Below are 71,751 nucleotides of genomic sequence, written 5' to 3'. Positions count from 1 at the left end.
CCTTGTGGATGTTATCTTCAGGCAGACGGAGGCTCTACCCTCTAGACCAGACCTCCTGCACTGTGGTGTTATTATGACACAGCAGGGGACCAGCAAGGTGTTAGTATGAGTTAGCTCTCATTTCCATGTATTAGAGCTAATACTCAAACTCTTATTCAGTTGTGAGTCAACAAGTTGGCCACTGGTTTTTTGTTGGTTACTGTTTTGTTGGGTGACCTGTGCTGTTTATATCAAAATAAATAAAGTTAATGGAGGGGTGACACCAATCCTAGTGATGCCACTGCATTTAGGCTGTGTGTATGATATTATAATATATTCTGTATGGTCTGGTCCATGGGGGTGATGCTATGAGCATCAGGTGACACAAACCCTCGTGATGTCTCTGTTCAAAATGGTTGCCATACATTTGAGAGCCTCCAGTATTTTGGATCCAATTCTTAGTTCCAGCTTTTGAACCCCAAGTCACTTTATACCCAGATCCTCACTAGGCATGGCTCATTCATAAAACCCTTTTGAACGGCACACAGAGTTAAGAAAATCTAGAGTTATAATGACTCAAGACTTTCTAAAGGAAACTTGAAGATTGTGCTGACTTCCACAGGAATCAATAAGGGGGGGGGGGTGCCAAGGTTCTATGAGAATTGTGGGCTCCTAACATGTGCCTGAATAGGCCTGCGCTCTGTAGTTAGCCCTGTGATGTTTATTTTCTATATTGTCCTCATGAAATTACATATTTATTTTTAAGTTGCTCTGGTTGCCTTGTAGAATAGCAGGGCATTATATTTTTAATAATTGTAGCCCAAGTCTGTCTCAGCTAAACCACCAGTCCTTTTCCATTTATTTTTAATTTATATTTGGCAAATAGTACACAAATAATAAACATTGCTATAAATCAAGTACAACATTATTAAGAGATATATTGAACCAATATAAAACATTGGTATAAATCTACGATGCTGTCATTGTCATTTAATTTAAGTGGTCTATGCATTAAAAGTATCTCTTATTAGTTGCTGTATTAATTTTTCCCCCAGGGAGCTGGTGATATTGTAATTTCAGAATCTCTAATGGTTCATTTTGATTAAAACAAGCATTCCAATGCTCAAAAAGAGATTCAATTTCCAATAAAAATTCTTAATTCTTTATTTTCCTTTCCTACCTTACCTAAACCTTATTAGCTATCTGAGTTTCGCCATGTAAAATATAGCCCAAACCAGCTATCCAGTTAGGTGCCTTCCCTTCCTTTATAGCTCTTTAATCAATAATCATAGATTGATTTACACTGCATTCCAACACTGACTTGAAATTCTGGGGTTCACTTTCATTCTCTTGGAGCACCTTTATAGCTGCAACTATCTTATATTTTTTTAAGACTTTGTTCCCTTATAAACTTCATTTGTTTGTTTCTTCCATTATGAAGATTTTACCTACTGAGTTTTGATGTTTTCTCTCATTTTGTATCAATGCCAAGAACACTTAAGCATATGCTATTCTTACCAAAATAGGGTTCAAAATAGGGTACTGCAAAGGGTGTCCAAGAGAATTTTGAATGCCAGGCAAGGTAATATTGCCAATTCTAATAAGCACTTATTTCTAGAATAGGACACACAAATCCAGCACAAATTCCCAATGCAGGCTGCAGTGCATCCTGGGGAGGGGGGAAATTTTGCATGCTAGAGGTCTCCTTTTGGTAAGGGGACATTCCACAGGGAAAGCCCAGTCCATGCAACAGATATATACTCAGACCTGCACGAGCTGGTGCAAGTCCACATGCAGATTTTCCAGACTGGGTCCCAAAGGGGGGATAGTATGCGGCACACTGCCACCAATCCTGTCTCCTCTTGGGACTAATACACCCACCTTGCCCCCGTTGCTTTTCCAGAACTGGGGAGTCTGCACCAATACTTCGGCATAGCAGAATGGAGGGTTGGTTGATTGGTGAACCCTGAAACCAATAGAGCCTTTTGCAGAGGAGGAAAAATTGATGCAGGTCTCAGCAGGTGCTCACAGATTTTGTACAATTTTGGACAATGCTTTTTGACAACACTGAGAAAATAAGCATCAAAGCTCAGCAAAAATTAAGCTCATTATCTAGTGTCTCCCATTTTGTAAAGGTTTCAACTTCCTCTACTTTTTTAAACAGCAGGAGGGCTTATGTGGCCTGTAACAGAATCAGCTTGCTGGCTTCATTGCCTTGCGCTTTTTTCCCCCTTTTTGCAAAATTGACAACAGCTCTGCTAATGGAACACCTCAAAGCAATCACTGCCACAGATTTGTGTATAAAATTATCATTGCTTCACAGCAAAATAATTTAGGAAAAGTTAATTAGGTAGATAAAGTGAAAAATCTATGTTCATTTACAAATGGACATCAAATGAAGCCTCCATTATTGTAATGTATTTACACTGTCAACGCAGCCTAAAAGGGTATTCAAAATTATTGCAGGAGGTTGAAACCTTACAGCCCACCTCTACATACCATTCATCACATTGGTCGCCTTTACTCATCTGAGTAGCCTCATTTGACTGCATGGTTTACAATGGCCAGGCTTTTGTTTGAAGAAATACAACAGCAATGCTTAGAACTAAAATGTCAAATTGCATTAAAGATGCACAGCATAAATAATTCCTTATTGGGCCAAGAATAATACATATTTATCTGGCATGATCTAGCGCATTTCTGGGTTTTTTTGGTGACATGGTAAACTTGATGGCAAATCTAAATAGACATTTCTCTCTATTTATTGCTCCACAGGGACCATAGATGGATTTCACCTCACTTTGCTACACTACAAGCAAATTATGTTGAAATCCTTCCAAGAGCTGAAATGATACGTTTATAAATCCTCCTTATTGAACTTCTGGCCTCAAGTAAGTTTATTATAATAAAACATTTAGGTAGGTTTTCTCCTTTCATTTATTTTGGAAGTGCCTTCCACTTACAGGGAGAGAAGTGTCAGGCTTTTGTAATTTCTCCTCCATATGCGGAATTTTATGCTGCAAAACAAGCATGCATCAAATAATAAAATCACACCCCAGTGTATCTGATATGTAATGAATTTCTTCATGTGCTGTTTTATTCATTAGGTTGATTTATGGACACTTAAAGTACACAGCTGCCTTAAACAACTTAAGGTTGATTGGTCTGGAGCTGCACTGTGATCCAAGATAACACTGGATCTCTGCCACCATTATAAACAATAGGCTGGATGCATGGCGGTGGGTGGGGACTAATAACCTTGGTTAAGGGGTTTAGGTGTTTCAAGAAACAGATGCCAATTCTATTTCTTTAAAATGAAGGTTCAAATATTCTGAACCTGGGGATATGGCTGAAGGTTTATTTGGAAGATTCATTCCATAGGAAGTCAATTCTGTTGAATTTGAGCAGATGCGAATTTGCATGGAGAGAATTTTCTTCTAGGGCAGACAGTAGAGGCAATCTGTGATCAGACCTCCTGCTGTCCTTTTTTTAAATTTTAGTTACAGCTACATGCTTTGGATACCTACATGTTTCACCCTGCAAAGCTAAGGGAGGGAGCTATTAGGGGAAATTGAGTAGAAGAAAAAGAGTTGTGTGTTTTTTTTAACCCTCTCCCTGCACTGTGGTCCTGATCAGATTTGGGGAGGAGAGACAGCGACTGATCCAGTGACACCCAGTGAAGTTTATGGCTAAGAAGGGGGTTTAAAAAATGGATTTTCCCAAGTCATAATTCAACCACTTTACCAAGCTGGGTCTTTAGTTGGCTTGCATATTTAGAAAAGTACAGTACATTCAATCTTCACTGAGGTTTGAACATAAGAACCCTGCTGGATCAGGCCAAAGGCCCATCTAGTCCAGCTTTCTGTATCTCACAGTGGCCCACCAGAGTTGATCCACCTAACAAATGCTCTGAGCCATGATAGCTAAAGAGAAACTCTATGTTCAGAGACAACATACTTTGAAACAGCAAACGATGGGGATAGGCAACAACAAACAACTGCTGTCTTCATGCCTTGTTGATGTACTGCCTGTAAGCTACCGATTGCCCACTGTTGCAAAAATAAATACTGTACCTGAGTTACGTGATTAAGCCATACAACACTTTGGTGGGTCAAGATGTGCCCGCTTTTTAACCTCAATGTATAACATGGAATCCATCTAATTTTTTTAACATTGTATCCGTCTTTCTCCATTTCCTTCCCTTTCTCTGAATTTCTTTCTTCAAGTCTTTCTCCTTCCCTTTAAAAAGTATTTTAAAAAATCAGTGTGACTCACTGTATGTGATGGTGCCGCTGGTCTTGGGTCACTAGACACCTGTTGAAAGTCAATGCATTAGAAAGCAATAAAAATATTTGCAGCACCCCATCTCAGGGAATTTAAATTGATCACCAGTTTATTCTGGTTTACCAGTGTAAATATGTGTTGAGCTAATGCAAGAATTAACTTTTATCTACCTTACAAGCTTGCTCCCAACCTTTCCAGTGGGTTGTAGTCTAAGTGTTAGACTAATAGACTAATAGACTACATCTATTACATTTCCATTAGCATTTAAGATATCTCTTTTCATATAGTGTTATCTGAGTGCAGACATAGGGAATGTCAATATTGTCTTTCCCTTCATTATGCTAATCACATGGTGCAATTTACCAGCTTACGGTTCTTAAAAAAAGAGATGGAGATATTAATGCTGAGATAACATTTCTAAGAAGTTGGCCTGAGTGAACTCCACAGCAAACCATGTAAATATGCAAGCTGGGTGAATGGTGAGAGACCTAGTTGTGTGCCCTACCCAATCCAGCAATTTGCAGATATTATATTTTAAAATCTATAACCCACTTCACTGACTCAGTGTTCCAAGCAGTAATAATCACATGACGGCTGCAATCCTAACCTCACTTTCCTGGAAGTAAGTCCCATTGAACACAACAGGACTTACTTCTGAGTAGTTATTAACATTTTGGTGGGGCCTGAAGACTTTTTTTTTATTCAGGAAAGTCTTCCAGGCCTTATAAGGGCTGCTTTTATAAATTATGTTTTTACTACATGCTTTTAATCTGCTGCTGATATGTATTTTATCTTGTTTTAATTGTTTGCTTTTTATTTTAATTTGTATTTTACTTTGTTTTGTATTTTAAATGTGATTGTTAGCCACCTTGGGGGCCCTTTGGGGAGAAAGGTGGAATACAAATCTAATAAATAATAATAATAATAAACCTGGTTAGGATTGTGCCTGATGTCCTATAACAACAACGGATATAGGGTTGATGGGGAGCTGGTCCAAGATCTCTCAACTCCTGAGATGGCATGCCAAATTCAGCACCCCCTTACCCACTGATGTGCCAGCCTCCATTCTTCTCACTCTCGGATGTTGTAGCTCAGCACTCTCCTTTCATCCACTTTTGCTCTTCTTCTCTTCCTCTCTCTTCCTTTTTCTTTTCTGATCCAGGAAGTGGAAGAAGGAGGAGGAAGAACACTGAAGACAAGAAGGTGAACAGAGAAAGTGTCCCCCCACCCCCACTAATCTGCTGCTGGATACAACAGCTGTCTGCATAGACAAGCAAGCAAGCGACTTCTAGCCTACAAGCAGAGAATTCCTCCCTCCCAATCAATTATTCCATTCAAGGTTGATGCAGGCTTGCTTTTACTCTTGTGCAAAGTGGTCTCATGGTAGATTTCTTGCATCCCAGCAGGGAGAAAAAATACTCTTCATATTTTTTGTTGAGAATGGTATACCTGCTTGCCAGGGATGAGAGAACCCTGGGTAAAATGTTTGTATGTACTCACCAGAGGCAGGTGTTTTAGAAAGGCAGCTTCAGTGTAAGTAAGGCTAAAATCCTATTCGCACTTTTCTGGAAGAAACCCCATTGACTATAACGGAACGTACTTCTGAATAGACATGCATAGGCTTGGGCTCTAAAACAGGAAAAAGACATTTCTGGGGCTCCACAGGTGCTGCATTGCTTTGGGTGACTGATGCTACAGGTCTAGTGCTGGCTTTTATTTAAAACACATGATGTTCCACTCTGCCTTATACTTCCAGAATGGTTTGCCCTTACCTTTGTGCCTGCCTGCTTGCTAGCTACATGCTTAACCTACATGTTTGGACATAAAACCTACATGTTTGCGAATTATGATACCACGTAAGCAAATTAAAGTCTCTCCTGTAGTGGTAGCTTACCTGGTAAAGCTTCCCTACAGCTCAAGGAAATGGAGAGTATGAAATAATATAGAGTGGGATGGGTTCAGTCTGCCTGACTGTTGTACCTCTGAACTGATATAGCTCTGACCCTCAAGAGTGATTACACAACTGAAGTTGTGATTACAAGTTATTACACAGTTGTAAGGAAAAGTCGTACTGTACGCACTCAGAGACTCTTTACTGCTGCTGAATTTCAGGATTTCCAGGGCATAGCCATGATGAACTCTGTTTCAAATCGAGCTCTACATAGGCAGCACAGGAATGGGAAGGGGGTGTGGAAGGACAGAAAGAGGATTGAGTGTGACTTGTCTATGGAATATTCTAAAATCTGCTTCACTGTCATGTCACCTACTGTATTGGTACAGATCTGTACAGGCAGAATGTACTTAAAAAATATTAATGGGAGTTGATTTTTGCAACATAAAAAGATGGGCCTGTCCCACTCACCTCTCAAAAGGAGCTGCCATAGCTACGTGCACATGTAATCATGGGGACCACTGCAACAACTGGTATGTTTAGAATTAAGGCACCAGATAGCCAGATTCTCTCCCAGATTCACAGGTACCCAATTGATACTCATGTGAACCAAGTCAGTATATTCAGTAGACCTAATGCAATATACCAATGCATTCAGTTTTAAGAAAACACAATACCAAACCATCGTTTTGTCAATAAAATGTAATCTCATCAATAAAACTTCCAGGTATCTGAATACTTTGCATAATTAATTCTATGGGTGCATTAAGCAATGTTATACACACAACATTAATCAAAACGAGCAGTCGATATCAGGATCATATATAAAGGCATCGAAGGACACATATTTGCTTGACAGCAGGCTCTTTCTTTCCTCCCTGCCTTAGGTTGACTCCCAGTCAACAGAGAGTCGATGGTGGGGGTCAAGGTAATGTTATCAAGGCAGCAAACAAGGACAACTGGAAGGCCTTTCAAGCCAGTCAATTGATGATGTAACAATGAACAGTGAACAGTGTTCATTTGCTGTGCAGGGCCACAAATTTATAATTCAAAGATCATCATTTCTGTTTGTGGAAACTATTTTCTTAGAGTTCAAACTGCAATATGTTCTTGCTGAGAAAGTGAAGTTACAGTCATTTTGAAAATTATGTTTGTCCACCAGATTATTACAAGTAGTAGCAGCTGTGTACATTGTTCCTTCCCTGCTTGTTACCTGCTCAATCTGTACATTTGTAATGAACAGGCATTGCAAGAACATCATTATATTTAGGTCACTGATGCTTGACTTAGACAGAAGCTTGCATGGGGGTCAGGAAGTATCACCTCACCCATTCTGACATATTTGGTAGGTAATATGGTCTCGGCTGGTCTCCCTGTAGTTCTCTCCTTTGACCAGAAATAATAATAATAATAATAATAATAATAATAATAATAATAATAATAATAATAATAGTACTGGTATTTATATACCGTCTTTCTTGGTCGTCAGATTTCTCCTCAGACTTTAATTCAAGGCAGTTTACATAGGCAGGCTGTTCTAAATCCCAATAGGGATTTTTACAATTGAAGAAGGTTCTGTCTTTCAAGAACCATAACATTACAGATGGATCTTTTATGGTCTGTTATCACTTTCTGGCCTCCATTTTCCTCCCACACAGGCTCACAGCGGCCAAAGAGCAGGTGGCATAACTCAGCATAACTCAGCTAGGCTTGTCAGCTGTTTAAAGGTCTCGCCGTTCATGGTGCAGGTGGCCTCGAACTGGCGACCTTTGGATGTTATCTTCAGGCAAACGTAGGCTCTACCCTCTAGACCAGACCTCCTGCCCTCTAGACCAGATCCTCTAGACCAGAACTGAAGTTCAAGCCAACAGTTCAAGTCCCATAGGGATTTTGTGAGGATGGGGCAATAGCATGTACATTCCTTAGAGAAAAGGATGGGATACAAATGTATTGAACTGTGAAAGTCCACTATGAAATACACCCCTCGGATCAGCTTTCATCACAAGGAATCAGGTCCCTCAGTCATCCCCATCTCCTTTTGGATTCAAAAGCCCCGTGGGACACAATAGGTGAATGTAGGTTTTTATTCTTCCAGGTCTTGACTGAGCAAAGTTCACCTAGGCTACAATCCTAACCACACTTTCTTGGGAGTAAGTCCCACTGAACACAATAGAACTTCTGAGAAGACCTGCATAGGATTGTGCCCCCGAGTAGTGCAACTCTGTTTCCAACAATGGCCAACTCTTGGAGCTCACAAATCAAACATGAAGGCTACCACCATAAGAACATAAGAACATAAGAACAGCCCCACTGGATCAGGCCATAGGCCCATCTAGTCCAGCTTCCTGTATCTCACAGCGGCCCACCAAATGCCCCAGGGAGCACACCAGATAACAAGAGACCTCATCCTGGTGCCCTCCCCTACATCTGGCATTCTGACTTAACCCATTTCTAAAATCAGGAGGTTGCGCATACACATCATGGCTTGTACCCCATAATGGATTTTTCCTCCAGAAACTCGTCCAATCCCCTTTTAAAGGCATCTAGGCTAGACGCCAGCACCACATCCTGTGGCAAGGAGTTCCACAGACCGACCACGCGCTGAGTAAAGAAATATTTTCTTTTGTCTGTCCTAACCCGCCCAACACTCAATTTTAGTGGATGTCCCCTGGTTCTGGTATTATGTGAGAGTGTAAAGAGCATCTCCCTATCCACTCTGTCCATCCCCTGCATAATTTTGTATGTCTCAATCATGTCCCCCCTCAAGCGTCTCTTTTCTAGGCTGAAGAGGCCCAAACGCCGTAGCCTTTCCTCATAAGGAAGGTGCCCCAGCCCCGTAATCATCTTAGTCGCTCTCTTTTGCACCTTTTCCATTTCCACTATGTCTTTCTTGAGATGCGGCGACCAGAACTGGACACAATACTCCAGGTGTGGCCTTACCATCGATTTGTACAATGGCATTATAATACTAACCGTTTTGTTCTCAATACCCTTCCTAATGATCCCAAGCATAGAATTTGCCTTCTTCACTGCCGCCGCACATTGGGTCGACACTTTCATCGACCTGTCCACCACCACCCCAAGATCTCTCTCCTGATCTGTCACAGACAGCTCAGAACCCATCAGCCTATATGTGAAGTTTTGATTTTTTGCCCCAATGTGCATGACTTTACACTTACTGACATTGAAGCGCATCTGCCATTTTGCTGCCCATTCTGCCAGTCTGGAGAGATCCTTCTGGAGCTCCTCACAATCACTTCTGTTCTTTACCACTCGGAAAAGTTTGGTGTCGTCTGCAAACTTAGCCACTTCACTGCTCAACCCTGTCTCCAGGTCATTTATGAAGAGGTTGAAAAGCACCGGTCCCAGGACAGATCCTTGGGGCACACCACTTTTCACCTCTCTCCATTGTGAAAATTGCCCATTGACACCCACTCTCTGCTTCCTGGCCTCCAACCAGTTCTCAATCCACGAGAGGACCTGTCCTCTAATTCCCTGACTGTGGAGTTTTTTCAGTAGCCTTTAGTAGAGACCATCCAGTAGAGACCATTCAGTAGACCATTCAGTAGAGACCATTCAGTAGAGACCATTCAGTAGACCATTCAGTAGAGACCATTCAGTAGAGACCATCCATTCTCACATGTTTATCCCAGCATCTGGCATGCAGAGTTACATCAAGTAAACTCACTTAGAAGCTGTACAGACAAAAATACATGTAAATTTATCAGAAGGCACATAAGCAGTGGAACCAGTGTAGTAAAGGAAACTGGTGTGGATATCCCAGTTGGGTTTTGCCCTTGAAAATGGTGCAATGGATGTGCAAAGTAATAATATGAACTTTAAATGATCTTCCGGACCTTCTTCAAAGAAGATCATGTCCTGTGAAACTTCGTCAGAGCGGCCATTAATTCAGTTGCTTCCTTCCAATTACTTTCCAAACCAAGCCAACTCAAAGCACGGAAATTAATGTGACAAAATGTTACCTTTCCCCTGGAAAATTATAGATGTCACGACAACAAATTGCTGCCGTCCACACAAATAAGCTGGTAAAGCAGCAAAATCACTGAGATTTATTTTATTTGTGTTTGATATTTTCAGTGTGTCTGCATTTTAAATGCATTTTAATGTAAAGGTTAATGCAGTTTTAATCAAGGTCAGATGGCTACTCTAATGGCGTACTCTTTTAAAACCTCTTTAGCTGGCTAGACAGATATTATTAGCACTGAGTGCCATTAGGGCGGAAAAAGCATGAGTTTGAGTCAAATGATTCTTACACATTAAATTAATTTTCAGCCCAAAATTACATTCATTACATACATTTTCAAAAGTTTAAGAAAAATGGTATTATCAATATATTTCCCATCATGTGCTCCTGTGAACTCCCCACCTATTATCTATATCTATACGAACAGACCAGCTGCTACTCTGCCTATTAAATATTGTTTCCTGTCCAGTGGTGTCAACCTCCAGCCCTCAGCCGAATGAGGTCTGAGTTGCAAAATTAGGACAATTAAACTGCCCCTTCCACTGTTATTGATCACTTCTGAAGTGCAAGATGATCATATTGGTGCTAAAATGGTAGCCTAACCCAATAAGACAGTGTCATAGTGGCACATTCATTTCTGTGTCAACAGACCTGGGTCCAGCTTGCATCCCCAGGTGATGTTTCAGAGGCCTCGTGGTTGGCTACAGGTAAAGCCACTCTTCTTTTAAGTCCAAGTGAAATAGAATCAAATTTATGGGACTATTTGTTTTAATTTCTAAGAAAAATTATGCCTTTCTAAGAACCATTAGAAGAGGTCATCTGGACAGCTCAAAATCTAAAGCCAGAAATCAGAAATCTAAAACAATTTCAACAACATCTTAAAAAAAAAAAATTAAAACGTTGATGTCCACACAAAATTCAATAAAGTACCAAACAGACTGAGCAAAGGCTGCAGATGAAATGAATCACCAATGCAGAACTTAAGAAAAGCCAAATGAAACAGAAATATCTTTCCTGCCTGCTTAAAGATGGGTAGTGTCAGATCCAGGCAGGCTTTTCAGAGGAGGTAATGCCACAGCCAGGAGGCCACCAATCACAAGCCATCAGTGGCAATAGGATGTGGAGAAGAGCCTCTGATAATGGAGGAGTCATTACAGATCCCAAATGACAGTGCAGGTGTAGTGCTCCGCTGACCATCAGGTGCCCATAGGCATCTAGGTTGCAGTAGAGTGCATGACAATCATCTAATGCAGTGTTTCCCAAACTGTGGGTCAGGACCCACCAGTGGGTTGTGAGCCAATTTTTGGTGGGTCAAGAAAAATTTTTGAAAATTTTTTTTTTTTTAAACCTCTGGACAAGCACTCTTGTCCAGTTTGCAAAAGTAAATTGCAGCAGCAAGAAATCTGAATGGAGGGACTGCTCTCATGGTGAGAATGCTAACCTGTGGTGTGAGGTAAACATCTTACCCCCAAATTAAAATGTCACATTCTCCTATTTTCTTTAGTAAATTAGATTATGTGTGAACTCAGTTGCAGCCTTTTGTCTAGCCTGGAAGTCCCTAACTGCACATCTTGCTCGCTAGTTCAGACTTCTGGGTACCCTGGAATGACTGCAAAGGTTTTGGGGAACAGTCCTTGAACTCCATTTCTATGGAGAGTCTAGCAAATGTCTACACAAGTACTATATGTCAGGTCTTACATAAGCAGCCTCAAGAGCACAGGACCCTGATTATCATTAATTAATAATTTTTAATTATTAATAAATAAAAATATTTCTTTCTAGATTGTTTTTGGTCTAGTAAAGCTATGGGAGGTCATGATAGATGGTTGTTTTAAAAAGTGGGTTCAGGTGCTAAAAAGTTTGGGAACCACTGATCTAATGAGGTGTGATTCATGTGGGAATTACTCTAAGCCAGATTGTTTATAAATACTAATTTATGAAGAAGGAAGCCAATCACTAACCTATTCCATTTGGTCTGAATAGGAACTATGGGCTATTCCCAGTGTAGATGTTAAATAGTATAGCATCACCAGAAAGATATTTATCACTAGTTATAATTATAATTATTAATGGGGCACTCTGTTGTCATATATGCTTAAAAACTCTTCGTAGAAATGTCAGGGAAGTCTGCTTCACTTTGGTTTAAGCATTTCCATCCCATCCCATTTCCAACCATGTTCTTAGGACTGCCCTCTTAGACACACAGGTGCCTGAAGTGGGACTGACTTCCCTTCCCAGTTAGGTGTCTGGAACTGTGCTGTAAATCTTCCCCCTTGAAATTGACAGGACTTAAAACAGCTTCATTCCTGTCCTAACCATTTTTCAAAGGTCTTCCAAGGCAGTCTCAGCTATTTGAACTCTCCCTCATCTGACCCTTTGCTCTCTGCCCAGTTTTCCAGGTATGAAGTCGGCCTTGTCCTCCTGGTCACACTGGGTTCCTCAAATCCGACTGTTTTTGTCCTTCCTTGTATCCATTTCTGCCCGGCTCACACGTGTAAACATTAGGTCTGTGTTCTCTATATGCAACTTTGGGCAGAAAATGGCTTAAAATCAGCTTTTGTATTGTTTAGATTGAATGCAAATAGATGCCTTTCTCTGAATGGGGGGGGGTCTTCTACCCCCCTTGCTATAATGAGAAGGACACAGCGGAGACTTAGATGAATGACTGTCCCAGAAGAGAGCGACTTTCATCTTCTCCTTGGAGTTTTAAACTATTGTTGGCTTTCATTACCTGGGCCCAGCCAGTTTCAGGAGAAGCACAGCTTTCCAGATTATCTTTCCCTGGAGAAGGGTTCCAAAGGCAGCTGGAAGGAGGTCGGAATCTCGTTTCCTTCCCCATCAATCCAGGATGACAAAGGAGTGCAGCTTTCCTCAAGGACCGTCTTGCTCTCTCTGTACTTAGAGGTAATGATTATGATGATCAAGGGCTACTTGGTATTCCACTTGCGCTGCTGACACAAGTATTGCAATACTGAGAAGGGAACTTCAGCTGTAGCCAGGCAGAGTCTCTCCCAACCAACCACCACCCTAAACTCAACAGAGTTTACTTGTGAGTAATTGCCTTTAGGAGACATTTCAACAAAGGCCCTCATGAAAACAATACCCTCCCCAAGTATATTCAGCCAGTATATTCAAGATATAACCCAAAATATTATATTCTTCATTGGTGATACAGATGATACAGGTGATACAGATGATACAGATACAGCTACAAGATATCAGGCTGTGTTTCTAGGCCCCTCACACCAAGTAAATGTGATCCCCAAGTTGGGGGGAAGCCTTCTCAGTAGTGGCGCCACAGTTATGGAATTCCCTACCGGAGGAATTAAGATCTACCCCCCCCCCATGGCATGTAGGTGAGGGTTTAAAACATTCTTGCCTCATTTTGCTTTTGGGATGTCTGCCTCCTATGCCTCTGTAGCAGTTCCTTGAGTAATTTTGCCCTTCTCCATTTGGTGCCTCCCCAATGTATTTCCTTTTTCTATTGTTGCTTTGTATTTTTTTTTACTCTATTGTATTTTTATTTTTATTAATTTAATTTTTAATCTACAAATTGTAAGCCACCTTGGTCATCTGCTTTCAGTGGAGGAAAGGCAAAGTAGAAATCTTTAAAATAAATAAATAAATAAATAAATGTTAGGGAGAAACTGGATACACTGTTTTCGTAGCAACATTGAATCATAACAACTGATGCACACTTTACACAAGTTTAGGTAGAAAAGGAGGCTCTGATGGAAATTGCTATTGTGTGGTATAGAGCAGTGGTTCCAGAATTGTGGGTTGGGACCCACTGGTGGGTTGTGACCTGATTTTTGGTGGTTTACCAAAGGAAAGATCCACCTTTGATGGAAAGATCAGATAACTAAGGCTGCAGTCCTATCCACACTTATAGCCCAATCCTGTGCATGTCTACCCAGAAGTAAGTCTCATTAGAATCAATGAGGCTTACTCCCAGGACAGTGTGGATAGGATTGGGCTGTCACTTGGCAGTAAGTCCCATTGACGTTAATAAGACTTCTAGTAGACAAGCATAGGACTGGGCTCTAACTGCCTCAAATCCTGATGCTACTAAAAAAACAGATAGTGTAGCTGATGATTACCCTGCAAAGAGCTCAGCTCCTGCAGTTTGCAAGCATGTGTAAATATAGGGAGATAAATGTTTGATGTCTTTTTTTCTGATTCATATTGCTTATAAACAAATAAAATATTATTTCTTTCTAGATCTCCTTTTTAAAAGTCATGTAAAGCTAGGTTGGTCCAGATAGAGCGTCCTTTAAAAAAAGTGGGTCCCAGTGCTATAAAGATTGGGAACCAATGGTATAGAGCAAGCCCATACACCTAAATAGACATATATTCAACCCCTTGTATAGAAAATAAAACAATTAGTTCTTGAATTACTTATATATACATATTTATTATTCCATGTGTGTCTGCCACAGAGTTTTTGAAAAAGCTAGTGCTGTGTATGTTTAGGTCAAGACATACCTACGCTTGAACCAGGACAGATACACAAAACTGAAGGACTTAAAAAGCTTGAAACGTCTGAGTTAGAAGGTATTCAAGTGTTCAGTTTAGGCTTGAATCAAGATCGTTTACTTCTTCCATTACTGTTGCTGCTAGAAAGATGGCACTGTGGTAGCCACTGCTGTTGTGAATTGGCCGTGTACTTCAGCCATTTGAGCACAGTGCCTGGGTTTGTGAGTGCTTGCAGGCTGCCGAAGGCCAGGGTGCTTTTCGAAAGACTCAGGTGGGGAGGCTCTGCCTCACCTGCCTCCACACCAACCACACACCCCTGCACCACTCTTGCTTTTGCTGCAGGACCTTCATAACTACCTCTTTGAAAGTGTTGCAGAGCTTTGTTTGGGGGAATGCCCCCACAACCTAGAGCACAGTCATTTCCTTAGGAGTAAGAAACCAGTAACTAAAGACATTGATTAATGCTTCCTGATACCTTTAAATGGATTTCAAACTGTTATTCGGATTTTCAGCACTGGCTAGTTGTAAGGAAATAAAGTTTTGAGGTTTTGGCTGCAATCCTAACCACACTTTCTTGAGAGTAAGCCCCATTGAACAAAATAGGACTTACTTCTGAGTAGACCTGGTTAGGATTTTGCCCTTACTTTGTTTTGCAAAGCTGGTTTTTCCCCCTTTATCTCCACCACCATAAATAATTTATAGACAAAAACATTTAATCTCAAAATAACTAGATCGAAGGGGGGGGGGTCGATCTTTTCGGTTGCCAGCTTCCCTGCCCTCTCCCTCTCTCTCTCCTCCCCTCCTCCCACGGAGGCTTTGCTACTTTCAAGCAGCAGCTGAAGACAAATGAGAGAACAGTAGTTAAAACCCACATTATATAGTTCTGTCTAGTACCAAATTACGTGCGCTGACCCATATATTTTAAGATTGCAAACGGACTCCAGTCGTTTAAAATACTGTAACGTCGATGGGACTAATTAATTGGAAATAAGAAAACGAAAGAATACAATTAAACGAGCAGAGAATCATTTTCTAATTTAATAGAAGGACATTTATAAAGATCACAAGCTAAAAGGCATAGAATGATTCTATCGACGTTGTGCTAAATCAGAGACCCAGCTTGGCGGTGGATGATCAGGGAAGGGGGCTGAGAGCTTTGCGACCCATCTGATGGGTGGCACTGCGCTCCCCCCTTCTCTCTCTCTTACAGGGTGTGCTGACCCTCCTTTCAGACCCACCTGTTCTAAATCTCACTCTGGATGGAATCTGGAGGCTTCATCTCATGCGCTGACAACACAACCAAAGGCCTGGTCAGTTGCACCGTGAAATTGACCAAATGATCAACTCGCCCCCGGCTTTACCCTGCGGTTTCCTCGGGGTCCCGCTCCAGCGCGTTGCTGCTGCTGCTTTCTTAGTGACCCACTTCCTCCCCATAATTTACTGCAATCAAACAGACACCCGGGGTCCTCTTAAATTGTCTTTTCATAATGAATAAATTCAAGCGGGCTAATTAATATCTAAACTAACCCAATTTGTCACGTTGATTTGTGTTTTAGTTAATTGTGAAAGTAATTACCACGCGGGCAAATTAACAGCTTTCTGGAAATGACCAAGGCTGGGCTTTTATTTCCTTCCTGGGTGAAGAAAATTCATTTTTCCCCAGCTCTTGATGTGATGAATAAAAGCCATAAATCTGGGTGATTGGTACAGGCAAAGTCTAAATGGCTTCATATTTCATTTTGGGTTTAATAGAAATATTCATGCTCCGTTTTAATGAAATTAAATCGAGGGGGGGATGGGGATATCCGGAGAGGGGAGGCTGGAAGGGATACGCACCCCTTTGCTTCCCATTTAAGGAAAAAAGAGTGTTTTGCTGTTGATGGTTGTGATCATGGCCTCGTTGCTAAAATTCCCAAGGCAGGTTCCAAAAGGTTATGGAGGCTCCAGGAACGTGAGAACATCCTAAGTTGCAGCGTGGAGGACCAAGGCCAGCCACCCTAGCCTGCATGCTTGGGGATCTAAGTCGGTGTAAACCTACAGGAGTAAACCAGAGTCTTTCTGCTTCTAAGTTTAAGCACATCTGTGTCAACGGATTGAGGACAGACAGCCCAATCCCAAACGGGTCTACTCAAAAGTCAGTCCCATTTTGTTCAACGGGGCTTGCTCCCAGGAAAGTGTGTATAGGATTGTAGCCAGGAGTCTCCCCGTTCTCAGGTACTTGGAGAAAGGAAACTACTAGCCCAACACATCCAGGTCCTCTTTTTCCAGGGCATGTCCTCATTTTTTAGCCTGATATCATGGAAAAGAACTTAAATGCCCTCCTTTCCCTATGAGCAGGCAGGGCAGAGCCTTCTTGGAATTAATGAATTATATGTAATAAATTGCATGTAATATAGTTTTAAATTTAATAAGTAAAATAGTGTTTAAATTAGTCAGATGAATTCAATATGCGAATGTTTTCAGCTTTTATTTTGCCATGCCCTACATTTTTCTTGGGTGTCCTACATTTGGCGTGCCTTGTTCTCTTTTGTGGGCATGACTTCGGGTCACCCTGAACACCTCGCGATTCGTCTGAGCAGCCGGAGTAAACAGCTAGTAAACAATGCCTTTCTATTGATAAAGACACATTTCCAACGCTGTCGTTGTGGTTTGTGAATGGAAGTGTGGCTTCTCCCGGTACTTCCTCCATTATAAGGTTGAGTAAACACCACTAACAACCAGATCACCTCCTTTTCCTTTCTATAGTCTTAAGAAAAGATTTCTTTTCTCTTCCGGGCCTGGCCACAAAAGATCCTATTATTACTGTTTAGGACAAAGAAATCTACAAGGGGAAAAGCACCTTGAATCAGAAGATAAAAATAAATAATACTTAATATGGATTCCTCTCTTTCGTTCTCTGTTCAGAGCACATCACACTGTACACATTACTCCCTTTCAACAGTCCTGAAAAGGGAAGCGTTGAACTTGGGGGCTTCTCGACTCTCAGCACAGCACTCAATACCACGGACATGATCACACATGGTGTGGTAACCCGACAGGCTGTGAATCTTGTTAATAATTTTGCCGTTTCTGCCCACCGTCGCATATACGCAACAGGGATCCAATGTGTGCAACCTGTGGGCTAGGTAGAAACGGGTTAAGACAGGAGAGAAAGTGAATGATCTTGAGCAATGTTTAAACAGAAGGCTAATGTCAACCTGTGTTGCTTGTTGTGCATTCCAGTACATACAAAGAAATTATGCGTCACTGGGGAACATGACTTCAAGCAGGGACGGCGTCATTGGTGTTGTCACCTCAGCATATTTTAAATTTAGAAGGAAATAAATAGCTTTTTTTCTTTTCAAAATATTGTGAAGCCAGGAAGGATGAAAAGGTAATTTCCACTTCGTTGTGGGTTGATTTAATCTAACTACAAATATTTTTTGCGAGATCAAATCAGACCATTTGGATGTTCACGAGAATCCCAAACAATTAGTTTTCCAAAATGGGTTTTAATCAGGGACTTGCGGTGGGTGGGAAGGCAGGTGAGGCAGAGCCTCCCCACTGGAGTCCTTCAAAAAGCATCATCTCCGTGTGAGGTATGCGCATGGGTGGTGGCTGCTTGGGTACCCCACATGGTGAGGCTTTTCGAAGGACTCCAGTGGGGAGGTTCTGCCTCACCTGCCTTCCCACCCACAGCACGTCCCTGAATCACCAATGAAGACCCCAAAGGAGCTCACCTGGGAAATTAACTTCACCCCCCCCCCTTTCCTGGCTCCTGATGCCAACTTGTCAGCTGGTCTCACAACTGCTTGTTCTGTGAGAATTAGCAAGTGGACCGTAGATCTTCTCCCTCTAAAAAAAAAAAAGAAACAGAAAAAGAAAAAAGATCTTCTCCCTCTGCACCTGGTGCCTCTGAAGGCTCAGCTAAAGGCACAGCCACAGAGAGGGGCTGAAAAGTTGGCAACACACTCCTCTAACCTCGGATTCCCATCTGTCTCTGCAAGAAGGGACTGCGTGGCCTGGAGTCCACCTCAAGACGCTCAGCTGGACCAGGGTTGGCACTTGGGGGCCTGGCTGGCTGATTTCCCCGGAGTTCACCAGGCTTTGACGTTGCCTCGCCTGGAGGGCCCGACTGGTGGTCGGTTGATGGATGGACCAAAACTCATCAGCTTTATTAGGAAACAGGTGAAGGGCAGCCCAGTGTCGCTCCTTCGCCGCCTGACCCTTTTCACCCACTAAAGGAGGCCTCCCTCCTCGGGAACTAGCTTGGGCGGGGGGGGGGGGGCTGCCTGCCTGCCTCTGGAAATGGCTCATTAGAAGGAGGCGTCTCCGGGAGTATTGATCAACAGACCTGGCAGAATGTCTCAGTCTAATTAGGAGCATCAGCTGGGAGTGCACCATGCCTGCAGTGGCGTAGCTAGTGGGGGGGGAAAGCACTAAGTTTAGTAGATAGCCTCACCACAGTGTGCAAGGGACACCTCCCCTTCGGAGCCATTCCAGGGGGAAGAGCAAACCGGAGGAATGGCTCCGAAGGGGAGGGGCCCCGTACACGCTGCAGTGAGGCTCCTTACTAAACTTGGTGCTTTGCCCCCCCTAGCTACGCCACTGCCCCCCCCCCCGCCACCCTAAGCAACTCTTTTAGTCGAGTGAGCAGAAAAAAAGGAAAAAGAAGGGGAGGAATATGATAGAGGTTGATAAAAAGAACCCCTGGTCATTCAAGAGCCATGGACACGACCCCCTGAGCTCCTTGGAGAGAGGGAGGTAGGGGAGGGGGGTTGGGACAGCAGAGAAAGGACTACGCAGGCCAGTTCTTTGGGAATTCGCAGGTACCAGAGGCGGCCTCCAATTTGGATGGCTTGAAAAGAGGGTTGTGCAGGTTTAGCGGTGAGAAGGCTGGATGGTGCACCGGTTAGAGCAAGGAACTTGACCAGGCTCAAACCACCACTTGCCCACCTGACCGTCCAAACCTGGTCTGCCTCCCCAGGCAGAAGCGAGGGTGAAAAGGAAGAGGAGTGAGAGTGGCACCTCGAGCTCCTGGGGGAAGAGATCTCCATGAGACCGAAGAGCAGTCGGTGGGACACAGGGACGGGGAAAGAGCACGGCTTCGGTGCCCAGCACGGAGGCATCTGGCTGGCTGCCTCCGGGAGGCCTTTCCTCCGGTCCTGCAGGCAGGGCTCTTCTGATCTCGCCCCCTGGAGTGGGCTGGCCAGAAAGAGGTCGCTCCCCGACTGCCTCCCCCGTTTGTTTTAATGCAGAAATCGAGAAGGGCCTAGATAGTGATAAGGAGGATTTGCTGTAGACCCCCACCTGTTGCCAAACTGCACCTCTGCTTCGATCACAACTCAGGATTGCCCCCAAGGCGGGTGGGAGACTGTTTTTCCAAGGTGGGCAATCATGTCAAGTATATATACTGGTGTGCATATTAATGGATGGTATGGAGAAAAATGAAAGACCCATAAATGCCGGAGGGGGGGTCAAACTGCTGGCTCAGGGTGAGTGACTGCTGACTCACTAGCTGACCCTGGCCCCCCTCTAGCTACTGCCCTGGTTGCCCCGTGAAATAGACAGCGCTGAGAGACAAAAGTGGGGGGCTTCACCCAAGACAGGAAATCCTGCCCCAGGAGGCCATTAATCTTCGTGGCTTTTCAAAAGGGGTGAGATAAATTCACCCAGAAGCAGCTCTTGGCCGCGATCAATGGAGCCTCCATGTACAGAGAGAGTCTACCTCTGACTGCGACTGAGCGCAGCTCGCTGATGCCCTCCGGTGGGCGAGGGCGCTGGACTTTGGTGCCCTGCTGGGAAGCTTCCCCGAGAAGCCCAGGAGAGCCGTGGGAACTGTTCGGCGCGGGAGGACCACCTGGCGAGATCAAGCGCCCTCCCTCCCGCCCCCTTTTGTTCGTTGTCTTCCCCCTTGCCAGGCCCCAAACGCTGGATCAACACAGGTGCACCGGGCAGAGGCAGAGAGAGTTCAGCGGCAGGTCCTGACAGCTCCCACGGGCTGCGATCCCCGAGCCTGGAAGTCGAATAAATGGAATTTAACTTCGCTGCCTTTCCTCCTCCCTTTGTCCTGTCCGTGGCTTGTTCAACACCTCCATCAAGTTATATTCTGATATATATCAAAATAGCAAGTTATATTTTTCAAATGGGTGCTCCTCTTTCATTGAGCAGGGGAAGAGTAACTGCCCCTCCTCACCCCAGCAGGGTCTGGTGCTCTTCTGCATCTTGGGAGCCCTTTTGGGGCAGGGAGCCATGTACAGCCCTATGCATGTCTACTCATAAGTAAGTCCCATTTGAGTCAGTGGGGCTCACTCCCAGAAAAGTGTGGCTGGGATTGGGCTGTTAGTTACTTCATTTTCTCTGTAAACCGCTTTGTGAACTTTGTGTTGAAAAGCGGTACATAAATACTGAATCATCATCACTATCACAGCCAATCAGAAAAGCTGCGTACAAATTAAAGCGGAGGGGGAGCTCTGCCTCCCAAACAAAGGGTTGAAGGCAAGTCAAATTCCTAAACATTTGAAATAGCTACACACAGTATACTGTTTTCTTTGCCCTTAAAATCAAAGAAGGAAGACCAATCTTGCAGTTCTGTTCAGAAAGTAAGCGCGTATACCAGGATCGCGGACTTTCCTGAACACAGTGGCTTACTTTTGAGTAAGCACCCACAAGACTACGCTACATTTTACTTCCACCTCTATAGGAACCCAATTTGAGTCGGCAGTTGTTCTATGCCCTGAGGCACTTTCGTTCCAGAGTAGACCCATTTACGTGACTAAGAAGCCCATTCTGATACGTGGAGTGTCGGGTTACTACGAGACCTGCCCTGGCTTTGACAGAGATGTCAACTGCGAGGAGGAAGGCGGAAAGGCGGGCAATCTCAGGCTGCAATCCTATACAAACTTACCTGGGAGTAAGTCCCATTGATCGTTATGAGACTTACATCTGAGTATGCATGCATAAGACGGGAATGTGCGTCAGTTGCATTACATACGGACTGGGTGACAAGATACAAAAGGGGGGGCAGAATGCCTATACTACTGTTAATCTTACTCATCTGTTACTATACTAATCAGTTACTACTGTTTATTATTGTATAATTAATATATTAATATATAATTAATTGTAATACTATTAATATATAATTAATAATAATATATTAATAATAATATACCTTAGACTGTCGTATTGAAGAGGGAATTTGGGCAGGTTCAGCTCAACGTGGAAGGGTTGAAAAAGCTGCACCTGTCCAAAATCCCCTCTTCTATACAAGGTTCTATAGGCACTCTGTCCTCCATTGGATCTGGACGCCCTGCATACAGGCCTGGATTAAAGCTGCAGTCCTATGCACTCTTACCTGGGAGTAAGCCCCATTGACTGTAATGGGACTTATTTCTGAGTAGACATGCCTAGGATTGGGCTGTAAACCAACAGGACTTTGCTAATTGAAAGAATGAACCTCAGCGAGCGTGCCAGACATCCTTCCCTCCTCTCCCTCTCTTACAAGGCAGGATTCTCGACAATCGTAGCTACCCGCTCCTCGATTAACTCACATTAAGGAATGAGGATGAAAGAGGAGGGGACATCCATCAACCTCCCCACACCCAAGTTAATGAGAATTAAGATTCAACCGAAGAAAAATATCCCCCTCGCTTAAATCTTTCAGGAGGCACTTAAATACAGGAGACTGGGAGAAATCGAGGGCAGGGCGCCTGGAGCTGGGGGTCTGGGCAGAGACAGGCAGTTTCAGAGGGAAGGCTCAGTGAGACCCGTCTCTAACCTGGAGGAGGATGGAAGAGGCTCTTGGAAGGGGGGAGGGCGGCAAAAGGGGTCTCCCTGGCCTGCACACAAAGGCCGGTCCAGCTGAGAGGCGGAGGACACGGGGTGGGCCTTTCAAACGAGTTCATTAGCTAGATTCTCTCTCACTCTCTTTCCCAGCCCCGAAAGGGCCAGGTGGCCCCGATCCTGCGATAGCTAGCTGCTCTGAAGGTTTAAAACCCTCTGCACGCTTCCTGGGGGGGGGGGGGCATTGAAATCAGTGAGATTTACTTCCGAGGAAGCAGCTCATCCTTCATCAAGACAGGTTGTTGAACAGCCTAAGCCTAGGCAGGTTTACTCAGCAATACCCCCCACTGAGGCCGAAATCCTGTGAACACTTTCCTGAGAGTAAGCCCATTGAACTCAGTGGAACTTACTTCCGAGTAGACACGCCAAGGAGTGCGCTGTGGGTTGAACTGCATTTACTCCCATAAATCCCTTTTTTTTTCTGCCCAGCTAAAGTCATCCATGTCGGACGCAGTGGCGTAGTCAGGGGGGGAAGCACTATTTCAGGGCGCCTCACTGCAGGGAGCTCCTTGCAATACTTAGTGCTTTGCACTCTCTCTAGCTACGCCACTGCTGGGACGAGCCTCTGATCGCGTCTGTAACATCGCTCTTCTTGGTCCATCGCGGCTCTGGCGAATCCGGAGTCTGTCCATTGATGACGATGATGAGTCCCATTGATAATGGCTCCATCTGGTTAGTGGTGCATTGGGAAGCCGGCGGGGCAGTGACCCCTTGACGCCTGGAAGACCTCATTTCCGACTTCCCAGTTAAGTGGATTAGGCAGTCACCTTCTCCTCTTCCTTCAAAAAAGAGGTCATCCCTGTCCCGTCCAAATATTCCAACTCCCTTCTAATACCCACTTTTTGGCTAATTAACACCCTCTTTACCTCAAGGATCAACAGCTGTGGTGTGCAAAGAAATGAACAGATCAGCTGAGCAATTAACAAGAATTTATTACTACAAACACGTACACTCCCTGCAAGTCCTCTTGTCCAGAGGCTTTCTCTCCCCAAAACTCCACTTAACTCAGTGGGTAAAGGTCTGAAGCCTCCAGTCCAAATCCAATCCAGTCTTCTGCAGCAGAGTCCCTCCTCTCCAGCAGGGTCCTGGCAGTCCTCGCTTCTGTCTCCTCCAGCAGAGTCCTGGTAGTCCCCTTCTCCAGTAGGTATGGGTCAGGTAGCATCTCCCTCTGGGTTAGAGTAGCTCTGTCTGGATAGCTTTGCTTCTTCTGAAGCTGCCTTTTATCCTTGTATATCCCATTAAGTCCAAATTAGGCTCAGGTGAGCCATCTCTCCAGTCCATGTCCATTCAAAGTCCCATCAAGGTCAAATGAAGCTCAGGTGTCCATCCAGGTCTCCACTGGCCTTGATTGATTACAGCTGTGGAGCCAGCCCTGCCCTTCCCAGAGCTAAACAGCTGTCAAAACATGGGATCACTGTCAACACCACATCATCCACCTGATGATCTTCTGATCTTCCATTACAAGCCCAAGCCTAGGCATGTCTGTTCAGAAGCAAGTCCCATTATAGTCAGTGGAACTTACTCCCAGGTAAGTGTGGACAGGATGGCAGCCACAATCACTCCAGGGGGAGAGGTCAGCCCTGCGTGCACGAGCCAAGAAATTCCGATTGCCAAGACGGGGAGAGACAGGCAGGATCCTTGGGCAGGGAGGGAGGAAAGACTTTGGCCCCGATCCTGTGAATCAGGACTTGGAGCGCAATCTTTCTTCTGGTTGTGCATTCATTCAGAAGTTAGTTCCACTGGGTTTACCAGGGACACGGCAGTCCTATGTACACTTACTTGGGGGTCAGCTCCATTTAACCCAGTGGAACAACGAGCCCACGTGCTGAGGCTTGCTCTGTGAAGCTGACCAGGAGTCAACCCTTTCTCACCCTTCCCCTATGCAGAGTTGTCAGCTCTTCAGCCAGCCTCTGTAGCTCTGCGTTAAGAGCTCGATGGTTGTCAGTGACCAGGCAGTAACATCGGTTCATTCTTGCAGATGAAGCCTACGGGTTGTGTGTGTTTAAATCTGGTTATCAGTAATTTATTCATATTTTAACAAAAACTGAACTGAAAAATAATTAAAATTAAAACTCTAACCTTTTTGGAAAGGTGTAACTACTGGAGCCGGTTGAAAAGTTGGCAACGTAGAAGTCGTTGTGGCTTCTTACCACAGAGGGAAGTGCACTTTGTACGTTGGCAAAGGCACACTCTCTTTGCTCCTCTTGCTCCTAGTTCTGAAAACATTGGATTTTGAGCTTATACCAGTTGAGCCTCACAACCACCCTGCAATGTTGGATAATCAGGGATTTGAACCCAGAGCATCCCTGCCCAAGTCTTCAGTCCAATGTACACTTACTAGGAGTAAGTCACAACGGAAAAAAAATGCCACATTGCCACTCTAGAGCAAGTCTACAATAAACATGCACAAGTCCAGCACTCTGGCCACCACCCCGCATAACAGATCTCCCTTTCTGATCCGTGGCCTTGGAGAGCTGCCAACTCCAGGGTCCTGTGCCCTTGAATATGTGGGTGACAGACATCGGATAGGCACAGATTTCGTCCTTCAAGAAGCTTCACCTGTTAAATGTCTGCCTGTCATGAATCTGTTAAAGGCCCAGAAGTCCATGTCCCCATCCAAAAACAAAAAAAAAACCTTGCCCACTTTAGACCACAGTTGAGGTGCTTCCAGCGCTTTTTTGGAGGTGAAGTTGCCATATTTTTTAAAGACCTTGCTCCTGTGCTGATACTGCGCGGACAGACAGTGAAGCTTTTCCAGGAAAGCCAGAAAAACCTCCTGTTAAAGCTGTGAGTTAAAGAGGCAGGAAAGAGGTTTGAGCCGAAACACCTTCAGTGCCTTCCTGTCCATCAGAACCAGAGTTTCATCAAAGATCAGGCCACTGATCTCTAGGCTTTGCTGGGTGAAAAAAAGTCAAGGAGAGGCAGTGAGAGGAGGGACAACTTCCTACTAGACCTTGTCACATTTGGAGCAGCTAATTCGAAGTTCCACTGCAGCGGAAGGAATCTCTATTTTTACTTCTACTGCCCTTAATTTCTAAACTGAGAGGCGCAGGGGCACACTATTATTATAATATAATATAATATTCAACAACAATAACAAACATCTATCACACAATACACCAGACATAACTGTGGTCGAGAAGAAAGAAAAACAAGTCAAAATCATGGATATGGCAATCCCAGGGGATAGCAGAGTAGAGGAACTGGAAAAAGTAACAAAATACAAAGATTTACAAATAGAAATTGAGAGACTGTAGCAGAAGAAGACCAAAGTGATGCCAATGGTGATTGGCGCCCTTGGTGCTGTTCCAAAACACCTTGAAGAGCAGCTGAACAGCATTGGGGCCATAGAAATTGCCATCCACTAACTACAAGAAGCACCTTTACTGGGAGCAGGTTACATCTTGCAACGATATTTATAACAGCAAAATAGAATAAAAACCAGGCATCCCAGGTCCTTGGGAAGGACTCGGTGTCTGGATAAAACAAACCAGCCAAAATACCTGACTGTGCAATAATAATAATAATAATAATAATAATAATAATAATAAACCACTTTTCAACAAAAGTTCACAAAGCTGTTTACAGAGAAAATCAAACAAAACTAATGGCTCCCTGTCCCAAAAGGGCTCACCATCTAAAAAGATGCAGAAGAACACCAGCAGACAGCCACTAGAAAAGATGCTGCTGGGGTGAGGTGAGCCAGTTACTGTCCCCCTGCTCAATAAAAGAAGAGTCCTCACTTAAAAAAGTGCCTCTTGCTCAGTTAGCAGGGGTTTAAGCCTTTTAAAAAGTCAAACAGCCTCTGCCTAGGAGGCCTTTCAACTGAAACAGGTTTATGTTATTGGGTTGCCAATTTCTCCGCTAGCGTCTGGTCCTTTACTTGTTAACAGACGCTTGACAATCTATCGGAATGTAATCCAATTTGCCTCTGTCCAGTACCAAGCTTCTCCTCCTAGTTCTGGAGACCAAGCAGCTGGCGTGTTAAAGGCCTAGCGACAGACGTCAATTAATAAGATGGCAACCTTAGCTTTTAACACAGAAGGGTGAATAACCACATTTGAAGGCATCGTATCTTGCAACCTTTGCTATAACGTTTCCATTTCAGAGACTGAGGCCGGTGTAGATATTATTATTATTATATGGAGAAAGTAAATAATAATAATAATAATAATAATAATAATAATAATAATAATAATAATAATAATAATAGCAACGACAGACAAAACAGCGAAGGAGAGCATGCTCTGTGTGGATAGTGTTATATAGGGCAGTGGCGTAGCTAGAGGGGATGCAAAGCACCAAGTTTTGCAGGGAGCCTCACTGCAGTGTGCAGTGTGCAAGGAGCCCCCCTTAGGACCCAGGCGTATGCCTCAGTTTTGCTCCCACCCCCTAGAATGGCTCCGAAGGGGGGGGAGACTCCCTGCAAAACTTGGTGCTTTGCACCCCCTCTAACTACGTCACTGACCTAGGACAATAGTGCCTCACTCCCGCGGATGAAGCCGGCTCAGGTCTTCCTCTAGGTTGGTTTTAGGGCTCTCAGGCACACCCCTCCCCCAATCCGAAATGTTAATCGGTGATTTGGAGAGGTTTTCTGACGTCTCCAGCTCCATCGGATGCCTTAGTTGCAAGAGTCCATCTTCCTAATTGCATCACAGCCACCTATAAAAAAAATCCATCGATAAATTATGGCCTCTAAGGAGGTAGGCTGGGGGTGGTGGTGGTGAGGAGTGCATTACACAAATGAAGCGAAGGGTTTTACAGGCCCATAATTTATATAGGGGGAGGATGTGGGGAGAATTCTGACGCACCCTCCCCCTTGAAACTTCTCCACCTAAACCGGCTCCAGCCACTGGAGATCTAGCCAGCCATTCATAGACCATTCCCAGGTTGATTCCCCCCACCCTCAGCACAGAGATCATATTGTTCAGCCGGTGGTCTTGCCCGGACGACCTCGGGCTGGCTTCAGGAGGAGCAAGTGGAAGGTGTCACCGTGGCTGATCTCCTGGGTCCCCCTCTGGAAACGCGTGCCTGGGCTGAGGATGAATCAAGGGGCCATATCCCTCTTCTGCTTCAGGTCACAGGAGATTCTTTCTCAAGAGGAGGCGTTCTGGAGAGATCCCTGCTTCTGAATCAAGTAGCGATCGCAAAAGAGACAGCTTCGGTTCTTCTGATCCACTCTCCAGTGTTATAGTACCCAGCAACAGGCCTGGGAACCTGGCCTTGAATCTCGCCTTGGCTGCCTCCTGGGTGCGTTGATATCTGTATGGAAGACCGAGAGTTGAAGTGCCAACATTTCAGCCCTTCCTTGCTGCTGTGCACTTGATCAGAGGCGCAATTTAGTGTTGGCATGCAAATTTATAACCTATTAATCTATAATCTAAATTAAACCTGATACTAGACAGTATAAGCCCTGCGAAGGGAAGGTCTGGAATCACGAGGCAGCCTCTCCAGGGGAAGATTCCCCCGTGGCAATTTCTCAGGCATGCTTCCTTTGCAAACCCCTTTGCGGGACTGTGAGCCTAATCCTCTGCATGTCTACTCAGAAGTAAGTCCCATTAGAATCAATAGGGCTTACTCCCAGGAAAGTGTGCATAGGATTGGACTGTGTTTCTGCGGATCAAAAAGGAGAATAGCCAGAGACTGGTCTTAGGAGGAGGTCACTGAAACACACAACTCATAAGAAGAAAAGCTGAAATGCTTGGCTGTTGTTGTTCTTCCCCCACGTGCCTCGTCCTTTAGAAAGCAGGTTCCCAGTTGCTCCCCCCCCCCCCAAGGACTTACAACGCAGGGAGAGAAGGGGGGTCACTGGGGAAGAATACGAAATTATTTCACAGCACAAGCCTATTCAGGTCTACTCGAAGACAAGTCCCAGTGTGTACTATGGGGCTTACTCCCAGGAAAGTGTACATTGGATTTCATTCCTTGTGACAGAAGAGTGTTGGGGACTTGGGTCAACAGATGGGGAGAGCAGGGACATGAGGTGAGGGGGGAGGCAAGTGAGGCAAAGCCTCCCCACCTTCGAAAAGCACAGGGAAGCCTGGATTGAATGTGCTTGCAACCTCACACAGCAGCTGGGGAGGCTCTGCCTCACCTGCCTCCCCACTCACCGCACGTCCCTGCAGTGCAGGGTGAGGCTCCCTACAAAAATTAGTGCTTTGTACCCCCTCTAGTTACGCCACTGGGCGGTGTACAAATCAAACAGCCTCCTGGATCTCAACACAGCACAGGTCCTTGAAGGTCTTCGGGTGGGCTAGAGGTGATGGAGAAGGTGATCTCGTGAGATCAGAGGACTGTCAAGGCGAGCAATTGCTGGGGAATAGAGGCACCCAGACCCTGACCCTGCTCCACTTGTCCTGCAGACCTGACACCCAGCAAGGCCACGGACCTCTGCAGGGAGGAGGAGGGCATCACACCAAAGAGGCACCTCCCTTCCTCCCCCCACCCAGCTCTACCTTTCCTTCCCATTCCCCACCGTGATCCCATCATCTCCAGCCTCAGGCAGCCGCTGGGCCTGGGCAGGTCATCTCCTCCGGTCCCCGGAAGTCCGTGGCCGTGTTGGTGCCAGAAAACTGGGCTGTGGTGGCGTAGCTAGAGGGGTATCCCGTCCTAAAAATGTTCCGTCTCCCAATGCCCACTTTTCTGGCTAATTAACACATCCTTATCTCTAGAAACAACAGCTGTGGTGTACAAAGGAATGAAACAGAAGTTATCTATAGCAATTAACCAAATTTATTGCTACAAACACTTATTCCTTGTAAGCCCTCTTGTCCAGAGGTTTTCCTTCCCCAAAACTCCACTAAACTTAGTGGGTAAAGGTCCAAAGCCTCCAGTTCAAGTCCACAGTCTCCAGAGCACAGTCCAGTCTTCATGTTCGGTCTTCTGCAGCAGAGTCCGTCCTCTGCAACAGTCCCCTTCTCCTGTAGATCCTGGTCCATCCGTGTCCTGTAGGTCTGGGTCAGAGTAACTCTTGGTCAGGTAGCTCTGGCCTCCTTCTGAAGCTGCCTTTTATCCTTGAATGTCCCATAATCCAAAATGCAGCTCAGCTGTGAGCTATCTTGTTAGCCCCTTGTTAATTCCAAATTAGGCTCAGGTAAGCCATCTCTTCAGTCCATGTCCATTCAAAGTCCCATCAAGGTCAAATAAAGCTCAGGTGTCCATCCAGGTCTCCATTGGCCTTGATTGATTACAGCTGTGGAGCCAGCCCTGCCCTTCCCAGAGCTGTCAAACAGCTGTCAAAACAGGGAATCGCTGTCAACACCACATCCTCTAACTGATGATCTTCTGATCTTCCATTACAAGGGGGTGCAAAGCTTTTTCCTTCCGTGTTCTCTGGAAATCAGGTACCAGAAAGGAAGCCACTGTGCTTGGCTTGGGTAGATCCCACCAAGATCCACAGGATTCTTCCCGGGAAGAAGATCAAGAATTGCAGGGCCTGATTGCCCCATTTTTGGGGGTCTTGACAACGTATAAAAAGAGAAGTGAAAAACACAAAACCCTGAGACTGGCGTCCAATCTCTGGCAAGAGATCTCGAACAAGATCGAAAACGATCGCGATTGAGGAGAACCTTCCTTCAACATTGCCACTGCCTGATGGGTGACACCAGGACCAAACTGCAGCCCTTCGGTCAAAACGAGCAATAAAGTCTTTAAGGGCCCAATCCTATCCAACTCCGGTGTAGCCACAACATAACCCCATGGTAAGGGAACACCTGTTCCCATACCTTGAGAAGATCCCAGTGACTGCCCCTCCACCACAGGATGCAGCGCACACCCCACTGGCACAACTACACCAGCACTGGAAAACTGGATAGGATTTGGCCCTAAGGCTGTCATCCTATCCACACTTTCCTGGAACTTCCAGGAAATTATAGGACAATAAGTGTCCACTGACTAGAATGGGACTTACTTCTGACGCACAGGCTTGGACTCTGATCTCAGTCTCCTTCTGCTGCATCAGTATCACGAAGCCAAGAGAGAGTTCGTGAAACGCCATCCGGAACCTTGTCCCGAATTACACAACCTGGCACCTTACATTCCACGAAGGTAGGACTCCCCTCAGGTCCCTGATCGTCCTCCCCAAATGGCAACAATCGCTTAGGCAGGTGTATCCGAACTGGTCCCTTTTTATAGGTCATAAGAACGTAAGAACAGCCCCGCTAGATCCGGCCATAGGCCCATCTAGTCCAGCTTCTTGTCTCTCACAACGGCCCACCAAATGCCCCAGGTCAGTCAGTAGATCTGTTCCAGCTTCTGATCCAACTCTGGTTCAAAATCCAGGCTGAAGGGATCGGAGAGCCAGTGGTTGTATAGAGACACTCACACATTTTTCACAACTGAGACCAAAACAAAACAAAAAATCCTTTTGGGATTACTAATTTGCCATGCTTTCTTCCAGTGGCGTAGCCAGAGGAGGTGCAAAGCATACGTTTTGCAGGGGGCCTCACCCTGGTGTGCAAGCGGTCCCTTCCCCTACCCCTTGGTGCTATTCTGGGCAGGGGAAAAAGTAAAACAGAGGAGAATCGCCTCCCCTTTGCTTCCCCCACCCGGAAAGGTTCCGATGGGAGGGGCCGCGGTGAGGCCCTCTGCCAAACTTGGTGCTTTGCACCCCCTCTAGCTACGCCACTGCTTTCTTCCCTTTCAGTTCCCAATCCAGCTTTCACCCAGGTCCTGATTTCCGATAATTTAGGCTGCAATCCTATACCCAAGTAAGCCCCACTGAACACAATGGGACTTGCTTCTGGGTAGACACGCATAGGATTGCACTGTTAGGTCTCTGATTGCGGCCAAATAAAAATTCTATATTAAAGAGGGTGAAAAATCTTTGCTGCACCCAAAAGGATCCCACTCAGATCGGATACACTTTCCTGTACACTGATATTAAAATCTAATCTTTTGGGGTGCAGACGGGGGGGGGGGTAGGGGGAAATTCCCTTCTGTGCCCGTGATTCCACTAGACTGTATAAGCCCTGCGAAGGGAAGGTCTGGAATCACGAGACAGCCTCTCCAAGGGGAGATTCCCCCATGCCAATTTCTTAGATTTGCTTCCTTTGCAACCCCTTAGCAGGGCTGTGAGCCTAATCCTCTGCATGTCTACTCAGGAGTAAGTCCCATTTTAGTCAATGGGATTTACTCCCAGGAAAGAGTGGATAGGATTGCAGCTTGTGTCCCCTGCTATCTTTCCAAAGACTTTCTCAGAGCCCTAGCCTCTGCGTGCCTACTCAGGAGTAAGCCCCATTATTGTCAATGGGACTTACTCCCAGGAAAGCGTGGAGAGGTTTGTAGATTGCATTCCTTGCAGTCTCTCCAAAGACTTTCTCTGAACCCACTCCGATGAGTGCCTACTCAGAAGTAAGTCCCATTAGAGTCAATGGGGCTTATTCCCAGGAAAGTGTGGCTAGGATTGCAGCCTCAAAAGCTCTGGAAGAGCCCCTCGGATTCCCGGGGCTGCAGATCCCTTTCCAGACCAGGGAGCGCTGCCTGCCTGAGGCTTGGGGTGCCATGGTGGGGGGCTGATCCTGCCCCGGCCCCTCCGCCCCGGCCCTTCCTCCCCTGCCCACCACAGGAAGCTCCCGTGCCGAGGAGCCCTGCGTGGCTGGAAAGCTGCTGCCCCTCCGGCTTCTCCCCTGTGCGCCTGGCTCCACTACCAGGCGCCCCCCCGGGCTGGCAGGCCCACCCCCAGGAGCCTTGACAGGTGTGCCTGGCGGCCAATGGGCTGCCGGAGGTTCGGCTGCGGCCACCAATGGCGTCCCGCCTTGCAGGAGGGCCAATGGGAGCCCGGGCGAGCCCCCCCGCCGCGCGTGGAGTGGGAGCGCAGGGCGCCCTGCGGGCAGAGCCGGGGAGCTGCCCAGCCTCGCGCACGGCCTCTCCTGGGGCTGCCACGCTCTGCAGACCTGCCCGGGAGCAAGCGCCGTTGGCCAGAATGGGGCTTAATTGCGAGTAGAGCCTGCGAAGGGGCCGCGATGGAGAAGTCCAAGAATTTCCGGATCGACGCGCTGCTGGCGGCGGAGCCCCCGAAGGCGCAGACGTCGCCCCTGGCCCTGGTCAGCGCGCTGCCCGCCGCCCGCCTCGGCGCCAGCCCCGGCCCCGGCAGCTCCAGCGGCTCCAGCGCCGGCTCCAGCCCGCCCTCCTCGGCCGAGCCCCGCGCGGGCGCCCCCTCGGACCGGCTGCGCGCCGAGACCCCCTCCCCGCCCCGGCTGCTGGGCGCCCCCTGCGGGCTGCTGGCCAAGCCCTTCCACCCCCCGGCCCCGCACCACGCGCACCCCCACGCCGCCCTGGGGCTGCACCCCTCGGCCCCGCAGGCGGCCCTCTACGCGCCCCCCGTCTACGGCTACCAGCACCCGGCCCTCTCCTACCCCTACCCGCAGGTGCCCCCCGCCCACCCCGCCGCCGGGGACCCCCTCAAGCTGGGCGCCGCCGGCACCTTCCAGCACCTGGACCAGTGGCTGCGCGCCTCCACCGCCGGCCTCGTCCTGCCCAAGATGCCCGACTTCGGCTGTGAGTAGACACGCGTCGCGCCCTCAGACGTGCGCGGGCTGGCTGGGCCTCCCAGACCGGCCAGGCCGCCCCCCCGCCTCCTCCAGGGGTCCCCTCGGCTGGCCCAGGACGGGGAGCCGCTCCTCAGGGGCGGAGGGAGCCCCCAGCCCCAGAAGGGCGAGAGGCCCCGGATCGAGGCCGGCACAAGGCCGCTTTCCCCACTTGGTTCCCCGATCACGCCGCGGAGATGTGGCCGAGCGGCCAGCCCCGCTCCGGGTGCCCGCCAGTGTGCCGCACTGCCAGCCAGCCTGCCGCCGGTCTTTGCGCTGCAGGCCGGTCGGGGATCACCGAGAGCCCAATCCCGGGCGTGTCTACTCAGAAGGAAGCCTCAATAGAGTCAACGGGGTCTACTCCCAGCAAAGTGTGGATAGGATTGTAGCATGAAGCGGCAATCCTATCCCCACTTACCTGTAAGTAAGCCCCGTTGACTCTAATGGGACTTACCTCTGAGTAGACACGCTCAGATCAGTGCAAGAGCAGCCCGAACTGGGGGGGGGAGCTGGAGTATCTTCCTGTCTCTTGGGCTTTGACCTGCTCAGTTGCCCCCCCCCCCCGCGACGGGGCATATTTCCAAGCCAATAACCCAATCCTAGGAGTGTCTACTCAGAAGTAAGTCCCATTAGAGTCAATGGGGCTTACTCCCAGGAAAGTTTGGCTAGAATAGGGCTGTGTGTGTCAGTTCGGAAGCAAGTCCTATTAGAGTCAACCGGGCTTACTCCCAGGAAAGTGTGAACAGGATTGTAGCATGAAGCGACAATCCTATATCCACTTTCCTGGGAGTAAGCCCCATTGACTAAAATGGGACTTACTTCTGAGCAGGGACACTTAGGTCAGTGCGAGAGCCGCCCGTCCAGCCCGTAGGGAGGGGGGACTGGAGCATCTTCCTGTCTCTTGGGCTTCGACCTGCTCAGGTGGGTCGTGGAGAGAGGCTGTCCCCACCCCCGGGCGATGGAGCACATTTCCAAGCCAAGTGAGAGCACAATCCTATGAATGTCTACTAGTCAATGGGGCTTACTTCCAGGGAAGTGTAGGATTGTGGCCTTGGCCGGGCAAAATCGCGCTGGTTTCAAGATCAGATTTCAGGATGCTGTGCTCAGCTCACCCTGTGGGACCCCAAAATGTGGTTCTGTGTGTGCCACGATGCCCCCCCGTGTCCTGTGTACTCAGAAGTAAGTCCCATTAGAGTCAATGGGGCTTACTTCCAGGTAAGTGGGGATAGGATTGGGCTGTCAGGGTACAATTCTATGCATAGAAGTAAGTCTTACTCCCAGGAACGTGTGTTCCTTGCACACATCCAGCCACGATTGCAGCGATCCGTAGGCTGCAATCCTATCCACATTTTCCTGGGAATAAGTCCCATTGAGTATAATGGGATTTATGTCTGAGTAGACGTGCATAGGCTTGGGCTTCTAATGCCATAGAACGTGGTGCTGATGGGGAAGCAAGCAGCTAGTCCTCAGTGAGGCTGTTTCTTCGAAAACTATCTCTGCGGATCGGTGACAACCCAATAGATGAATGGAGCTGTCAGCAGGGACGGGTGGGGATGCAGGTGAGGCATGGCAGCCTCCCTGCCCTGGCTAATGCGCAACACACTCGTGGGTTGAGAGTGCTTGCCCACCTCCCACACAGTGGCACTTTTCGAAGGACTCCAGTGGGGAGGCTCTGCCCTCCTCTGCCTCACCTGCCTTCCCACCCACATCCCTGCTGTTCAACGCTCCCAGAGAAACAGAAGAGCCGATCCCAGGAGGACCGAGAAATCGCGCAGGGGTGTGAAACCCCCCCTCCCCTCAAGACGTGGGAGGCGCTGGGAGAGCCGCTGAGATTGCCCCGTCGGATCCTTGGAAGGGTTTGCTTCCTTCCCAGTTCTGGTCCAGTTCTGGTCGCCGCATCTCAAAAAAGACATAGTGAAAATGGAAAAGGTGCAAAAGAGAGCGACTAAGATGATTACGGGGCTGGGGCCCTTTCCTTATGAGGAAAGGCTAAGGCGTTTGGGCCTCTTCAGCCTAGAAAAGAGACGCTTGAGGGGGGACATGATTGAGACATACAAAATTATGCAGGGGATGGACAGAGTGGATAGAGAGATGCTCTTTACGCTCTCACATAACACCAGAACCAGGGGACATCCACTAAAATTGAGCGTTGGGAGAGTTAGAACAGACAAAAGAAAATATTTATTTACTCAGCGTATGGTTGGTCTGTGGAACTCTTTGCCACAGGATGTGGTGATGGTGACTGGCCTGGACACCTTTAAAAGGGGATTGGACAAGTTTCTGGAGGAAAAATCCATTACGGGGTACAAGCCATGATGTGTATGCGCAACCTCCTGATTTTAGAAATGGGTTATGTCAGATGCAAGGGAGGGCACCAGGATGAGGTCTCTTGTTATCTAGTGTGCTCCCTGGGACATTTGGTGCGCCGCTGTGAGATACAGGAAGCTGGACTAGATGGGCCTATGGCCTGATCCAGTGGGGCTGTTCTTATGTTCCCATGTTCCCATAAAAGGAATCGCCTTGTCAGAAGGAGGCCTCTGGGCTCTTCGAGGTTCCCGGGAGGTGGCGGCGAAGGGGTCGATCCATGCTGGAACTGAGGCCCCTGCTGGCATTGGAGTGGATGGGCGAAAGGGGGGCTCGGCGCTGGTAAAGGGGCTTCTTCCAAAGCGCTTCTCTTCCATCCCACTGGGGCGAGATTCAGCTTCAAAGAAACGTGATGAGGGTGAGATGGTGGGTCTTCAGGGTGTCCTTTCAGGGTGACCAGACGCCCTCTGTTACCTGTCCTCTCTTCTAGCCTCGTGTCCAGGTTGCAATCCTAGCCACACTTGCATAGGAGTAAGCACCACTGACTATAATGGGACTTACTTCTGAGTAGACCTCTGTAGGACTGGGCTCTAAATGTTCTCCTTTGCCCTGTGAGCAGGCCTCTGAAGGCAGCACAGAGTCTTCTTGTAATTAATAAATTATATACATTTAATCCTTTGATTAAATACATATAATTTATTATTGTATTTGATACAATCATGGTCTTTCGCGGGTATGATAAACTGTTAGATTATATGTATTGTAGTTTTAAATTTAATAATGAGTGATATGGTTTTTAAATTAACAACATTAAATTAGTATAGTGGTGTTTTTAGATTTTATTTTGTCTTGTCCTACATTTTTCTTGGATGTCCTACATTTTGGGGTGCCTGGTCCTCTTTTGTTGTCATGACATCTGGCCACCCTTTGCCCTTCAAAAGCAGGCAGGGCCACACCAGCATTTCCACTTTAAATGGGGATTTAAAAAGGGATTGGACAAGTTTCTGGAGGAAAAATCCATTACTGGGTACAAGCCATGATGTGTATGTGCAACCTCCTGATTTTAGAAATGGGCTATATCAGAATGCCAGATACAAGGGAGGGCACCAGGATGAGGTCTCTTGTTATCTGGTGTGCTCCCTGGGGCATTTGGTGGGCCGCTGTGAGATACAGGAAGCTGGACCAGATGGGCCTATGGCCTGATCCAGTGGGGCTGTTCTTATGTTCTTACTCAGGGGGTCTCTTTGTTCTGTGGCCCACAGAGGATTTAGGGCCCAATCCGATCCAGTTTCCACTGCTGGGGCAGTTGTTGTGCCATGGGGTATGCACTGCTGCATGTTATAGTGGAGGGGCAGTCATTGGGGCTTTCTCAAGCTATGGGAACATTCCTTATCACAGGGCTGCATTGTGACCATATCGGAGCTTGAAAGTTGGATAGGTTTAGGTCCTTAGAGTCCAATTCTATGCATGTCTACTCAGAAGTAAGTCCCACTAGAGTCAATGGGGCTTACTCCCAAGTAAGTGTGGATGGAATTGCAGCCTAAGAGCCCAAGCCTATGCACATCTACTTAGACATAAGTTCCATTGTAGTCAATGGGGGTTACTCATAGGGCAAGTGTGGATAGGATTGTGGTCTCAGTCCCCCCCCCCCCCCCAGCGACCTGTATCAGCCTGGGTTCCCTGCACACTTACCAGGAAGCAAGTCCCATAGAATTCGGTGGGGGTGCCAGCAGCCCCACCCTGTGCATGTTTCCTCGGAAGGGAGGGAGTCCTCCAGCTGTAAGGGGTCTTCCCCTCGAGCAAGTCTGGGGGGGTCTGCAGCCTGAGCAACGGAGGAGGAAGGTACGATGAGCACGATCGGAGTGCAGCTGGACAAGGACGCCCGTCCCCAGCCGAAACACGCCCAATAGTCTCCTGGAGGTTCAGTGGGTCGCCAGGCCGGGCCCTTCTCCCATCGCGCAGCAGGTGTGTCCAGGTGAAGGGGGCAGGCACGTCCCTGCATTGCAGGTTCCCATCTATGCTGGAGAATCCCCGCGACCCGAGGAGGACGAGCTGGTGACATCCAGGGACCTGCAGTGGGGAGGCAGGGGAGGCAGTGCCTCCCCTCAGGAGTCCATCGAAAAGCGCCGCAACCCTGGGAGGCACCCAGGCACCCGCAACCCACGCGCAGAGCGCGACCCCGGACCCTAGATCACACGTTGCGTGTGGGTTGTGGGTGCTTGGGTGTCTCCCACTGCGGTGGTGCTTTTTGAAGGACTCCCGCCGGGAGGCACTGCCTCCCCTGTGCCTCCCCGCCCACCGCAGGTGGTGCCCCCTTTGAGTTCTGTCAAGGGACAGAAATGAAACCCCGCAATCATGCCCACTTCTTGCCGCTTGTCCAGCCCTTTCGCTGCGTAGGGTCCGTTCACTGGCGCCCGTCCTCATTGAAGGGAGCACCCTCTGCGTCAGCTTTTGCGGAAAGGGATGGGTCGCGACGCCTTGGTGGGTCTCCCCCACCAAACCGCTTGCTGGACCTGCGGGCTTTTGGCCTGGGTTGTTTTGGCTTCCAGGCAGGCCCAGAAGGGACCTGATTTCGGAGCCCAGCAGGCCCTCGGGGATCTTCCCTCTGGATCCACTGCCCAGGACCTCGTTTCAATCCCAAGACTGGGCCAGGGGCACCAGTCATTGCCTTCTCCCAGGACACGCCCTCCTTTCTAGTCTCCTGTCCTGGGAAAGAACTTAGACTACAATCCTATCCACGCTTTCCTGGGGGTAGGCCCCATTGACTAGAATGGGCCTTACTTCTGAGTAGACATGCATGGTATTGAGCTCTTAAGCATCCTCTTTCTCCCTGGGAGCGAGCAGCGCAGAGCCTGCTTGGCATTAATACATTAATAAATTATAATTGTAATTAATAAATCATATGTAAAAATTATAGCTTTGTAATTAATATAAAGCTAATATAGCTTTACATTTAAGAATAAGTATTATTAAAGTATAAGTATTTAGTATAAAATACTTATTTTATAAGTATTAAAATACTTATTAAAATATTATTATTTAAATACTTAAAATACTTATTAAATACTTAAATACTTATTAAAATACTTAAAGCATTAATAAGTAATAATACTTTAATAATTTAATTTATACTGTAAGTAGTATTACTTATTGCTTAGTATTATTAAAGGCGGTGGAAGGTATGCCTTTGATATGGTGCTGAAATGAACCCCATGCGATCAAGAGGGTTCTCAGTTCTTATCTTGTCCTCCCCCCAACTTGGGGGGCCTGATCCTCTTCTGCGGTCAGGACACCCACCCGGTCCCCCTGCTTTGGGAAGGAAGCTGGCTGGGGAAGGGGCGTCCTCCGCGGAGGGAGGCTTTACTCCTCCCCTGGAGACGGAGACGGCTCTGCCCCACGGCTCCTCCGGGCTCTCGCCACTGGGACTGGCGTGGGGTCTTCCCAGCTGGAGGCTGCCCTTGGCCAAGGGGGGCGGCGTGGGGGGGCCAGGCCCGGTCCGCAGCACTTGGGCTGGGCACTACTCCCCCCCCCCGCGTGTGGGTGGCTGAGTGTTGCGGATCGGGACCGCTTCTCCCCGGCGTGAGTCCCAGTGCGAGAGCCACTCCGGGTGCGAGGGAACCCGGGCAGCAGCTCCCGGGAGAGGAGAATCCGATGCGCCTTCTCCCTCTCTCCCCGTGACATGATCAGACGGATTCTCCCCAGGCTGGGGGGGGGGGGCGGTTGGAGGGGTCTCTTCTCTCCTGCACCCCACCTCTCCTCAGGCACAAGGCTGCTTCTTAAGGCCTTCCCATGGGGGGGAGGGGTCCTAGCCATTCATTATGCCCCAATAGATACCAAGAGCTGATCCTGCGCCCTCCTGCATGCTAAATGTTGGGGACCCCAAGTGTTGAGCACCTCTGGCTGGAGATCACTGGTTCCCTTCCCAACCTTTATTTCACTAGCGTAGCAGTTGGCAGCCCGTTTCCATACATTGTACCCTTCATATGAGCAAAATGTCTGCAATTAATACAGTTGCTGTTATTTCCAATTTCTGTGTTTTAGCTGTTGATTCATATCTGTTAATTCACAAATTGATGACCAGAAACTAGCAGTTGGTGGGGCTTTCAGTCCACCTTCTTTCTTGCCTTGCCAGCCCCACAAGGCATTCTCATACAGACAGGCCTTTTTCCACCATTATCCAATTCTTTTGTGAGCACCCCAAAGGTCCTGGGAACTACCCCCCGGGGGTACACGTACCCCAGGTTGGGAACCACTGCTGTAGAACAGAGAATCACTTCTGACCAGTGTTTGCCATCATGCGACTAAGAGCTCAGTCCCACTGTGTTCAGTGGAGCTTATTCTCAGGTAAGGGCGCATAGGATGGCTGTAGAGGTGTTTAAAACTGTGTTGTTTGTTTTACTCAGAAGTGTTCAGTAAGACTTGGGCTCTAATTTTACCTTACTCACCAGAAACAAACACATCTAGGCTGCAGGCTTAGTTGCATTGATCCCTTTATTTCACTATAATGCTGAAAAGTATTTAGAACTTCTTGGGGAGGGGGGAAAGACAGGAGGAGGAGGAGACACAGCTGAGGTGGACATAGCTATTAATGGCTTGAATGGAGAGAGAGAGAGAGAGAGAGAGAGAAGAGAGAGAGAGAGAGAGAGAGATTTCTGTCCTTTTAGATGGCTTCAGGCCTGATGGCAAGTAGATTCAGGGCAGACTAAAGCCTGTTGTCGCATAAGGCATGGAACCACAAGAGCAGTGATGGCCGGAGTGTGGCTAGGTTCAAATTGTTGTTGTTAACGATTCTGGATACGTTTCATGGAGAACAGGCCAAAAGAGCTGTTGGCCACACTAGCTAAATAGAACATCATTTGCAGAGCAGGCAAGGGCAAACCAGAGAGGAAGAAGGCCATTGGCCACGCCCTGCTTGTGAGCTTCTGAAGGCAGCTGATTGGCTGCTTTGGGGAGCATCATACTGAATACAATGGGGCCTTGGTCTGCTCTAGTCCTTTAGCTGGTTTCTTTCTTCCTGTCCCTTTCTTGGGGTGCTTCTGTCAACCCTGCTGAGGCAGCAGCAGACTCCAAGGGTGATGGGGCTGGACCAGCTCCTTCCTCATCAAGTGCCTTTTCTTGTGTCTCCCTTTCCTGCAGCCCAAGCGCAGTCCAACTTGCTGGGCAAGTGCCGGCGGCCCCGCACAGCCTTCACCAGCCAGCAGCTGCTGGAACTGGAGCATCAGTTCAAGCTGAACAAGTACCTGTCCCGGCCAAAGCGCTTTGAGGTGGCCACATCCCTCATGCTCACTGAGACACAGGTGGGTGTCTGCAGGGTTGGGTGAAAGGGAAGATCGGGGGGGGGGGTACACTGTGCTGACCAAAGTGGATGGGGAGAGATCTCGCTTAGAATTCTTTCTTACCTCTTTGGGCTCTCTTGGAATCCTTTACCAAGACTGCCAGGCAGGGGAACTGTCCCTGAATTAGGTTCTTTGAGTGAGTTCAGTGCATACTGGACTCAAAGGGCTGCTAACTTTGCCACTGGTGATGGGTGCCAAGGCTTCTTGGGCTGCAGCAGAAAATCAACAGAAATATCAAAGAACTCAAGAAGAAAGAAATTCAAGACTGCAAGAAATAACTGTATAGTATTTGCACTCCACCCTCCAGCTAGGGGACCCCATTTCGGGAACCCAGTGTCCCCTTTCACAAACTATTCATGGCTCCCACAAGCTTCTGATAGGATATGCCATGTAGGTGGAAGGATGATGGGATCTTCACCCCTTTTGTCTCTACACCTTAAGAGACTGACAGCACAATCCTATCCATGTTGTGCAGCATGTTGTGCAGTTACCCTGCACATGCCCAATCTTGTCTGATCTCAGAAGCTAAGCAAGGTCAGGCCTGGTTAGTACTTGGATGGGAGACCGCCTTGGAATACCGGGTGCTGCAGGCTTATAACATAGTCTTTCGAGACTGAAGGTTGCCAACCATTTGACTCAGAAGCAAGTCCCATTGTGTTCAGTGAAGCTTACTCCCAGGAAAGCGTTTCCCCAGAATTGCAGCCCAAGCTAGTTCAGATCTCTCACCAGCCCTGAGACTTGGGAAACCACCTGCCAACAGTACGTTCAGGAGTACAGTTTGTTTTATATTCTGAACATTCAGGCCGAGAGTCTCAATTTAATCTGCACTGTTTGTCTGCTCTCTTGATTTATATTTGTGCATATTTTTCACTGTTTGAATAAATGTTGGCATAAATTTGACATACTTAATGGGCTTTTGTACCCTGGTCTCTGCATTGAGTTCATCTATTGTTAAAGCCTAGGAATATTTCCTTAGCTTTTGTTTGCTTCAGTTCTCATCTCTGCTACTTGACTTCATTAAGGCAAGTCAACTTCCCATCTGCTAAATGGGAATAATGACCTATCTTCTGGGCTGTTGCAAGGGTTGCTGACATTGTTTATGTGAACCTCTTGAATGCACAGTGGCCTATAAATTATCAGCATCTGTCACCTTTTGCCTTGTAAAATATGAAAGCTCCCTTCCAAGCAGGGGGCTGGACTAAATGACCTTGAAGGACTCTCCCAGCTTTATGATTCTGTGAAAACAGTTTTCGGCTGCAGCCCTGAACACACTTACTAGAGAGTAAGCCCCATATGAACTTGGGGAATTTTCTTCTGAGTAAATACGCTTAATCTTGTAATGTTAATTTGATGGCTAAAAAACAAGGTTGGCAACAATCTGAAATTTCTGGGGAGAGTAGTGTCTCCACGGGAGATGTCCCATCTTCCATCACTATCCACCTTGCATTGAAAGATGGGGTCTTTGGGGCAAGCCCTCTGGGGACAAGGCCCGGGGCAGGCAAGTTCATAGTTCCAAAGGTGTAAGGGTTAGCTCCATCTGCTTCAGGGAAAGCAGTCTGCACCAGTGGAGTAGCTAGAGGATGTGCAAAGCACTAAGTTTTTCAGGGAGCCTCACCAAAGCATGCAAGCGGCCCCTCTCCCTCCCCTTCAGAGCCATTCCTGACAGTGGGAGCAAAACTGAGACATTCGCTCTGTCAATGGATTGTGGGATTGAATCTGGGTTCAATAAACCTTGGGCAGGAGTATTGGCTTCATCGCTGCTTTTCATTGTCTAGTTCTGATCACATATCTTGTGCCCCATAAGTGTGCTATTCCATTCTTCTCCCCACTCCCAGGTCAAGATCTGGTTCCAGAACCGGCGCATGAAGTGGAAACGGAGCAAGAAGGCCAAGGAACAGGCAGCACAGGAGGCTGAGAAGCAGAAGGGAGGTGGTGCAGGGGAAGACAAAGTGGTGGATGAAGGGCAACTGCCACCTGGAGGACCAGAGAAGAGCAATGGGGGCCGCCGCTTGCAGGAGCTCAGGGACAGTGACCCGGAGGAGGAGGATGAAGAGGAGGATGAGGAAGAGGAGGAGGAGGAAGAGGATCGATCTGGACACTGCTGCCCCTATGGCTCTCCTGACTGCTCAGATGGGGATGAGGATGGCAGCAAACCCCATAGCAGGCATGGAGGAGCTCACCCACAGTTGCCCCAAGCCCCAGCACCTTGAACACCTGGCTCCCTTTCTGCCTTGGTTCCCAAGAAGAACTTGTCCCAGGTATGTTTGCTCTACAGTGTCTAAATTTGTGTGCTCTCCGGGTGCCCCATGCACCTTGACCACAACATCCAAGCTGGCAGCCAGGCTACAGAGCCACTTTCCATGTCTCTAGTCTCCACATAACACACCTAACTGTAATTCAGGTGGTCCCACAGCTGCGATACAAGGACATCTGCAAGAGGGATTTGAAGGCCTTAGAAGTGGACCTCAGCAAGTGGGAAACCCTGGCCTCTGAGCGGCCCGCTTGGAGGCAGGCTGTGCAGCATGGCCTTTCCCAGTTTGAAGAGACACTTGGCCAACAGTCTGAGGCTAAGAGGCAAAGAAGGAAGGCCCATAGCCAGGGAGACAGACCAGGGACAGACTGCACTTGCTCCCAGTGTGGAAGGGATTGTCACTCCCGGATTGGCCTTTTCAGCCACACTAGACGCTGTGCCAGAACCACCATTCAGAGCACGATACCATAGTCTTTCGAGACTGAAGGTTGCCAACAGGAGGGCTCTGTTATCATCAGCTGTCAAACATGATTATATGCAGGGAAAGAGATCCCATAGGCTTCGGGTACCTTCAAAAGCCAACACACTTATTATATAATATGGTTTTGTGGATTAGTGGTCACTTCATCCAATGCATGAAAGTTATCTTCAGCTGAATGGTATAGGTGGGGAGGGGGAAAGAGGATAAATCAGTGGGGCCGAACGGCATGAAATGCAAGAGGTGTATCATCTGTGACAATTCTTTGTAAAGCTTAAATGTGTGTAAGAGGGTTTTAGGATACTTTCATGCACCTGAAGAAGTGGAGTGGGCACTGGTCCACAAAGGTTTATGCTGCAGCATGTTAGTCTTTTAGGTGCCTCAAGCCTATTTATTGCTACACCAATAGTTAGACTATTTATTTTTGCAACATGGCTACCCTTCTGGAGATGATGTATGAATCAATGATATGTTGGGGGGTGGAAAGAAGCATCTGATCCCTGTCCAAAACAGACTAAAGTACTTTTCCTGAACCAGGCTGGGTTGCCTACTGTCAAATTCCCTTTCTGCCCCTTATTCTCTTTCCAACACTCATCATTCATTGAAGAGGGAACTCAAATCACACTGTACTGCAGCAGGTGCTGTGAAGATTAAATCACCAGCTCCTTTTGCTTTCACCAAACAAAAAAGCCATCCACCAGCTCTGGTAATGGTTTTCAGCTGCAACATTTCGGTTTTCAAGAGCAACAACCAAGGGGGGGGGAACCATACAGGTAATTGAAAAAGAATCTTTTCTTCCCCTTTTGTTGAATGGGAGGTGCTGACAGTTCCCTACTCCAGTTCAACCAGTGAAAGTGAAGAGAGCTGCCTTTACGCATCTGCAAAAGGTCCAAAATCTTAATGTTAAAGGAGGACGCTTGAGACCCGACTTGTCTGTCTTGGACGCTCTGCCCTTTCTCTGCACCAGTATTGAGAGTTTTTGTGCTTATCCTATAACAAGCAATTTGGGAAACTTATGCCAGGAAAACTGGAACTACTGGGAATCTTGGGAGGACTGTATTATCTTTATTTTTGTACACTGTATTTATAAAAAGAGAGAAAGATACCTCTACTTATGCATGCTAAGTTATTAATCAGCTTCTCCCAATGTTCCAATGACATGGAAAATAAACTCTTTTGTACTTGACAGCTGTGTAGAGTTATTGAACCCGAAAAGGTGGCTACAGTACTTGTAAGCCCCCAGATTTCATAGAACAACATGCAGCAGGGGACATTATTTCTGTCCCTTGAATAGCTCAAGAACTGAACAAAAAAGGGAACCCTTCTTCATGTCAATGGGCAGTGCCCCCGGTTTTCTTGCTCCAGATGAAGAATCTTTGCTCTGGAGGTAGCTACCCATTGCATTGCAGAGGCATGAAAACTGGACCTAGCAGAATCTCCATCATCACCTGTTTTCACAGTTATTGAAAGAATAGGAGCATTTTTTAAATCATATGTGCAATCAGTGGCGTTGCTGGGGGGGTCCAGGGGGTGCAGGCCGCACCAGGTGATGTGCACAGGGGGGTAATGCGCACAGGGGGGTGACACGCTAAAATCACGGTGGTTAGGAGTAACCTCATCATGTTATATACCGTTGGGTGTGGAAATTCGAGTAGAATGCAATGCAAAAACCAGAGTGAAATATCTTCTTTCTATCAAAATTTAAGGCCAAGAAACTGGAGAACAAAAAATGCATGGATTCCCTATGGAAAGTGAAAGTGAGCTGTATAGCGTGTTTACTCATGAGTAGGCGAACTTGCCTTAGTCCATAGGAAAGGGCAGGCTGAGAGGAATCCAATGACAGCAGAATGGTCCTGATCCAATGAATGCAGCCCCAAAAACACCTGAGAAGGAAGTCCCAAGCAGATGAATGTATTGAGCCCTATGGAAAGTGAAACTAAGCCTCGGGGTTGTGTTTACTCACCTTGGCTGGTGTGGAAGATCAGGTGAAGGAGACTGCAAGGCTACCAGAATCCTATGCACCTGCAGCTAAACAAGTGCTCCAGAAGGCAGCCTCTCCCCCCACCAGAAAAGGATCAGAAGCTTCAGCTGATAAGGTGAACTTTTTTGAGATCTGCAAAGCCAGGTGGATCCTGACAGTGATCTGGTTTAAACAGAAGTTCTTCAATTGAACTGGGCACTGGGTAGGGCTGAAAACCTTACTGGTTTTGGAGGGGAGGGTGTTATTGCAGGCAGGCTACAGAGGAAATTCACTTGGTGGAACAGGGCTAGCTTCTGCTTATTTAATTATTTGTTTTACGTTAATTATTTATATTTATTTATTTTAATTTGCCTGATGATGTCACTTCCACCATGACATCACTTCTGGTGGGTCTTGGACAGACTGTCATTCTAAAAAGTGGGTCCCAGTGCTAAAAGATTGAGAACTGCTGCATAAGGTGTTAGTAAGTTGACACCCGGGGGGGGGGGGTGACACATCTAGTGACCAAAATCACAGTCTGGAAGAATAATACCATCATGTTATATATCAATCAATGCGTAATTTCATGCAGAATGTGTTCTATCTTTGTTCTATCAAAAGGTACAAACCAGTGGGGGCAGAGTGATGGTACATCACCACACCCACCACCTGGGGCATTGACCCGCCCACTGCATGGGGGGTGATGCGCTGGCATCCCGCACCGGGTGACGTGAACCCTAGTGATGCCACTGTGCGCATTTCATAAAAGCAGATGCACTAAAACTAAAATTGATCAGGGTTTTCCATTTTTGGGGTGGGGCAGAAAGCTTCTACGTGTTTAAGAGCCACAGGTCAGACAAAAACTCAGCAGATTAAGCTTTCCCAAAGTGGAGGTGAGTTACGTTTCTTATTATGTCACAGCTGTGGCACAAGAGGAAATCACATTAGCACCTGATCAAACTAATTTAATCCTGACAATCTTGGGACTTGGGAACAAGGTACTTTTCAACTTTTTCCAAAGGGGTCTGGAATTAGGGGTTAACAGCAAGGTGAGCAAGCTTACAGATAACACCAAACTATTTTGGGTAGTTAAAACCAGAGTGAACTGTGAAGAGCTCGGAAAGAAATCTCCCCAGACTGGGTGAATGGGCAGCCAAATGGAAAATGTAGTTCAAGATCAATAAGTATATGGTGCTCCATGGGGGGGGGGGGGGAGAAGCATCACATTTACACTTATGGGATTGAGCTGTCAGTGACAAACCAGGAAAGAACTCCATGGATAGCAGAATGAAAATACTGACCCAGTATTCTGTAGTGCTGAAGAAAGCCAATTCCCTACTAGGAATGATTGGGAAAGGGATGAACAATAATACTTCTTATATTATAGTATCCCTGTCTAAATCTAAGGTGTGGCCACCCTTGGATTACTGTGTCCAGCTTCAGAAAAAAAATACCAAAGAGGGCAACCAAAAATGATCAGAGAGCTGAAACATCCTCCTTGTGAGGTAAGGCTGGGGCATTTGGGTTTTTTTTTTAGCTTGGAAAAGAAACAACTAAGGGAGGGAACATAATTGAGACTTTAAAATCATGCATGATGTGGATAGATTTCCTTCCTCTCCCACAATTCTAGAAGCAGGGGCCATTCATTAAAACTGATTGGAAAATGGACAAAAGGAGATGGTTCCTCACAAAGCTTATCAGCGGTTTGTGAAATTTACTGCCATAAGATGTGGTAGTGGAAGAGCTGACCCAACCATGGGGCAACCTAATGCATCTGGCATCCGGGTGGATGGTGGGAGGAGCAGGGGATTTGGGGTGCCCTTCATTCCAAGTCTGTAGCCACTTTCCTCAGGTTGATCTGCTTCCCTCTTATCTGAACAGAATCATTCACCCTCCCTACTATGCTCCTCACACCATTCTTGCAGTCTCAGAAGTTTTATTTATAGGGACTGCACACATGAAGGAGCTCCTTAGTTCACACGGTCCTTTTAAATAAAAGTGTGAGTATTGCTAGGTTTGTGAAAACCACGCAAGAAGCAAGGTCAGAGGCTCCCCTCGTGCCTGTGTGCCATGGTAGCAACAACAGCAGGCAGAATTCAAAGTTGGACCATTCCTGGGTGGTGACCACTAATTTGGATAGCCTTAGAGGGCGGTTGGACAAATTCACGGAGGCCAGTTCTATCAATGGCAACTAGTCATGATGGCTATGCACTACCTGTAGATCCGGCAGCATACCTATTAATTATAAATTTAAGGGGAGCAATGGTGGAAGAGAAGCATGTCTTTCTCTCTCACCTGTGGACTTTCCAGACACAGCTGATGGGCTACTGTGGGGAACAAGATACTGGACTAAAGGGACCTCTGATCTGATTCAGCAGGGCTCCACTTAAGGTTTTAAACTTTAGTAAAAGCTAGGCAATAGGGAGGAGTAATAGATTACCTCTGGACAGGTTCAGATTCCCTTCCCCCCAAGGCAGGACTGGGGTCCCAGTTCTAAGGATGTGAGTTTCCCTAAACACACCCCTTCCTAAGTGTGTTTTCTTGGAAAGCTGTTACATGGCCTTTAATGGCACTTAAACCGTGTGTGCTTAGGAGGGAGCTATTAGACAGCAACACCAGGGTACCAGGGTTATAAAAGAGAGCTGACACTTCCTGTCTAGTTTAGTTGATCAAGTATAATGTCCTTGTTTTCTTTCCTCCCCCTTTCTCCTTCTTTGGCCTGAAAGCAGCTGATAATAATAGCGCTCTTAGGTCCATGGGAATATGTGACCAAGCAATGATTAACAGAGAGTAGTCAATGAGAAAAACCATTGACTGATTCCTGGAGAATAAACCCTCAGTTGTGCTTTCATTAGTCAGCAGAAAAGCTGGACAGAATGGTGGAAATCAGATTTGTGTAGGATTGCCAACTTCTCAACCATCCTCAGTAGTTCTGCCTTTCATGGCAGCTTGATCCTCAGGAATTAATAGGTGATTTTGGACTGTACCGCTTGAGGGTGCAGCAGGTACCTTATATGGCATAGAAAAACCCCTCTCCCTACTCATAGAAAACCAGTATGTTTGTTGGACTGCATAACTTTGAATTGCAGGTGAGATCTCTTGTTAAAGCTCTCTGACCTAAAGAAAAGCATCCCTGGACCTTAGGGCATATATCACAACATTGTTGTGATTATTGTTGTGTTATTCTTGGCATGCCACTTATCTAATTGCATGGAAGAGGTTTTGTTTGTTTTGGTAGGGAGCATACAATCCCTCCCATATCTCAAAGTGGTACAGTCCAATAAAAGCTTGATTCCTATGAATATATACTTTGAACCTTGCAAGAAAGTGGTTTAGCTATCATTATGTTTCACACACATATCTGAAAAGCTGCCAATGGCTGCCAAGGGCTGTTAGGTGGCCTGTCAGATGAGATCTGAGCCAAGCCATGATGAAGTGCCTACAAACCCATGCTTATGCTTTTATATGAATGTCCACGTAATGAAAGCTGTATGAGAGTTTACGTCTTCACTGTCTTTTAGTTTTATTGCACAAAATGTATCTGTACAATCCAGCAACAATTAAGCATTGTTAAGTTGTATTGATTTCCATGGAAAGTTAAGGGATTAAGGCTTGAGTGCTTTATTTCTTTTCTGAAATGTGCCCAGTATTTCTTCCTCTATTATATGCATATAAATGTATACCTTTCATACCCCTGTACATTTATACCCCTGTGCATTTAGGGGTACACAATAATTTGTTTTTCATTTCTTTACTCACTTGGTTCTTATTAAAAAAAACCCTTATTCATTTGAATAATTATTTAATTATTCATTTGTTAAATCAGTTGTTATGTCATGGGCAGCCTAGTCCTTTCCAACACCAGTGCTGCAACTGAGCAGGCTGAAGATCTCCTTGGGGTAAAGGGAACATTTGTTACCTTACCCCGTGTCGCACTCCAGCCTGCCAATGGGGCTACTCAGATTTGCATCAACAAAATCGGTGTAAGTCTGGGAAGTCTGGGAAGTAAGTCTGTGTAAGGCTTTCAGGCCTAGGAGAGCAGAGGATGTGGCAGAGGCCTCCTTTGCTGACCCTCTGCCCCTCCCAAGCTTGATCCTCCACCAGTCCTGTTTCACCCTCTCTCTGCCCCCTTCCCACCTCTGTTTCACACTCCCTGTTGCCCCTGTTGCCCCTGTGCCACTCAGTGCTGAACTCACCAGCACTCTCAGTGCAAATTTAGTGCAGGCAGGATAGTGCAGCTCTCCCACCAGCACTGTCTACTTCTGAGTAATCGTAAACATGCTTTACAGCCTGTTTGTTATGACTACTGCACAAGAGTAGGATTGGGCCATCCATTTGTTACATTCATCTCTCTTAAGGGGTCTTATCTGCAGCGCAGGAGCACTGATAGACTTTAAAATAACAACCCCTCTCCACCTCACCCCTCTTAAACAGGGAGCAGCGACAGAACTCCTTTCTCTGCAGCTGCCATTGTGTTCTTCCCCACTATGCCCTGGATGCAACGTTGTTCTAGAGTAAGGGTGGCCAAACCATGACTTGTGAGCCACAGATGGCTCTTTGGCATATAATATGTGGCTTGTGGAAATATGTTGGCTGAGCTTTTTGCATCACAATTAATATAAAAGAATATAAATAAGAAATTTTCAAGCTTAATAATTATTTACTGGGTATAAACGGAGAGTCCACTAGATAAAAATATAAGTTTAATGTTCGTGGTGAGCAAATATATTACTTCTGAAATATTTTGGCTCTCTGAAGTTTATCATATGTGACTCTTGTGTTAAGCGAGTTTGGCCACTCCCGAGCTAGAGCTGGGTCCTCCAAACTTCAGCCCATGATGGGCTGGATCTGTGAGCCAATGACCATGTCTGGGCATGGTGCGGTGGTGCTGGAGCCATACCATTCTGGCACAATGCGATCCATTTTCACACCATGACTGTGCTCTGGGCAGTCGCTTCTGCCAGTCGCTTCTCTAGAGCAATGTTCTAGCTCATCCTTGTCCTCTTCTGTGCATCTCCTCTTCCACTATGACCCCCTCTTCCTTTTCCAGTTGAGGAGGGAGCAGTGGAAGCACATGGGTGGATGGAGGTGGCTACTCCCCCACCAATTCCGACAACTGCCTCAGTTGACCTCATGGATGGACCAAACCTGCAACCAGCTAATATATCCCCTTATATTAATTTAACAGATGCATATTATATGCTTTTTAAAATCTAGCTTTCTTAGACGTATACACTGTATTTATACAGATTTAAACATCTCCCTCCAATTAAACTAATTTTTACATTGTATTTCTGTGCTAAATTTTAAATTCTAATGCATTCATATATCTCGGCTTCATATAACTCTGCAACTTAAGAAAGACACTCTTATTTTGCTGATTCTGTTTTAAATTCAATGTACAGATATTGATCAGGCAGAAAATTGTCATTCTATTCCAGTCTCTGAGCCACGTAGACCTATGAGGGAATGATCTCTGGCTGCACCACTTGCTGGACCAGAACTGCAGACAAAATCAAACAAAGCCAGATGGGAATGTCACATCCATGATGTGTATTTCAATACGCATCTAATTGAAAACAGCACATCTCCACCTCATTACAGGGCAATGATGGTGCTTCCACATTCTGTTTTAAACTCAGATAATAAACCTTCCTTTTGTTTACTACAGTGTGGATAGTTTCTCTTCCTGTCTCCAACTGACAACATTTAATAACTGCTTAGATACCACCTTGATGCAGAAGTTCCAGTTCTAAATGGATAGCAAAATGTGCTCTCCACAAACTCAGAGGCATTTTTATCATCATTGCACATACCTGGGGATGCAGGGTTTTGTGCTAGAAACATGTGACTGAGCTGTGCTGACTGTACCTTGTGGGATAGTCTCGCATCCCTCTGCATTCCTGTGGTAGCCTTTCAAGGGTCCCCCCAGGAGGAAATGTGTTAAAAGGAAGCAATTGAGCTATTAGTGGGCAAGTGGGAGAAATTAAAGTCCAAGCCTTTGAAAAAAAAGGCACCTTCAGGAAATGAGGCAGTGGAGCTCATTGACAGAAGGTTTTTTGGGGGGAGGGATCCTGGCTAACTTTTTGCTCGTAAAAACAGCATTGCTAGACCATGTGGTAAAGCCGACAGGTTTGGGAGCCGGCCCCATTTCTTAGGGGATAACTCCAGCCCCAGGAATCAGATCTCCAGCTGGGCAATAAGGCAAGTGGACCACAATTGTAGTCGTAAGGCGTTTGAGTCAGTATAAGAGCGCATGGGTGCCCCCACCACACGGTTGATCTAAGTGGCCCAATTCTCTCCTAGGCTTACTCAGAAGGAAGTTCCATGGTGTTCAATGGAGCTGGTTGCCAACTGAAAGAACATAGTCTGCAAGTCTCCATTTGGATGCCAGCTGAGTCACACTGAATATCAACAAAACTGGGAGGGATCCAGAGGGCATTGACCTGGAAGAAAAGTCCAATGAGGTCAATGGGATTTAGGGCCCAATCCTATTCAACTTTCCTGCACCGGTGTAGCCACAATGCAGCTTTGAGGTAAAAGAACAAATGTTCTCTTACCTTGAGGAGTGCTCCATGATTTCCTCCATGCCACAGGAAGCAGCACATGCCCCATTGGCACTGCTGCATCAGTGCTGGAAAACTGGACAGGCTTCAGCCCTTAATCGATGAAGCGTTGCTCGGCATGTATCACTCCAGAAATACTTTTCAAAAATACTTTTCAGAAATACTTTTCAAAAGAAGTTCAAACCATGTTATTTTGAAAACTGACATGGATGCAGACTGAAATCTTGGGACAGGGATAATAACCATAACAGGAAACAAACACCCTATTTGATTGTAGAGAAGTCCCACTGAAATCAGGAGAACTACTCTGGAGTAGAGGATTTCAGGTTTACAAGAAAGCCTTGCTTGGTCTCTGCCCTCAATCAACTTGTTGGCAGCCCCACTCAAATCAAGAGGAACTGACTGCTGGGCCAATGTCCTTTAGACAGGAAGGACTACTGGGATGTCTGGCCTGCCCCTAAACTTGCAGAACACGTGTCACAGCCTGCCAGACTTTGGATGATGACTAATCTGTGGCATCGCTTGGGGGACAAAGCACTAAGTTTTGCAGGGAGCCTCACCACAAGCAGCCCCGCCCCTTCAGAGCCATTCCAGAAGGAGAAGCAAAACAGGGGTGAATTTTGCTCCCCCTCCTGGAATGGCTCCGAAGGGGAGGGGCCACTTGCAGGCTGTGGTGAGGCTCCCAGCAAAACTTAGTGCTTTGCCCCCCCCAGCTACACCACAGCCCAAAGCAAGACCAACACCCACAGCCACTCCAATAAATTCAGCAGGCCATCAGCGCAGCATTTCCACAGATCAATTACAGGGAATTTGCATATCATCACCAGCTCATCCCCTAGCACTTGGGGCCCCTGCTTGCCATCCATCCCCTGTGCAATGAATTATTGCTGAGGGCTTGCTGGCCTGGGTCCTGGCCATCTTTCATTGTTCAGCGTGGGCATGGCTAGCACCCAGCAAGGAGGGATCACAGCACTGGGAAATATAGATTTTTATTTAAAAAGTTTCATACTACAATAAATAATACAGAGGAAAGAAATCACATTTTACATTTTCAACTACAGTCACATTACATCAACTGTTTAACTAGAACATGGATTCATCACTTTATAGGTGGATTCACCCCGTCTAACCACTCCCACCATTTTTTCCACCTGTCTCTACCAGTTCTCACCCTTTCATAAGCCGCGACGCCGTATACTCAGGAGACCACAAAGCGGACCCATCCCTGCATGTTGGTGGACTTTTTCTCCTTTATTTCTTTGCCCCTTTGGATGCCCAGCACAAAAAGGACATACAGATTTATCAATCTTACCATAGACCATGGCACCTCCCACCTATCGTCTCCTCCCCTCCGTTGTCCCGCATTACTTGTCCTCTTGGGTCCCCTCATACCTCCCGCTGGCTCCTTCCCAGAGATGATAGTCTCCCAGGCCTGTTGGGCCAGTTCAGGCCACTTAAAGGCCCTCGCTACACCCCTCCACAACTCCTTCGCCGGCATACACTCTTGGACGAAATGGGCTACCGTTTCTATCAGCGGCGGGGCGCCTAACGATCTAGAGGGTCCCAACCCCGAACAGAGCAGCCTCTTGCACTTCTTCTGATCTTCTTGCAACCATGGGTTTGCCGCTCCCACCCTGGGGACCTGATGGAAAGCCCTCCACCTTAATTCCCATAAACTATAGGGGATTCTCTTCTCGCTAAAGGTACTGTGCGCCACCTTCTCCTGCAAGAGGTATGCGGAAAGGTGCGTCTCACTTTGCTGTCTCTCTTGGTGAGGCCTCATGATAAACTCCTGTACCGTCATTTCATACACGTAACACTTGAGTTTTTTCCCTTCCAGCCCGCTGGTTTTATACGGCTTGGCTGAGAGCCCCATCTCCTTCATTAGGGACACCGTCTTACTCATGTACTCCGGCAAAGATCATTTTATCGCCTGAGTGAGTACGTATCCCGTCTCTTCTTTCGCCCACCATTTGTCCCCAGGTCGTCTTTTCCCAAGTGTCTCTGAATTGGGCCCATACAGACGCAAAGGTTCCCCCCTCCTGTGGCCTTTGCCTCCATTTTGCCCAGTTGCCAAAGTTATAGGAGACAAAGGTCACCAAGAACAAAGGTCCCAGGGCCCAAACCCCTAGTCCTCCTTCTTTCACTTTCTTATATGCCATGACTCAGGCAAGAGGGAAGAAGGCAGTGCCCCACAAGAAAACAAAAACCTGATGGGTAACCTTGTCTACCACCTGTTTCGGCGGGGGATAGATCGCTGCCAAATTGGACACCATTGGCACGCAATACACATTGACGTAATGCGCCCTCTGGTACAGGTTCAAGTTCCATTTTTTCCACCTCTTCAGTTTTTCCTCCACCTTAGAGACCCACAGTTTCCAATTCTCTTCCCACCCTCTTTGTTTCAGTCCAAAAATTATACCTAAAATTTTAACAGATTCCACCTTTTGAACCTCTTGTTTCCTTTCATCACACACCACAGCACTGGGCTCTTCCCTGACAGCCAGCAGAGTGACTCCGGATTGACTTCTGACGACCAATTAAGAGAGAACTGATGCTGGATTTGCTGAGATCAGAAGGGTATGGCACCTCCATCCCCTGTCCCTTCAAAGCAAAGAACACAGAGCTATAAGTGGGGAACAGCAGAATCCTTTGCAGGGCTGTTGTAAAGGCAAGTGAGTGAGTGACAGGCCTCCCTTACAGGGCTGTTTTTAAGGCAAGCCAGTGAGTGACAGGCCTCCCTTGCAGGGCTGCTGTAAAGGCAAGCTGGTGACTGACATTCCACTCCCAAGAGAGTATGCACAGACAGTGCCAGCTAGCTATGTGCACTCTGAGTGGGATCTGAGTCCATCCCACTGATTGAACATGCATAAGGTTGTAAGGCTGCAAGTTAATTCAGCAGAATTCGCTTCTGTCTGGGGGCAAGTGATATGGAATTAGTCCTCTGCTCTCAGAAGGAGGGAATAACACTAGAATTATTTCATTTTGTTTTTTTCTAGTGGGGTTCTTGTCCATCATCCCAGCAGGGGGCTCTTAAAGGCATGCTCTGTGCCCCAGCAAAAGTGGTGGTGAGGAAAGAATCAAGCTGAATTCTACTTGGGAAAGACAGTTATAATGTCAGAAACCAGGAAAAAATACATCTGTCCTACTTGTGATAGGTAGACTTGCAGTGAAACCCTATGCATGCTACTCAGAAGTGAGCCCCATTGTATTAAATGGCCCTTACTCCCAGGAAGGTACACAAGATTGCAGTCTATTTAAGCCATTTCTGCCCAATGTGGCATATACACAATAGGAACCAAATGTGGGCCAGGCAAAAATGGGTTAAGCAGAGTTGCTAACTTTGCAAGTGAAACATTTGTTTATTTTTATTTATAACCTTATTTCTATATTGCATTTGTCATCCAATTTTCATCAGATTTGTTCAAGGCAGTTTATACAGGCAGTCTGTCATAAATTGCAATAGGGGTTTCTACAATATTGTTCGATTCATAGAGAACCCTTCATTCTCCAGATGTTATCCTTTACAAAGGATGTGTGTGATTGTCTCTCTGGCTATGCAGCTCATGCCTTCTGAGCATTCTGCAGATAGCTACAAATCATGCCAGTCAGGATTCAATTGTTATCACTCTTGTCCAGGGATATGTGGTAGGTGGAGAGGCAGAGCCTCCCATGCTTTGCACATGGATTGTGAGTGCATGCTTCACACAGTGGCGGCACTTTATGAAGGACTCCGGTGGGGAGGCTCTGCCTCACCTGCCTCCCCACCCACTGCATGTCCCTGGGCAAGAGTGATAACAACTTGATCCTGACTGATTGTCTTATTTCACATTCCTTCCACCTTCTCACTGCATTTTGTCAGTGACCCCTCTCTTTCAGAGGACTATCAACTTGCCAGTAACTTCCGGTCTCCATCTAGGCACAACTGAGTGGATCAGCTTCTTTGGGCAGGCAGCAGCTCAACTTACGGACCACACCTCCTGCCACACCTTCATTTTGTTTTTATTTGCCCAGTTCTCCATCCTGTCAAGATCCTCTTGGATCCTGTTCTTGCCCTCTAGAGCCCAATCTATGCCTATCTACTCAGAAGCAAGTTCCATTGTAGTCAATGAGGCTTACTCCCAGGAAATTGTGTTCCCAGGATTGCAGCCTTAGTCACCTCTCTCAGTTTGGTGTCACCTGCAAATCTGATGCAGATCCAAGTCATTTCTAAAGATATTGGAGAATACTGAACCCCACATAGAGCTCTCAGGCACCCCACTCATAACCTTTCTTCAGGCTGAAGAGGAGTGGTTGACAAGCTCTGTCTTGGTCAGAGCCACTGGTAAAAATTTCATGCACTGTGTGAAGGCCTTTCTTGGCTGTGTGGTGGTGGGCAGAGCTCCAGACATTCAGTGATGACATCACCATGGCATCACTGGTGGCTGGGTAGCTGAGCTCTGAGCCTTGTGAAGCTCAGCTACAAGGCACCAAGCCTTGCACCTTAGTGGGAACACTGCTCTTGGTACAGTCTGTCAGCCAGCCACAGAAGCACCTGTATTGCAGCAAGTTTTGTCAGTTTTCAAAGGGCCTCATTAATGGCAATGTGATCTGTAGACATAAGCAGGAGCCAAATTTCATTTGCAGATGCTGTGAAGGCACAGGAACAGACCAGTCTGTCTTGTTCCCGGTCAGCCTGTGACTACAGGGTCAAAGTGCCTTGTAAACATGATTTTAAATAAATTTAAATAAATCATGATTTAAAGCATGATTTAAATAAAGCTCAGTATGGTTAAGGCACAATTCTCTTGCATGCCTGAGCTGTGCAGTGGCATAGCTAGAGGGGGTGCAAAGCACTAAGTTTTACAGGAAGCCTCACCAAGGTGTGCAAGAAGCCACTCCCCCTCAGAGCCACTGGGCAAATACCTCTGTTTTGCTTCTCTACCCCCCCCCCCAACTTGGAATGGCTCCAAGGGGAAGAGGTTGCTTACAAGCTATAATGAGACTGCCTGCAAAACTTAGTGCTTTGCAACCCTTCTAGCTATGCTACTGAAGCTGTGCATGTTCAGTTGTGATCCAAGACTATAAATAAGAAGCTGAGCAGGCCAGAAGTAGCCCTCTCAAAACTCTAGTGCTGTATTGTGCCTCTCAGAATAGGCCTGATCCCTTTAAAGCCCCCAGCATGTCCCAAGAATGCTTTCTGCTTGCCAGACTACTAGGGTCAATGTGGTTTTCAGATTCCACTTTTTATGGGTGGATTAAAGTTTATTTTCCATAATAGGGCACCTCATAAAAGGCATCAAGCGCTGTCAGTCTTAACAGCTGGCAGCCTCATTTAACACTTTCACTTCATAAATCATTGCCTGGCTGGCCAGGTGTTTCCAGAAGTGGGAAGTCAACAAATGCCCTTAAAAAAATGCTGAACCTGAGCAAGGGAGAGGTAAAGGGAGGTTTATTTGATTTGTGGGTGTGTAAAGGATGCAAGGTGGGGAGCAGGGAAAGGAGGAGGTCATCAAGGGGCCTGGCTGATTGAAGTAGAGCAGGGAACTTCCCAGTGGAGATTTCCATCCTGGGCGTTTTAAAGGAAGTGGAGTAACATTCTTTCTGCCCCAAGACTTGAAATAAAAAGGGTAGGAGTGATTAATGGAGATCCTGTTAACAAAGGACCTACTGCTTCCCCAGACCTGCTTCTGAAAAGCTGCACTTGTTGCTGCTAAGACAGGAGCCTGCATCCAAGGGGGTACACATGTTGGAACTGCCATCTCTTTTTGGTAGCTCTGCTCCTCTGCTCTTAAGGGCTGCTTGATGTGCAGAAAGATAAAGGGATATGCTTTTCCTTGCACAGAGCTAAAGAGTTGTTCAAGCTGTTGTAAAACACAGGAGCCTTGATGTTTTGATTATTGTAATAATTAGGTATTTAAAAATAGGCTGTAGTCCTATGCATAGTTACATGTAGGAGTACATCCCATTAAATTCATGGAATGGGACTTGATTCTGAGTAGCCTTGCACAGGATTGTGCTATTAGTAGAGAAACAGGGACACAGTCAGCTTGTCCCAAAGGCCTGAAGGAGTCAAGTTTTGACTCCATGTATGATAGTTCATAGAGTTGGGCCCTGGTGGGTGGGAGGGAGGTTATTCCACCATGTTGGAGCCACAATGGAGAAGGGCTGCATCATCATAGACACTTGTTGGACCTCATTTGTTAGTGGCACATAGCAAGGGGCCTCCGGTGTTGAGCAGAGAGCACAGGAGGGGGGCATAGACGGGGTGGTCCTTAATTGCAGATAAGCAGCACCCCTGTCTGAGATTGGAGCTTTCAGATCAAAGAACATCAGTTCCAGGTTGGCTCTGAGTTACTACCACTTTTTGTCCCAGGAGAAAACTATTCCTTAGGCTGTTTGGCTCACACCCAGAGTGAAAATTGATCATACTGCTTACAAGAATGAAAGGAAACTGAAGCCCAGTTGTCCAAAGTCTCACCAGGCTGGTGCCCAGTTTTGATAGTGGAGGAGCAATGCAGGTGCTGACTCTGTGGCAAGGGCTACGTGCAAAATTGCCTGATGGATACAAGAAAAGGGCAGGAGTTGAAAGATCACTTTGATCAGGACTTTGTGCATATGGGTCTCAGCATGGAGTTAGTGATGCCATGCACGTGATGGAGAGGATTGCTTCCTGTCTCTCCCCCACCCACATTAACTAGGGAGCACACAAAGCAGGTGTGGGTCACTGTCTGTGTTCCAAGGCTTATGCCATCATGTGATTTCTCAACAATTTTTTTCCTTTGCCCATGATGACTGGCAGTAGAATGTGTGAACTGACTCCATTGAAAAGCACTGCTGTGAGACAATACAAAGTGGAAGGAGAGGTCTGCTTGTAGTGCCAAGTCTATGATGGTTCATTCGCACATGCACTTGCTGCTTCACTGATGGACATGTGTGTATAAACCAGTCCTCAGACTTTCATTGTGAGGTTTGGCTACCATCCCTGATAAGTTCTTCAGGAGTTCTCAAAATTTTTTAGAGACCATAGAGTCTGCTGCCTGATTTATAAATGCCAAAGGGTGTGACTATAATGGTGATTGGGCTGCGGTGCTTTCCCCCCCCCCCCAAGAAGCAGCACATAGTCTAATCTGCCCTGTCAGTTTTGCAAACCTGATGCGAACCACCAAAAATTGTCACAACCCATTAATGGATCACAGACCCACAGTTTGAGAACTGCTGCTCTAGTTGGTCAGCACCCTGAGGTGTTATGCTGGGAACTTTAAGGCCACTACTGACGAACAATTCTGTAATGGGGGGGGAGAGATCCCAACAACTGTATAAGAACATAAGGAGAAACTTGCTGAATCAGATCAAAGGCCCATCTAGTCCAGCTTCCTGTATCTCATGAGTCCTACAACATGCCTCAGGGAGCACACAAGACAACAAGATATCTGTTGCCACTCCCTTGCATCAGGCATTCAGAGATAGGCTACCTCAGGGGTGGGGTAAACCCTTAAGTTGAATGATCCTGGACCTTTAACAATTGTATAGATGAGGAAATTTCAGCAGGTGCAGCCTGCCATCTCACAGATGACAAGCTGTACCTGCTGAAATTCTTTCTCCAACACAATTGTTAAAGGTCCAGGATCCCTAAAGTTGAAAGTTCACCAACCCCTGCTCTAAAACCTGGAGTTTGCATATATTTATATAGCCTCCATTTGCTATAACATGTTATCTGGTGTGCTCCTTGGAGCATTTGGTGGGCCGCTGTGAGATACAGGAAGCTGGACTAGATGGGCCTATGGCCTGATCCAGTGGGGCTGTTCTTATCGCCAGTTCGAAGGTCACCAGTTTGAGACCACTGGCACCGTGAATGGCAAGAGCTTGAAGCAGCTGACAAGCTGAATTGAGTTATTCCACCTGCTCTTTGGTGTGAGCAAAGAAGCGTCTTGGCCACCCTTCAAGTGAGAGATGAAGGAGTTGCTTGTCAGCCTGCATGGGAGGAAACTGGAAGCCAGAATGTGATACCAGATCAGAAAAGATCCATCTGAAATGTTGTGGTTCTTGAAAGACAGAACCTTGCTTCAATTGTAAAAATCCCTACAGGGATTTAGAACAGCCTGCCTATGTAAACCACCTTGAATTAAAGTTTGAAGAGAAATCTGATGACCAAGAAAGGCGGTATATTATGCATTGGGCAAAGAAACAGTTTCTTTTGTCTGTTCTAACTCTCCTGCCAGTCAATTTTAGTGGATGTCCCCTGGTTCTGGTGTTGTGCAAGAGCAAAAAGCACTCTATCCATCCCATGTATAATTTTATGTGTTTCAATTACATCACCCCTCAGGTGCCTTTTTTCTAGACTGAAGAGCCCCAAAAAGCTTTCGCCTTTCCTCTTAAGGGAGCTGCCTCAGCCCAGTAAACCATTTTGATCACTCCCTTTTGCAGCTTTTCCATTTCCACTATATCCTTTTTGAGATATGGTGACCAGAAGTAGACACAGTTCTCTAGATATGGCCTCAGCACTGCTTTGTACAATGACTGAACAATATTGGCCTCTCAATCCCTTTTCAGTATCAGCAAGATGGGCTTCTTGTATTTTTCCTGTATGATCTGAAAGCTTTGCAAAACATTCCTGCAAGAAGCTTATTGTTCTTCTCTTTGGTGTGGATTCCTATAGCAAAAACTTAGACAATTGTGCAATATTAAAAAGAAAAGCAAATATATCCCAAAGCCTAAGAAAATACCTTCAGGACTGGTATAAGAGTTCTCAAATTACTGACTTCAACATAGTTCTTAGGATTGCAATAGTCTGCAGTGGGCAGTTTGAGAATAATTTATATCCTTGGTTCTAATTGAAGGTTAATGCACGACACACACCTTTTCTACCACCTGAATCCATTCATTTCCCTTTTGCATTTATTTAAGGTCAACTTAACTCCTCAACTTGCCCTGCAGCCAAACAAAAGGGGGATCTCCCCCTCCAACTGGGATTGTTCAGTGGCAGTCACCCAACCGAGAACACGGGGCCTTGGTGTCTAAGAGATTTAGCACTGGGGTGCAATTTATTTTGGTTTACCCAGCTGGAGAGGAACAAAGGTCCCTTATCTCAGTACAGCCCCAGCTGAGCACTGCAGGCTACCTTCCTCAGGTCAATGGTGCAGAGTCAACACTGGTGCAAACAAAGCCCTTCCAGGGACAGGGAAGACAGCTGGGTCAGGGAAAGAGCCTCCTTCACAGGGGTCACAGCAGAGTTTACATGCCCAGGGGGCAGGCTGAGCCAGGATGCCAACTGAACAATGGAATGTTCTTTGATTTCACTTTTCTTGGTGAGAGTGTGTGAGCTTTCCAGGATTAGTCACCATGCACTGCTGGGATCATAGGAGGGGCTGAGGTTACACCACAGTGTTTGGAGATTAATAGCTTCAGTGGCATAGCTAGAGGGGGTGCAAAGCACTAAGCACCCATTCTGGGTGGGAGGAGCAAGACAGTGGCAGAACACTTCCATTTAGCTTTTCCTGCCTGGAATGGTTGGGGGGGAAGTACTTGCATGGCATGTTCAAGCGCCTGCAAAACTTAGTGATTTGCACCTCCTCTGGCTATGCCACTGAGTAGCTTTATGTTAGAGCAGGGGTTCCCAAATAGTAGGTCCAGGAGCCATAAGTGGTTTGTGACCCAATTTTGATGATTTGTGAAACCGACAGGGCAAATTAAAGGGTTAAACCAATTAGTGCTTGGAAGGGGGGCACTGCTGCTCAGTCACCATTACAGCTACACTCCTTGGCATTTATAGATCAGCCTCTAGGGCCTCTAAAAAGTTTGGGAACCACTGGGTTAAAACCCTCAAGCCACTTATTGTTCTGCCTAACAAAGTACTCTGTATATCTCAAAAGCCTGCACACAGTTAGAACTATTGGTTTGGGGTTGCACACTGTTGCAATTTGCAGAACTCTGTAGGGTAAAAAAGTTTGTGGACTGTTCTAGTGCCACCTGCCAAGGATTAATGAGCCATGTGTACCTTTTGCATGTAACACTTGCTTATCTATGCACCCACAGACGTTCTGCACCTCTCTGGTTTTAATTTTCATTATTCAATCAAGCAGTTTAATCAAACAACATCTAAGACTCAGTGGGTAGCAAGACTTTAAAGATTTTTTAACTGCTTTTAAAAAAGGCAGTAAGTAGGAATAGGGACCTTTTGCCAGCACCACATGGACATCATTAACAATCCATTTCATGAAAATTAGGAGCTGTAATAAAGAAGCCAAATAGGATCCATGTGTTTTAAGGAAAGCTGTTAAAAATGTCACTGGTGATAAACAGTACCCATAACTAAGCACCAGACCCTCCTGTCGTGGCAACCATGTGACCCACAGGAGTTTTTACTAATGAAAGGAATATTGGTGGCAAGTGAAGTCTCACCTTGAATTCTACATCAAGCCTACAAGAGTGTAGCTTCCCAGTTTCCCCAAAACATACGTTTACAAGCTTTGACTTTAATCATCCTTGCTAGTATAACCCATTTCCTGGGGCTGTTTATAAATTTTAGGGTCACTACCTGGGCTGGAACATATAATGGGTTGGCAAAACAAATGTACATGGATCATAAAACAAGTCTCCCCACCACCCCCAAACCCAACTTTGAGGTGTGTTTTGGTAGAAACATTCAGACAATCAATTAAAATTCTTCACTATATCAGAAGCTGGAAACCAATCAGAGAGACGGTTGGACCACTCAATGACAAGAGTGTGGAAGAATAACTAGAGGAGGGGCAGGGAGGTTGCAAAGAAGCTGGTCAGTGTCGGAAATGAGTTGTTGCACTGAAAACTGGTGTCCAAATAATATGAGGGACCTTTTTAATAGATTGAAGTGTTAGGGATCAATTAATGTAAGATAACCCCTGCTGGATCAGACCAAAGGTCCATCTAGTGAAAATGTATCTTTCGGTCTGATCTAGCAGGGGTCATCTTACATTAATTGATCCCTAACATTTCAATCCATTAAAAGGGTGCTCCTAATTTGGACACCAGATTTCTTTCAAAGCTAATTCTTTTTAATGCCAAGACAAATGATGGTGATACTAATGAGGAAGAGGAGGAGGAGAGGGAGCATCTCCCAGATGGCACATCAAGCAGGGTTGTTCTAGCATGCAAGCCACGCCATCTGGGAGGTGCCACCCCACTGCTTCTAGCCTTTTATGAACCCAGCTAAGATGGGGCATGTTTTAGATAGCTTTCCAATCCCTTTAAATTGCATCACCCAAATGGGGCCTCTATGCAGCCTCATCACAGAGCCACCTGTGCCCTGCATGGCTCTTTCTTAGGGACAAGCTACATGTTATGAGTGCCAAAAGTATGAGCGTAGCCCTTTTTATTTATTCTCTTTTAACTAGCCCAGGGGTGTGAAATAGCCTTCAAACATTGGTTAGGGGCCAAGGGACTTTAGCTCTTAGCCCCTGCTACAGTTCCAACCCCAATCATGTGACCCCCATGTGCTATTTACAATTTTAGAAAGCTTCCATTGAAGCTGGTTAAAATTAATTTTAAACAAGAGCCAAACCTTCCAGTTCTCCACAGGGTGTAGTTCGGCTGTGATGAGGCAGCTAATCTATGTGATCAGCCTAACTCAGCATTTCTCAAACTGTGGGTTGTGACCCACAGTTTTGCAAATTCATATGCTAAACTTGGCCTAGAGAACTTATGCCCTCTTTAAGCTTATTAGCCCCCCTGGCTCAAGCACAGCTAGCTTTAGTGGCATAAAAACCTTCTGCTGAACCCTAGCACCAATGGGAAGATATCTAGTGGGTAGCTTACCCATGAGGCTGCAAGGTCCCTCCTCCAAGTCCTCAAAGCAGCAGCACCCCCTCAGTTCTCCACCACTCAGTAGTCTCCAGCTAGTTTTCCAGGCAGTCAGTCCATTAGCCAGTTAGTTAGTTAGTTAGTTAGCAGGTCCATTAAACAGTTAGCCAGTCTGTAATCTGTTAGTTGGTCCATGAATCAGTTCAATAAACTAGTAAGTGACTTCTCCCTCCTCCACTCTCTCTCCAACTACAACCCACAAACTCTCCCTGCTCCCAGGTGTTGCTTATATCCTGTAATGACTTGACTGCCTCTACTGGCTGCAGCTGTGCAGTGTACCCACTGCTAATTAGAGCTCTGGGGTTAACTCTAGGTTTCCTGGCTGATCTTGAGCAAGGGGGTCACTGTTAGCACCATACCCTATCTCCTTGGGGTAAATCTTCTGCAATTCCACTACACCCACTTGGTGAGTCACAACCTGGTTTCTGGTGGGTCCCACAGAGCCTCCAGTGAGAACATGGGTGATGGAAGGATCAGATAACTAATTTCTTCAAGCCCTGAGGCTGTTCAAAAATCAGATGGCTGCCAACTGCCCTGCAAAGAGCTGACCTCCTGCAGTGTGCAAGCTTGTGTAAATATGGAGAGATAAATGTTTGAGTGTCTTTTTTCTGGTGTGTTATTTTCCAAGTCCATCAGGGAACAGGTAGCGGAGGCAGGTGAAGGCTGGGTCACATAACTAAGCCCCTTGAGCCTTGAGACTATTCATTAAGGTTGCCACATTACAAGAAATGAATTGAGGTTCTTGGAAGTAAATAAAATATTGCTTGTAAGTAAATAAATAAAAATAGTATCTCTTTCTAGATCACCTTTTTAAAAAAATAAATAAAAGTAAAGCTAGGTGGGTCCCAATAGTGTGTCATTTTTTAAAAGTGGGTCCCCGGTGCTAAAAACTTTGAAAACCACTGACCTAACTGCATGATCTACCCCAGCTTCCATAGTTAAATGTCTCTGCAGTGTTGTAGAACATCTGGGATCTCTTAGACTAATATGTGAATTCCTTCAGGGCTATATCATGAGAATCTAAAGAATGAAATTTCACTCTTGACTCACACTGGTCTTTTGGCTGGCGACATGGACTACTTGTTCAAATGATTAGTAATGGGATATGGAATCTTTCAGCTGTAAGTTGATCGCTCAAATGCAGTTAGTTACCTTTGGTTGTTTTGAATATCTAGTGAACACGCGGTGCTCTAACAGATAATTATTACCTATTGTATTAATTCAAGGCTACACATGCTATCAGTAGGCCTGCAGTTTGGGAGGGGCTATAGGCGCACATCTACCTTGCATGCAGAAGGTCCCAGGTTCAATCCCTAGCATCTCTAGGTAGGACTGAGGACCCCTGTATGAAACCTTGAAGAATCACTGCCAGTCAGTGTAGGCAACACTGACATAGATGGATCGATGATCCAACTTGGTATAAGGCAGCTTCATATAGGATCACATTTATATTAGAAGAGCCCTGCTGGATCAGGCCAAAGGCCCATCTAGTCCAGCTTCCTGTATCTCACAGTGGCCCACCAAATGCCCCAGGGAGTACACAAGACAACAGACACAACCTGCGTCCTGGTGCCCTCCCTTGCATCTGGCAATCAGAGGCAGCCTGCCTCTAAAACCAAGAGCTACCATGACTTGTAACCCGTAATGAACTTTTCCTCCAGAAATTTGGCCAGTGCCCTCTTAAAGGCATCCAGGCAAGATGCCATCACTACTTCCTGTGGCAGTATTATCTTCTCAATGAGGATACCCGGGTGTTTTAAGTTCCTCTCAGGCTGTTCTAGTTCCTGAAGAGGCAGTCAGCCCAGTGCAGTCATTGGAGTTGGAAGGACCACTATCAGTATTCATCAGCCTAAGCAGCCTGCAAATTTGCAAAGACAATTCCCCAGAACAGTCACCACATATTCACCACATAACGATAGCAGAAGCAGCTGATGGACGGAGTAGCTCAACCAGCATTCAAGCATAACCTTTGTGAATCTGGTACAGATTAATTACACAGCCCCCAATCCCATCCTGTACATACATTCTCATGAGTCATAAAAAATGTGTCCACTTTATTTGGCTGCTTTTCTTCAACAGTAATTGCCATAGATGCAGGCTCTATATTACATCGTTGTCATCTTGTTTTTGTTCATCTCCTTCCCTGGTTAGTGTACTGAGTCAGACTACAGAAAGGGATACTTAAAAAAAATGTAGGATTTATTGTGGTCCTGTAGGTTCTCGTAGGGCCCAATCCTTGCCAGCGCCAGCCGTACACACATTAATAACTTCCTGGTTAATGACATAACTTCCAGTGGGTCCCGACAGATTGTCATTCTAAAAAGTGGATCCTGGTGCTAAAAGGTTTGAGAATAAATGCAATAGAGATTCTCTGGCCTAATTGTTTATTTGCAACAAATCAACGCAATTTGGTTGGGAGCATAAGTGGATAATCTTGGCTCTGTCAATGTACATATATTTATAATGTTCTTTATAAAATCACTTACAATTCAGCACTTATGCCAGCATTTCTTACTATTAGCTGCTCATTACTTTTCTTGATAGCATTAAAACTGTGGTTGTTTCAAACTTGAGAGAGAGCTGTGAACAGGCTGGCAGACCAGAGGGAGTGGAAGGCTCCTGTAATTCACTTGGCTTTTTATCTTAAGTGAGAATGCAGATTCTAACAGGTTTTGGTAGCAGAATAACCGTTTTATAGGAGCAGGTGCAATTCACATGCCTCTGGGTCTAGAGGTAAATTAAGCTTTATTGGAAAGGATGGGCCTGTCTTTAGCAAATCTGAAATGGTGAGAAGTGACAGCTGGGAAAAGAGTCAGTCAGGTACTGCTGTTCATCAGAGATGGTTTCATCTGCCTTTGCTATTCTCCACAAACCTATTTGTTGTCAAAAGAACAATCAGGGTAGAGTAAATGAATACAGCATCTTGTGATGGTGGAGGAATGCCTGTGCATATCCCCTGTGCCTGTACAGCCCTATAGTATATCTGACATAGCACTACTAGCTTTCAGGGTCCTGAACACTAGATAGACTGGCTCTATTCAAGATCAGTGGCAGAGAAGAACTGTTTGTTTCCCCTTATGTGTCAGTCTCATACCTTATTCCCATATTTTAAAGGGTGCTGTTAAAATGGTTTTCACAGTATTTTGTGTGTGTGTATGTGTGGGTGATGTAAAGAATCCACGGCACTATTTGGCAGTGTGGGGGTTCCAAACCAAATCAAATTATAAATCAATACAAAAAAAACCTCACCAGTAAGCCAACTGGGAGGTCGTGTGCACTGTGTGGAGTCTTGGTGTGGATGTGCGGACAAGTGTCCAAGAGACGAGATGCACTCATCCCCTGCTCAGAGAACAAAAGTTTAGAGAACCTGGAGAAAGAACTGAACCCTGAAGGCAACTCCAGCCATTAATGAGCATCCCCCAATATTGCCTTAAAAGGAAAAAAACAAACAGTGATTTCCTAGAGTCTGATGCCAGAAAACAGGGTGTGTTCCTTAATAAACTGGGCCAGTCACACAGTATCCCAACATTTGGGAAATACAGGCCAAGCATGATTAGAGATTTATTGTAGTGTATCTCTCAAAAAGTCTCAGCTGTATAATCCATGTACAGCTATTATCAGGGATTTTAGCTTTTTGAATAGCTGGACAATGAGATGCTAAACCCTGATTCTGGTTTTTGGATCAGCATTAACAGGAGTAAACAGAGCAGTCTGTTTTTCAGCTTTGGAGAAAGTGTTACAGGGATAAATCACACACAATCCCTCTTGGCAGAGCCTTAACACTGCAGCACCTGAAAATCCTGAGTCTCTGCAGGCCTCTTCAGCATTTTATTTTTTCCATTGTGCTGCATGAAGGGGGAGAGGATAAGTTTGACATCAGCACTTCTCCTGCAAGCACAAGTGCGTTAAGTGTTACTGTCTTGCTTGCCTTTAGCAACTTAATATTGTCCTTAACACATCTGGAATTGTTTGGTTTGCATTGTTCAAGAGAACTGGATATGTTCAGCTGCCACAGGTTGGGGGGGAGGGCTAAAGCTGTGCCAGGTTTGTTTCTTTTGGGGCAACATCTGTAGGCTGAAGTCCCAATTCTTGAATCAAACCGGCTATGAAAAGGCAATTTTGACAGTTACCAAGGTCATGTCTACCAATGGACAACCAGGATACTTAGAGAACCCTCATGATCAGACAGTATGCCACTAAATACTAGTTATGGAGTGGAGCTATTACCTTCATGTCTTTCTTATGGACTTTCTAGAAGTACAGATTAATCCTTGGCCTGGTCTGCTAATGAGGAGACCAAAGAGGTGCTAGAACACTGGCTGACCCAGATATATTGGGTATTAAGTGGAAAGAAAGGCTTCCCAGAAGATCCATGAGCTGACTATGTAGACATCTTTAGGTAATGATTCCATTAGAATGCAGGTGTCCTGAAGCCTTGGTGTAAGGGTGCAAGGGAAGACTGAAGAAAGAAGCGTTCTAAATCTGTCTGAAGATAGAGTCATCCTACTTTCCAGGAAAGCCCTCCAATGTGTGAGCATAATGGGTGGAGATAGGAAGGGGTAATTGGCTGCTATCTAAATTCCTTGGGGTATTGCAGTAGCCAGTCTAGCAATTCTAGAGAATAGGTGTTCGAGTAACCTTGTAAGCAATGGCATGACTATGCAATAAAGCAATTTGCTTATTATTTTTACAAACAGTTTATTTTAGTTCAATTAAACATTGGACTGTGTGTTCACATGTAACTGATCCAGTTATCAGGAGAGAGGTTTTTAATATATGGTGGCAGCAGATGGTCTAGGGTGGGGAAGAAAGTGGGGAATTTTTATAGATGCCTTTCCCTTGTTACCACTAAAAGATTTAATTTCCTTAAACATGAATAAATTGGGTGGAATTTCAGACTCCCCTTGTGGTGTTATTTAAAAAACTGTGTGAAGGGATTGCCGAACAGGGTTCTGCTGCAGGGGTTGCCAGTGAAGGGTTCTGCTTCATCTGGCTGTTTAATAGCCCCTCTGCACATCTTCCCCCACACATCACAGAAGCATATGCCATGCTTGCAACCCAAGAGTTGAGTGAGAATGACTTGCCTTCAGAGGGCAACATTTGCATTTCTGCATGAGCAACTGCCCTGCGTGCGCTTCCTTTGAGGACAAGTAATTCTGCTGTACCTTTGTAGCAAGAAAGATTTGCTTAAAGCCATTTCTGCCCAACGCTGCATATACGCAACAGGGACCAAATGTGTACATCTGTGGGCCCGGCCAAAATAGGTTAATCCCAATTCAGAGATGCCAGTCAGTTTGAGGCTGATTGAAACAAGGCAAGCTAGACAAGTGATGGTTAGCCTCCTCCAAGGTTGGCTGCTTTGGGTTCACATGAACCATGCCTGAATTTCTCATAGCACACTAGCAGCTCTTTTGCGACAAGGGTTTTTGAATTACTGGGCTAGGCTGATAGTGGAGCCATTGCCCTGCATTGTCCATTGGTTGTGCAGGGTAAGGGCCACAATTATAACTATCATAACACATTTCCCCCATCTTTCTCTTGGCAAGCACAGGCCTAAACTTCTCTGCACCTGCAAGTTCCATTCAACAATAGGCTCCCCAGGAAAGCAGAGTTCCCATTATGGCAGATTAATCTATAAAAATAATTCTGTTCTCCTCACTCTTCCATATCCTTGGCTCAACAAGTTCTGAAATGCTGGAGTGGTTATCACCAGTTTCCTGTTTAACCATCAACATCACAAATAAGTCTACAATAGCCACAAAAAACCAAAACCAGAGTGAGGTCCCCTAAAGACTAACCAATTTATTGCACTTGGTTTTGCCTGCATAAGTTCTCACCATAAGCAAAACATGGCTAAGCCAGTGTCCAACTGCTACTGCTCAAATATAGGCAGAAAAAAATATCAAAAATGAAATAGGGGATCTCTGTTATTCAGCATATGAAAATTTAATTTCTAAGGTTACAGCTGGCATTTGCCTGCATTCAGCAAGTGTAATATGTAGGGGTGTTTGAACTTTTTGTTTTGCAGATTTTGTGATTTGAAAGGCGGAAAGCTGTGTTGTGTGTTTTCGTGAAAAGTTCTCATTTTTAATAATTTTAAACATTTTAAAAGTGTCCCCCATGATGTATTTCATTAGTTTTAACTGTTTTTATGTGGGTACTAAGACTTGTATAGGAAGATAGCTTTGGGAGATGGGACTGTGTGTCCTGAAGCTGCCTGAAGACCCCTTTTTATATTCTATGAAGATATTTGCTTGAAAGACTCTGTATTCTTCATATAACCTCTCATTTGTTGTAGTTCAGTTCTCAAAAATCTTTTCCATGTTGGCTCATGTATTGAAGTCTGCATGCAGGAAAAAAACTATGGATTGACATATGCTGCATAGAATGCCTGACTTTCAGGCTGAATCCTGACCCATGAATCTGCTGGAGCTGGATGTATTTATTGTTCACATGCACTCCCACTTCCCAGTCAAAATGTCTCTTAGAGCAGCTTGCAATAAAGCCCAAAACAGCAGATGTTTTTTCCTTGTTTCTCTTTTTTAAAATAAGAACACAGAATGTTGTACTAACATACCAAATTAGCTTCTATAGATCAACTGAGAGCCCAATCTTATCCAATTTTCCAGTGCTGGTGCAGTTGTGCTAATGGGTATGCAATACATCATGTAGTGGAGGGGCAGTCACTGGGGTCTTCTTAAGGTATGGGAACATTTGTTCCTTTACAATGGACTCTATTGTGGCTACACCAGAGCTGGAAAGTTGGATAGGATTGGGCCCTAAATCACAACAGCCTTCCTGTAAAGCAGTGATTCCCAAACTTGGCAGGAGTTTGGGAACTGAGGTAAACGCTTCTGGGGGGAGCAGTGACACAATCACCAGGATTGCACTGCTGCCAGGGATGGGTGGTTTGAACTTACATAACGCAGCGCTGGCCTCTGGCTGTGCAGCAAGCCCCATGGACACCTCCGCAAGTCTAAAAATGATTGCCACCCACTTCTGGTTTGCAATCACAAAATAACTTTTAGTCTTGCAGAAGCATGAGGTTTGTGGGGCTCCCTGACCACTGGAGGCCAGTGCTGCATTAGGCAAATTCAAATCCCCCTGCCCCTGCAGCAGCATGATCCTGGTAATCACATTAGGGTCTTCCCCCTTCCCCACACCTTAAGGGGACAGAGGCAGAGCTTCCAGTTTGGGAGCGCCTACATTAATGAACATGACTTCTGAATGTTGATCATAAACATGATTGACATATAATGTAAGGAAGAGTGCTGTATATAGTGGTTTCCATGACATGTAAAGGTAGCAAAAAGCATTTGATTGCATAGAATGGATTCTCACAAAAACTTATGAACATATAAAGGAACTCAAAGTGAAGAAAGGTAGCTGACTGGAGTGCAAAATAAGGTGTTTTACAGGTCAATCCTATGCATGTCTACTCAGAAGTAAGTTCCATTGTGTTCAATGAGTCATTTACTGGTAAATGCATACATTAATTGCTTCCTTAATCAGTGAATTATACTGGTAAATTGTATCTTTCACTGATTCAAAAAGCAATTTTGAAACAGATTTAACAGTACATTAGCTTGATCCTGATGCTTTAAATAACATTTCATTTAAAAACCACCCATTCACACAACATAAGTTATTCATCTTTTACTAGTGATGCTATTGTGGTTTGTTTTATAAAAGAGAAAGCTGAATGACTATGTTAAAAATTTGTTTTGTATTTCAGCTACCAGCATGACCAATTATGGACAGTCTAAAAAAATACAGGAGGTTTGAATATCAAACCTAATCCAGTTCCATGATCATGAAGTCTCTTTGCTAAAGATGTTCAACTTGTCTGCTTGTAATCACATCCCCATTTCCCACAAAAGTTCATTTTGTACGGAGACTCTAAAACTTTAATCTTGATTCTTTTGCTTTCAAAGTTCTATTTACAAGTTCAATTCTCTCTTTTAGCAGAGTAGTTTCCTCTACACTTTTGTGAGCCTGAATATTCTTCAGCAAGAAGTGAGTGAGGAAAAGTTTCAAGCCTTCATGCAGCATGCCCAGTTTAGGGTTGTTGGCC

At 46.1% G+C, this 71,751-nt stretch overlaps 2 protein-coding genes across 2 annotated transcripts in view; one reads left to right on the top strand and one right to left on the bottom strand.

Annotated features, from left to right (window-relative positions):
• The first annotated feature begins 32,401 nt into the window (after positions 1 to 32,401).
• MNX1 (motor neuron and pancreas homeobox 1) lies at positions 32,402 to 42,815 on the top strand. Its single transcript, XM_066630995.1, has 3 exons — positions 32,402 to 32,936; positions 40,406 to 40,566; positions 42,441 to 42,815. The coding sequence occupies exons 1-3, from the start codon at positions 32,402 to 32,404 to the stop codon at positions 42,813 to 42,815; spliced, it is 1,071 nt and encodes a 356-aa protein (XP_066487092.1).
• Positions 42,816 to 71,318: 28,503 nt separating this feature from the next.
• NOM1 (nucleolar protein with MIF4G domain 1) overlaps positions 71,319 to 71,751 on the bottom strand; it is a 15,158-nt gene continuing 14,725 nt past the window's right edge. Inside the window, exon 11 of the mRNA XM_066631290.1 lies at positions 71,319 to 71,751. This exon is cut by the window's right edge and continues 3 nt beyond it. Within this exon, the coding sequence (XP_066487387.1) occupies positions 71,577 to 71,751 (175 nt within the window). The 3' untranslated portion in view covers positions 71,319 to 71,576.

Source organism: Tiliqua scincoides, chromosome 5, assembly GCF_035046505.1.
Source record: "Tiliqua scincoides isolate rTilSci1 chromosome 5, rTilSci1.hap2, whole genome shotgun sequence".
Taxonomy (NCBI): Eukaryota; Metazoa; Chordata; class Lepidosauria; order Squamata; family Scincidae; genus Tiliqua; species Tiliqua scincoides.
The sequence above is the reverse complement of the archived record's forward strand: the minus strand, read 5'-3'. Positions and strand labels throughout refer to the sequence as shown.

Bases quoted from the DNA above. Each gene is read 5' to 3' on its own strand.
- MNX1 (XM_066630995.1), top strand. From the start codon at position 32,402: ATGGAGAAGTCCAAGAATTTCCGGATCGACGCGCTGCTGGCGGCGGAG. The intron at 32,937-40,405 runs GTGAGTAGACAC...CCTTTCCTGCAG, and splicing joins CAAGATGCCCGACTTCGGCT to CCCAAGCGCAGTCCAACTTG. The intron at 40,567-42,440 runs GTGGGTGTCTGC...CCCCACTCCCAG, and splicing joins TCATGCTCACTGAGACACAG to GTCAAGATCTGGTTCCAGAA.